Genomic DNA, 72,089 nt, shown 5'->3' on the forward strand with positions numbered 1-72,089 from the left:
TCTTCTCTCTCTTCCTAGAGCTTCATTTGTCTCTCTCACATTTCTCTTACTCTCTTAGGTCCTTTTTTTTAATGTTTTTTTGAGAGAGAAATAGAGAGAGAGAGAGCACAAGCAGGGGAGGGGCAGAGAGGGAGACAGAGGATCTGAAGCAGGCTCTGTACTGAGAGCAGAGAGCTCAATGCAGGGCTTGAACTCAGAAACCATGAGATCATGACCTGAGCTGAAGTCAGAAGCTTAACCACGCAGAGCCTCTCTTTGGTTCTTTTTACCCATTTTTCTATTTGAGTTTCAATTTGGATACTTTCTTCAAGTTCATTAATTGTTCCAGGTGTTATTTTCAGACTCCTGTTAAAATCCCCCAGTGGGTTCTTTATTTTTTAGTTTACTTATGAATTATTTATTTAAGCTTGCTTCCCCCAGAACTCTGGGTTACTTCTTAAAAAAAATTCTCATTGAGATATATTTTATATACAACCAACTACACCCATTAAAGAGTAAATTTTGATGACTTTTGACAGTTGTATATTCCTGTGAAACTGCCACCATACTCAAGATACAGAATATCTCCATCACCCCCAAAGATTTCTCATGCCCCTTTGCATTTTATCTCTCTATCTGATCCTCACCCTAGCCAATCACTGATTTGTTTGAGTAACTCTAAATTAGTTTGCTTTTTCTAAAATTTTATATAAACGGGGTCACATAGTGTACTCTTTGTGTCTCATTTCTGTCAGTTAATATAGTGATTTGGAGGTTCATCCATGTTGTTGCCTGTATCTGTAGTTCATTCTTTCTATTACTGAATAGTGTTACATTGTATGGATAGACTTACCTGTTGTTTATCCAGTTACCATTTGATGGACACATGGGTCATATCACGTTTTTGTCTCTTGTGAATAAACCTGCTATGAATATTTATGTATAACACTCTGTGTGAACATGTGTTTTTATTTTCCTTAGTTGAAATTGTAATAAACTGCTAGTTTTTCAAAGTACATTGAATCACTTTACATTCTCTTCTGTAGAATGTAAGTTCCAGTTGCTCCACATCTTTGCAAATGCTTGGTATTATCAGTCTTTTTAAAATTATGGTCATTCTGATATTGTAGTGCTACCTCATTGTGGTTTTAATGTGTGTTTCCCTAATAACCAGTGATGTTGAGAATCTTTTTATCTGCTTATTAGCTATTTGTGTATTGGCTTTGTAAATTTATATTCAAATATTTTGTCCATTTAAAAATTTGAGCTGTCTTATTGAGTTTAGGAAGATTTAAAATATGTATATTCTGATAGGTTTTGGTAAGGATGTGGAAAAAGGGGAAGCCTCTTACATTGTTAGTAGGAATGCAAACTGGTGCAGCCACTCTGGAAAACAGTATGGTGTTTCCTCAAAAAAGTTAAAAATAGAATTACCCTACAATCCAGCAATTGTACTAGTAGGTATTTACCCAAAGGATACAAAAATACTAATTCGAAGGGATACATGCACTTGTTTATAGCGTTATTATGTTTATAATTGTTTATACCATTATTAACAGTAGCTACATTATGGAAAAAGCCCAAATGTCCATCAACTGATGAATGGATAAAGATGTGACACACACACACACACACACACACACACACACACACACACACTACAATATTACTCAGCCATAAAAAAGAATGAAATCTTGCCATGTGCAATGACATGGATAGAGCTGGAGTGTATTATGCTAAACGAAGTAAGTCTGAGAAAGACAAATACCACACGATTTCACTCATATGTGGAATTTAAGAAACAAAACAAACAAACATGGGGGGAGAAAAAGACAAAAATCAATAAACAGAATCTCAACTATTGAGAATGAACTGATGGTAACTAGAGGGGAGGTGGGTGGGAGGATGTGTTAAATAGGTGATGGGGATTCAAGAGGGCACTTGTAATGATGTGCACCAGGGGTTGTATGGAAGTGTTGAATCACTGAATTCTACATCGGAAACTAATATTACACTGTATGTTAACTAACTGGAATTTAAATAAAAACTTGAGGGAAAAAGATATATCCTGTATGCCAGTTGCCAGATGTTTGTAATGTGAATATTTTTTCTTGTCCTGTGTCTTTGTTTTTCATTTCTTAATGGTGTTTTTTGAAGAGCAAAACTTTTAAATTTTGATGAAGTCCCATTTATTACATTTTTGCTTTTATAATTCATGCTTTTTATGTCCTAAGAAATATTTGCTTAACCTGAAGATCACACAATTTCTCTCTTATGTTTTATTTTGGAAGCTTTATAGTTTTTACCTCTAGATTTAGCTCTCTGATCCATTTTAAATTAATCTTTGTGTACTGTGTGAGGTGAGTTGGCTAACCAACTTAACTCACATTGCCTAAAGGCATCTACATTTCAGTTCTTTTCAGAACTTGTTTATTGATCAGTAGTCTTCATTTAAAAAAATAATCAAGAAGTATTCCTTTGTAGAATATACGTTTTGTTTTGCCTATGTAGAATGGCATAATATAATGGTAAAATTGGACAAATAACTGTAAGTTTAGAATTTTTGGAAGCCAAAAACCCTTTCTCATTTTGTTTTTTCCCATTGTTTCTTTTAAAATATGGGAATTGGGGGCACCTGGGTGGCTCAGTCATTTAACATCTGACTCTTGATTTTGGCTCAGGTCATGCCCTACATTGGGCTCTACACTGACTATATGGAGCCTGCTTGGGATTCTGTCACTCCCTCTCTCTCTGCCCCTTCCCTACTCTCTCTCTCTTTCAAAATAAAGTTAAAAAAATATGGGAATTGGGGCACCTGGGTGGCTCAGTCAGTTATGCATTTGGCTCTTGATTTCGGCTCAAGTCATGATCTTATGGTTCGTGGGTTTGAGTCCCACATTGGGCTCCACGCTGACAGTGCAGAGCCTGCTTGGGATTCTCTCTCCCTCTCTTTGCCTTTCCTCTACTTGTGCTCTCTCTCTCTGAAAATAAATAAATAAACTAAAAAAAAAAATGTAAATTACTTCTATTAGTATTTGTCATCATTAAACACATCTATTTGTTTGTCACATCTATTAAACATGAGAAAGTCCTATTGTGTGACTTTTATCCTGTAGATAGGCCAGGCAGAATGGTGATAGTGTGCTATTACTTGATTTGTTTTTAAATAGTCTGATTTGATCAGACTTGCTCTATTTCTTCCTTGGGTTATCATTTCATAGCTTAGGCTCAAAATATTCTCATTTGTCACACTAACTCACCTTTTTTTTTCAGTTGTGTTGCATCTTTGCCACGTCATCTGTCAAAGTTTATAAACAGTGGTCACTGTCAGTGATATTAATCATCCTGTGGCCAGCCTTCCCATGGCTAGCACTTATCCGTTTAATCATTTGGTAGATTTCCTTCATCTCCCTCAGCAATTTTTCTGACTTTAGTTGCCATATGACATATGGATTCCTTATGCCATGTAATGAAATATGGAGAATAGAATACTCTGTGAGTGATCAGTCCATCATCTTATTCCCAGGCCTTCAGGAAACATCTACATCTTCCAAATAAATCCCAAATCTCTTTGCTTGGCATTCAGACAAATCATCTTAGTTTTAAGTAATGTTCCTTGTCTTGTACTCCCATTACATTGTCTTCATACCTCTAATATGAGGGTTAGCGTGTCTTTATAATAGAGATGCAGTATGCAAGCTCTTAATTTATATCATGTCAAGTCTAAGTAAAGCTGAAGAGAATACAATAAAACCTTGGATTGTGAGTAACTGGTTCTGTGAGTGTTCCTCAAGACAAGCAAATATTCTTAATAAATTTTAACTTGATAGGGGCACTTCGGTGGCTCAGTCAGTTAAGTGTCTGACTTTGGCTCAGGTCATGATCTCATGGTTTGTGGGTTTGAGCCCTGTGTTGGGCTCTGTGCTGACAGCTCAGAGCCTGGAGCCTGCTTCGGACTCTGTGTCTCCCTCTCTCTCTGCCCCTTGCCTGCTCATACTCTGTCTCTCTCTCTCTCTCTCTCTCTCTCTCTCTCTCTCTCAAAAATAAACATAAACATTAACAAATAGAAATTAAAAATTTTAACTTGATAAAGGAGTGAGGTCTTGCAATACGAGTAGTACATGACACTGAACATCACATGATCAGAACTGAGCCAATGGTTCTTGAAATTCACTTTGATATACAAGTGCTTTGGTTTAGAAGCATGTTTCCAGAATGAATTATGCTCACAAACCAAGGTTTTACTGTAATTTAAATGTAAACACTTCAGTTTTAATGACTAGTCCTGTAGTTAGGGTTTAGTCAGAGAAGCAGAAGCCCCATGAATGATGAAGAATATGGGATTGTTATGGTCATTAGCCCTTACATAATTGTAAGGTCCGGTTAGGCAGTCTATGTCTGGTGTTCGGCCTGAAGTCAGCAGGGACAACAGTCAGGAAGGAAAGATGGTCATGAAATGGGGGAGAATAAAAATAGCTTAGGATTGGTGAGAAAAAGCTGGAACCCATGAGGGCAAATTAGAACCTGTGAGGACAAATTGGGACTTGCATTTGTCTCTCATTGTATCTAACCCTCAGTGATAAATGTCATCTGTAGGATAAGGTGGTGCCTATGGCCACACTGATGAACATGCACTTAGTGTGGAAGAGCTAACAGAGAAGATCTGATGGGAGCCAGAGAGCTGCAGCCAGGCTGCTGGCCTGTGCCTATATGGTGAGCCAGCAGATCAGCGCCAGGCTCTACAATGATTTTCAGAGCACAAAAATGTCTTCTGCTTTACTTCTGCCTTTCAGATCTCACACAAATGTCTCTTTTTACTAACCCTCACATAGAATCATACGGAGAAGGGTATTTTGGGAAATGCAGTTCCATCTTAGCTAATGTGGTAGAAAGCGACCACAAGTACACTTCTTAAAGCAGCCCTGGAGTAGGCAAGGGATTGAAGATATGTATCTGGTGCATTTTCAGTCTGTCTCAGTTCCCCAGTATCTGTCATAGTGTAAGCATCTGACAGTGTTGAGTGCAGTTCCACTATTTGGTTGAATTTTTCAGACAAGACTGCTTTTTAATCATAAGCCAATTGCTTCATTACATGATCATAAGAAAGTGATCTGACCTAAAGCTGGAGGAAAAACTGGCTGTATTAGGTCTGTAAACCAAGAGATGTTATGTGGATCTCTAACATAGGGCCTTCCTCAGAAGGTATTTCTAGAGTGATTTTGCCCATTGATTGAATTTTCAATTTGCACTTTGACTTTCGAACTCTTCCTGATTTTAGAACCTTCTTTATTTTTTAAGTTTATTTATTCATTGAGAGAGAGAGAGAGAGAGAGAGCTTGAGCAGGGGAGGGGCAGAGAGACAGAGAGAGCAAGAGGGAGAGAGAGAGAATCCCAAGCAGGCTCTGCGCTGTCAGTGCAGAGCCTGATGCGCGGCTCGATCCCATGACCCTGAGATCATGACCTGAGCTGAAACCAAGAGTCAGACGCCTAACTGATTGAGCCACCCAGGTGCCCCAGAACCTTCTTCAATAAATATTTGTCAAATGGCAAATGAATTGTGTACTTCTCATGTGTGGGGATTTTCTTCTCCTGTATTCCTCTTACCAACTAGCAAAGTACATGACACGTATCAGATACCTAATAGATGTGGGTTAAATTATTTATTGCAAATTCTTATTCTGTGTTGTATAATATGAAAACAAGAGTATTACAAGTGTTTTTTTTTTTTTAATTTATTTTTGAGACAGAGAGAGACAGAGCATGAACGGGGGAAGGGCAGAAAGAGAGGGAGACACAGAATCAGAAACAGGCTCCAGGCTCCGAGCCATCAGCCCAGAGCCCGACGCGGGGCTCGAACCCACGGACTGCGAGATCGTGACCTGAGCTGAAGTCAGACGCTTAACCGACTGAGCCACCCAGGCGCCCCACAAGTGTTTTCTTTTTTAACAGATTTCCAAGTGGCCCTTAATATGAGCCACTGAATATTGTGTATGCTTTGGGGTCTGGGTAAAGGTAACTGCTCATTTAGTGTGGGTTTTACAAGGCAAGTTGAAGCTTACAGAAAAGTATGTGTATATTAAAGTACTTTGGAAAATATTGGCCCAGTTTATTTCCTTCAGTATTTTTCATAAATCCATGCACTCTGCCAGTACCTCTCTCTGTCCTCTGTTTCTCTTTCTATGGCAAATTACCTTTAAAATATTACTAAGATAATCCATGTCTAAACAGTAAATAAAGGAGAAATGTGAACATAAAAGTTCTCTGAACTCCTCCCTCTCCACACAGGATTTCACACTATCCAGAAATAATCACTGCTAATACTTTTATGTATCTTTCCTCAAATATTCTATGAATTTATAAACATGTATATGAATATACATACATATTTATATGTGTATGCATACTTGAAGCAAGTAGTATCATATTATTAATACTATTCTGCAACAAGTTTTCACTTAATGTATCTTGAAACTTTTTAAAAATCACCACATAAAGTTACAGCTTTCTTTTAAGCAAATTCTTCAAAATGTATTCCAAAGTACATTGTACAATTTAACTGGTTCCCTGTGATAGTTATCTTAAATTCTAAGATTAGCATTACAAATAATGTTACATATACATATATCTTTGTTTGTATCATGCAGGTATATCCAAAGAGCAAATCCTAACTAGTAGAATTGCATGGTGTGCCTGAGCTTTGTTACCAACTAAAGGTTATGTTTTTTCAGGATATATAATGTTTATAGTTCATTGAAAGTTGCTAGTAAACATTGGGTCACATGTATCTCCACAGCTTCTTTTGGCAGGAGACCTTTGGTAAAAGGAAAAGATGTCGAAAGAAAGGTCTTTGCCTTTATCAATTGTAGATCTACCTTTGGTCATCTATAATTCACTAATAATTAGCAATTGTTCATAATGATTTCATTTCATAATCACTTCATTTTTTGAAACTGAAGATAACTTTTTGAGAGACTAAAAGCATCATCACCATGCTTAACTCAATCTAATCTATTATTCTAAGAAACTAATGTATTTCTACACTTTCATTATTTTCTTAAGATTGAATAATAATGCTGATATGACCACTAAAAATTAGGTGACTCAGCAGTTGTCAAGACAACTGTCACAAAAGTTTGCCCATTGTTTACTGCTGATCCATTCAACAATATTCCCTGCTTATTTCCCCAAAGGATTTGAGACAGCTTATTCTGCAAAGACAAGTGCTTGAAGTCTAAACACCATCATAGACCAAGGGCAAAAGGCAGGTGTAAAAGAGAGAGTGGGAAGAAATTATTTCCTCAAGAAATTAGCTTATGAAAGGCCCCAAACCTAGTTCTTAAGGTAGAGAGAGAAAGGCTGAGTTATGGAGTTTGTCATTTTCTAGCACAGAAGTTCTCAGTCTTATTAGACACAATGGTTCTTTTTCATAACAAGTATTTTATCTGAATGCCTTGTTACCATCTTGAAATGAGGTTTATGGATAGCACAGCTTATTTACTCCAACCATTTAAAAATGAATATGAAGTCAGAACTCTTGCATAATGTAAGTAATGTATAGTAAAATAATATGTATTTTGGCATATATGTCCAGGCATGACTATGCTGGAAGGCAGAGGAAGTTACCACATGCTTATACCAACAGAAAGAATCACTATGAATGCTGCAGCTACAAACGCAGCCTGGTTGAGATGTGTTGGCTACTCAGCTACCATCCGCATTGATGTGATGATTACAGTTTTCCTAAATAGTGAAGAATTCTCCTTAAATCCTGAAAAAAAAAAGGTGTAATTTTCCCCCAGTTTACTTGGATTTTGAATTTCTAGGAAATTAAGTGATAGTGAAATTAAGCAGAAACTTCTTTGTATTTACATGCAAAGTGGATTTTTTTCTAGGTTCATAAATAGCCTTTTTTTCCTTACATGGAAATCTGATGAGATATTCAAACACAGTGCAGAATGTGGAACCATCTTCACTGTACAGGACTGTCCTATACACTGCGGACCATCAGGGACCCCTGGTCTCTGTTCATAGTAAATGCCAAAAATTTCTCCTCCCCACTACCATTGCAAGAGTCAGTCACTTTGGAAATCTGATTGGCATTATGTGTTAAAATCTGCATTTCCCATGACCCAGTAATCTACTCTTAGTTATATATACACATCATAAATGAATATGTATGTGCATCAGAAGTTTTGTTCAAGAATGTTTGCAGCAACATTATTCCTAATAGCCCCAAATGGAAATAACTCACATATTCCCTCAACAGCAGAATGGATCAACAAATTGTGCCATATCCATACATATGCAACAATGAAAATGAACAAATTGCTAGTACAGAAACCATGGAGAAATCTCACAAACATAATGTTGAGTGACAGAGCCACACACAAAATAACACATACTATATAAATTCCGAAAGTTCAAACACAGGCAAAACAGATTTATAGTATCTTCTGGAATAATGCCTGGAGGGAGAATGAGGCATTTCAGTGCTGATAGTCCCCCTGTCCTTCCTTTCTTCCTTCCCACCCTCCTTCTTTCCTTTCCTCTCCTTCCCTCCTTCCCTCCTTCCCTCCTTTCTTTCTTTCTTTCTTTCTTTCTTTCTTTCTTTCTTTCTTTCTTTCTTTCTTTTTCTTTCTCTCTTCCCTCCCTCCCCCTTCCTTTTTCCCCTTCCTTCCTTTTCTTTGTTCCTCCCTCCCTTCCTGTCTTCCTCTTTCCCTGTCTCAGCTTCCTTCCTTCTTTTCTTTTTTTTTGTTTCCTTCCTTCCTTTCCTCTTTTTCTCTTTCTCTCTCCCTCCCTCCCCCTTTCTCTTTCCTTTCTTTCTTTTTCTTTCTTTCTCTTTCTTTCTTTCTTTCTTTCTTTTTCTCCTTCCTTCCTCTTTTTCTCTTTCTCTCTCCCTCCCTCCCCCTCTTTCTCTTTCCTTTCTTCTTTCTTTCTCTTTCCATCCTTCCTTCCTTCCTTCCTTCCTTCCCTCTCTCCCCCCACTTCCCCCTTTCTTTCTTTTCTTCCCTCCTTCCTTCCTCTTTTTCTCTTTCTTTCTCCCTCCCTCCTTCCCCCTTTCTTTCCTTTCTTTTCTTTCTTTCTTTCTTTCTTTCTTTCTTTCTTTCTTTCTTTCTTTCTTTCTCCCTTCTTTTTTCCACTTGTTAATTATGCCATAAGTAGTTAGTATTCTACAGAACACACTTTGGTGAAATTCTTTGTGTCACTTTTGTTTTATTAACTCTCAGTTTCCATAGAGAATCTCAGGGCGGGTAGGGTAACTTGCCTAATATTAAGTGAGTAGTAAGTGATGGATACAAGATTCTATTTCTTGACCTGGGTGGAGTTTACATGTGTGTTCGCTTTGGGGTAATTATTAGCAGAGGGGAGGGTATTAAAACAATTCTGCAGGATGACACTCATGCCGTGTATAGGGAATAAAAAATCACTGTAATTACAGAAACATCAGCTCTTGCTAGTTCTTTTCTCTCCTTAGTCCTCCGGCTCTCCATTTTCTAGGAGGGGAGTCCAGGAGAAACCAAAGACGAGAAAGAAATTCCGACTCAAAGTCAAACTTATCCGGAGACTCAAATGTCCGTTTCTAGGGTTAAAAGATTTTCTCCAATTGGTCCAAGGTGGTTACAAAAGCGATCAATTCTCTTCGCTGCCCAGGGTAAGAGGGGAAGGAAAAGACAGTTAAAAAAGTTACTCCCCAGCCTCGCTGTTTGCCCCTCCAGAATCCCATTGTCTACGTAGGGCTCTACCCAACATAGGAGGCGGGGCCAAGGCCATGCTTTGACACCCTAGCGACGCAGCAAGCCTTTGTTGCGTCCTAGCAACACACCACGGCCTCCCTGCGGCTGGCCTACCTTCCCTCAGTCCCATCTTCTTGCTCTTGGCCTCGCGCACGCTCTCACTCGGTGGCCCTGAGCGCTTGGATTTTTGCATACTGGTGCAATGCAGCTCTTGGGGTTCCTGGGGTGGGAGCCACTCAGAGCCAGTACGGGGTGGGAAGGGACGGCGAGAAAGGAGGTGTTAGAAAAACACAAATCGATATTTGGTAGTTTTTATTTTTAAGGTACATCCAAAGCTCTGAAGAGAAGGGCTTTGAGGGTAGGAAAGTCACTTTTGTACAGATTTCAAATGAAGAAAGAAAAGAGACCGGTCAAGGACTCAGCACCGAACCAAATGAATACCAACATATTGGACACCATCGTCCCTTCCTTGCGGGACCAGAGCAAGCCGGTGCTGCGCACTCTTCGTACTCTTCGGTCGCTGAGCCAGGAGGGTAAGTGAAGTGAGGCGAGGGCTCTGGGGGCTGAATCTTCACCTGCTTGGGGGCAGGCAGAAAACCTCCTTCCCCATCCCCTGAGTGGCCAGGTTATCTTGGCAACCAGCTAGTAATCACAGCAGGCTCCCATTGGATGCCCATAGAGTTCCTTTATTGATCGTGTTAATGAGGGAAAGGGGCCAGCTGAAGATTTTGATTAAAAGTGATAATGTGTTAGCCTGGGGACTAGCACAAAATAAGTGCTCATTAAATGTTAGCTAAAAACAACCACTCCAAATGGGTCCTTCTCAGACTTCATGCAACGACATGGCTACTTTTGTTGCCCCTGATATTTTGGGGTTGTGTTAAGAAAGTGAGATGGTCATAAAAGGAACTGGGTGTTTGCAAGAAGACCTGACAGCTTCTCATAGAAACTTACTAGGCTTGATCAAAAGCGTAGTTTCTTAGAAGAGTCACTCTAGAGTGACACCAAGATCTGTTTGTAAGCATTGGGAACCCTTGGGAAGAAAGGTGCTCCAGAAATGGAAACTATTATTACTATCAAGTCATTGTGACCTAGGGACGTTGCCTACACTTTAACCAAATGACTTAAGAAGACAAAATAAATAGGAGTAGATGCCTCGTTTCTTTCCCCTGCATCACTCTTACTTTTTCCTGTTAAAATTATTATAAAAGAAGCATTAAGTATAATGGTTTTATGGGTTAAAAATATTTGCCTTATTTACAAATTTACATATAATTTATTCATTCAAGTAATTTTGAGAACCTACTGTGTTAGACACTAGAGAACTGACGATGAGCAAAAACCTTGGAATTTACATAGTCTAGTTGGGAAGAGATATACATTAACCAAATAATCACAGAAATAAATAATAATTTCAATTAGTAAGTGCTACCGAGGAGGAGGTGCATGGTACACTGGGAACTTTTACTGTGGTTGAGGATGGGAATGTGTGTCAAGATTTGTTGAAGAAAAGAAGACGTGAGCTGAGATGTGAAGAATGAGTTGCAGTTAAATAGGTGAAATGGATCAGTGGAATAGGGAGTGGAGGGGAGGTGACAGAGTTCTTGGCAGAGGGAATAACAAGAGCACATTGATGAGAGACAGCATGGTGTGACCGAGGAATTGAAAGAGAGTCAATACGGCTGCTCTGTAAGTGCAGAAGCTGGAGTGTTCTAAAGAAGACTGGACAGAAAGGGAGGAGTCGGGTGATCAGGGCTTTGTAAATCATATTAAGGATAGTGGCCTTGATTTTAAGCCTGTGGAAAGCCATTAAGTGTTCTAGCATGGAGGTAAAGGAGGAGTTGAATGACATGATCACGTTTGTGTTTTGAAAAGATTGCTCTGGTTGCAAAGTGGGGAATGAATTAGAGGGTCAAGAACACCTATAACAGTAACTTAAATGAGACTGAATGGTAGCTTGGTCTAAATTGGTAGCAGTAAAAATGGAGAGATGTAGACAGACTGAAAGGCTATTTAGAGATTGTGGTGGTGGGCTGAGCATGGAGGGTGAGAGAGAAAGGAAGTCGCAAGGATGAGTTCTGAGTTCCTGGCTTATATAACTGAATAGATGAAGGTGGCAGTCATTGAGATCGAATCCCTGGATACAGGGCAAGATTTAAGGGAAAGAAGATCCTGATTTTGAGCAAGTGAAGTGTCTCTGTGAGGTATCCAAATAGGTAGTTGGATACACAGGTCAAGAACCTTAAAATGGGGAGGGTTTCTGGGATCTAAACAAACACGTGGGAGTCATCAGCATATTGGTGGTCATTAAAGTCCTGGGCACAGATGTAACGGCTGCAGCAGAATATGGAGTGAAAAATGAAGGCCTAGGGCTATATCTTTGGAAATCCCAACATTTAATGGCTGAGTTGAGGAAAATGAGAAGAAGTGGCTAGAGAGGTAGGAAGAAAATCCAGGAGAGAGGAGTGTCACAAAAGCCCATAAGAGAGGTGCTTAAAGGAGGAGAGAGTGGTCACCACTGTTAGATATGACTAAAGGGTCAGCGAGGTGAAAGCTAAACATATCTATTGAGTTTATTGATGAGATTGTTGGTGACCTCAGCAAGAGCTTTACTGGTTGAATGACAGAAACAGAAGTCATTATTAATGTTATCATTATTAAAGTCATTATTAAAATCACTATTAACTAATAAGTGACTACTTATTAATGTTCACAAATGATCCCTTGTAAAGGAGATGAGGATAAACTTCTAATCTCAGTAAAGCCCATAAATTAACTTTTCATCATTGTATGTATTAAGTCCTGTGGCTTTCATATGTTTCTCCAAAGTTTAGTATTATGTAGTTATAGTACTTAGAAGGTCCCGTCATCGTTTTGTGGATGTGACTGGGCAAAACTATTGAAGACCACATAGCTAGCAATCTGCAGAGGCAGGAAGTCTGCATGTCTTCAGTGCAACACACTGATCTTTCCACTGAACTATGCTCCTATGCTCTGGGAATATGTTTCTTTGTTCAAATCACTCTTGAATTTTTTGTTTTGTATGCCAGTATTTTAATTTTAAAAGATGTCTTATGGGGCACCTGGGTTGCTCAGTTGGCTAAGCGTCCGACTTTTGATTTTGGCTCAGGTCATGATCTCATGGTTCATGAGTTTGAGCCCACACTGGGCTCTGTGCTGGCAGCGGGGAGCCTACTTGGGATTCTCTGCCTCCCTCTCTCTCTGCCCCTCCCTACTCATGCTCTCTCTCAAAAATAAATAAACATTTTAAAAAATGTGTGTGTGTTGTTTTTAAAAAGAAGATGTCTAATAAAGTCAAGGGAGCTTATCTCTTATATTTGGTATTAGTATTTATTTCAAGCATATATTATTCTACAATTTACATAATGGACACTTCTTTCTAATAATCATATATAAAATGTAGCATTCTTGCTACCTGGCACTGTGTTTGAAAATATGGTTTGAATGCATAAAATGTTTAGAATTTGAAGTCAAATGATGGTTGAACTGAGTATAGAAGGTATGTCTGGGGATTATTTCTTTATAATAATGATTCTAGGTATTTCAATATTTGATTAAAATAAATAATAACTCCAGTTTTCTCTAAAACATAAAAGTAGCATATCTTTAATTCGCTTTTTAGACTGGATTAAAATTCTTCTTGTTTGACAATTCAGTGATATCCTCTCTGACTTTGGGATGTCAGAAAAAATCAAAGTTAAAAATCATTGTTTGTAAAATTTTCAAATCTATTCCAATTGAAATGCAGGAACCTACAACTTCCCAAAGGGAATGATGTGCATATTTTCTTTTTTCTTCAGTAAGAAACAGCAAATCTCTCAGGGTGCCTGGGTGGCTCAGTTGATTAAGCGTCCAACTTCAGCTCAGGTCATGATCTTGCAGTTCATAGGTTCGAGCCCCACATCTGTTCTGTGCTGACAGCTCAGAGCTTGGAACTTGCTTTGGATCCTGTGTCTTCCTCTCTCTCTGCTCCTCCCCTGCTTTGCTCTGTCTCTCTCAAAAATAAACATTAAAAAAATAGCAAATCTCAGTTTAGAATAATAAACCCTGCTTTTATATAATTTTTCCCATTAGATTCTATAGAATAAAACAACATGGCAGTCTTGAATATATCATTCAAATGAAGAAAGATGATCCTCAAATTTCCAGCTAGGCTCAGTCAAGTCTTTTCATTAGGGTTTGGTTGCAAGCTATATAGTTTCTCCTGGCTCTAATTAAATCATTTCCACTTGGTATAGATTGTTTTCCTGAAATTTGAGCTGCATATTGTGAGCCTGGGTAAAAGACTTAACAGTTTTGACTTCATAGTTTTGAAAGGTCTCCATGTAAATCTGGATATGGAGATTCTGTATTATTAGCAAATTAATGACATTTTTGTTCATGATGAAAAATTTAATTCAGTATATAATTGGTATTGGTTGAAAGACCTTCTTAGTTCTTAGCAGCCAGAAGTAGAATTCTTTTGTCTATGGTGGTGGAGAGGAATGGGGAATACAGTAGGATGGAGCAGAGTAGAGGAAAGACTTGGTTATAATAAACTGTGTATCTGTGATTTAGAGTGAAGGGTAGGATCTTTTCACCTGGCTCACTGTAGCATGTAGCCCTAGTTTCCTTGGTGGGTGAGTGAATTTCCATCACCCAACTTGTTCCCAGATACCCATGAGAATCATTCACTGCTACTTCTCATTGCCCAAACTACTCCTCCCCTGGCATAGTAATAAAAATATTTATAACCGTGACATGCTGTAATTAAAAGTACAATTTCCCTGCTTTAGGTAGTAGTTTAAACCATTAGAAATAAAAGTTATACCAATAAATCAAGCAATTTCCAAAGTGGGGAAAGAACTAGTCTTTTGCCACCAACTGCATCCATATCCCAAAGTGGCAACCTGGTAAATGTCACTGTTCTTGATTTTTTCTTTTTTAAAGTAGGCTCCACACTGGAAGCCCAAGGTGAGGCTTGAACTCATGACCCTGAGATCAAGACCTGAGCTGAGATCAAGAGTCGAATGCTTAACTGACTGAACCACCTAAGCACCCTGTTATTGATCTTTTATTCTGAAAACTAAAACATAACACTCTGGATTTGCACAGAGTTCATTGGAAAGTATCTTTAATACACATAATTAGGTTTGGAGTGGAGATGTCAACACAGACTTAATTTTCAGTACTTCTAAATATTAGTTATACCTAGAGTATCCCTTCATATCATGTATTTAACCCTAGTTATTGGCAACTACTTATTTTTCTACCACAGTTCCTTTTTGGAAAACAGCTCAGAACAAGAAAAACATAGAAGACCCCTCTCTGATCATTCAAAACAGATAGTAAGAAGTCTATGCACTGATTCAAATTAAGCCCCTTGGGTCCCTACCCAAAGGTCTGTTGTCAAGAATTATTATTTTAGGGCCGCCTGGGTGGCTCACTTGGTTAAGTGACCAACTCTTGATCTCAGCTCAGGTCATGATCTCACAGTTTGTGAGATCAAGCCCTGTGTTGGGCTCTGCACTGACAGTGTGGAGCCTGCTTGGGATTCTCTGCCTCTCTCTCTTTCAAAATAAATAAACTTTAAAAATATTACTTTAGATATAATATTAGTATATTTGTTGAAAGCAAAAACAAAGCAGATCAGAAGCAGTAAATTAGGATCAGGTCTGCAGAGCACTAGCAGTAGAGAGACGTGACAGCTGGTAGTCTAACAGTAACAAATGAGAATGAAAAGCAAGTCAAGATTTAAGCAAAAATATGGTGATCATTTTGCAATATATACAAATATAAAATCATTATGTTGTACACCTGACACTATTATTATGTGCCAAACTGAATCTCAATTTAAAAAGAATATATTGTTTTATGGGTTTAGTAATAATGTTATATGGGCTAAGGCATTTAAAGAATATCAAAGACTACTACATGCTACTCAAGGTTGATAGTACACAAAGATTCAGTGCACAAAGCAACTTAGGTCTCTGCTGTCATGGAGTTATCATCTGGGCAGAGTTGTGGAGAAAGATGACACACACACACACACACACACACACACACACAATCTCTATAAAGACCACCCCCCCACCGCCCCCAACAAAGAATTAAGCAATGAAAGAAGTACAGAGACACTTAATGCCCAGACAGCAGCCTTTTATGCCTTAATGGTGCTTGGCTTTACTTTTGTGTTAAAGAATGTCATAAGAATGAAGGTTTAGGGGTGTATGGGTGGCTCAGTTGGTTGGGCAACCCACTCTTGGTTTCAGGTCAGTCTGTGACTGGTTGTGGGATTGAACCCTGTGTCAGGCTACATGCTGAATGTGGAGCCTGCTTGGGATTCTCGCTCTCTCTCTCTCTCTCTCCCCCTCCACTGCCCCTCATCTGCCCCTCCCCCACTCACATGTGTGCTCTCTCTCAAAATAAATAAACATTTAAAATAAAATATGGGGCCTGGGTGGCTCAGTTGATTGAGTGTCTGACTTTGGCTCAGGTCATGATCTCATAGTTTGGTTCCAGAGTTTAAGTGCCATGTTAGACTCTGTGCTGACAGCTCAGAGCCTGGAGCCTGCTTTGGATTCTGTGTCTCCCCCTCTCTCTGCCCCTCCCCTGCTCATGCTCTGTCTCTCTCTCTCTCTCTCTCAAAAATATATAAACATTAAATAAAATAAAATAAAAAAGAATAAAGTTTTATGTTTCAGAGGGCACAGAGTAGACACTCAATAAATACTTTTTGAATTGGTCATTAAGAAAAAAGGGGTAGGGTTAAATAGGTGATAGAGATTAAGGAGCTCAGTTGTAATGAGCATCAGGTGTTGTATGGAAGTGTTGAGTCACTAAATTATACAACAGAGACTAATATTACACTTTATGTTAACTAACTAGAATCTAAAGAACTAAAAAAAAGAAAAGACTAGATTATACTTGATTAACTCTATTTATAGGATAAAAGGAACTCTGTCCCACTTCTATAAAGAATAAAAGGAAATGTGCGACAGAGTTCTCTTTATCCTAGAAAGACTGTATTTAAAAATTTATTGTTATTGTTATTTTTAAGCACATTTTTGGAATGTAAAATGGTAAGCTTTAGTTACTAGGAAAATTAACTTTTGGGAATGAACTTATTTTCTGTTAATTCTAAATTAATTAGGAATTACTATTGTTTGATTCTGCAGTTCACATTTACTTTTTTATTTATTAGCACTAGATACTATCACATGAGTGCTTACATCAATTATTTTTTATTTCCTTTGAATTTCAGAAGTCTCTGCTATCTGGGGGAATGTGTCAGAATTTGTGCAACAACAGCTATCCCTACAAAAGGCAAGATTTATACTTTAAGTTTAATGCAAGAGTCCAAAGGATCTTTCTTCCTTGGTCTTGTATAATTTTGCTGGGAGCAAAATAACAGATTTTAGAGCTATTCAATTTGACTTTCAGTCCTGTGATTTTATGATGCTCACACTATGACTTACAGATAGTAGATTTAACAAACATGGATTTTATTCTTAGGTAATGAATTTGTAAAAGTTCTCTCTAGTGATACCAAGCAGATCACTGACCAGTCTGGATGTATGTAGAGGAACTAGATGAATTCTGTTGATCTGTGACCTGATAGTTTCTGGCATTGCTATAGAAGGATGTAATGCTTCCTGCCATGCCTCTTTGCAGGGAATGGGTTTTAACTGAAATACAAGAAGACAATCTGGGATTGAACTCATCTTGCCAAAAATGAGAAACTTTGCCCAGACTTCAGTTTGGATGCCATGGAACTGGACAGAGATTTGGGGAGTTTGGAGGGAGCTGGGAAATTGTGAAATTTTTATATCCTACTCACAGGTCCCATTATGACAACCCATGGGCTGAATTCGTCCTTCAAACTTATCTTGTTTGGTCTGATAATTTGAAGTAGTCATCACCAACCTAAAATTTGGAGAGTTTATATAAAGTTTTGGACTTGTTTCTCTTTTCTTGAAAAATCAGCAGATTTAACAACACCAGTTTTCCATTCCTGCATGATGACACTTGGCTGGAGCCAACAATGAGCTCTTCCCTTTGGATGGGGTTTGTACTTTCTAGCCACTGCACTCTCTGGCTGGCTACCTTCATTCCCTTGCGTTCTTTCGTGGGTGGTGCCTGTAGGCATTTGAGTTTGTAACCCTTGAGGTGTGATATTTCCAGGGAGACAGAGGCCTAGTTTGAGAGCCAAAAGCATTGGCTTCTACCCCTCAGCCAAGATCACTACACTGCAGCAGATGCCTTGGATGCTGGATTGTCTGGTTTTAAGTGAGAGACAAAACCTAAAAGAAGGAATGAGAAAGCAGAGATTCTTACAGCTTTTTAAATTCCTTCTTTCTAATGGTAAATGATTAAAATTCAGAATTTCCCACGATTTAGGATAAGAGGAATCTTAAATATAGATTAAAAGTAGCAATGGCATCCATACAAATTATCTTAGTCCTCACAGCCTTTGAATGGTAATCGAGATGCAGGATCTGATGTCAGAAGCATTGTAGATCAATATATTACATTTTATACTTACATGAGAACTTAGAATCATGACATACTATAGCTGGAAGAGAGTTTAGAAATCATTGAATATTTAAGGCTTAATTGTTTTCATGGGTTTTTTTGAATAGCGGTACTAAGGGTTATTTTTCCTTACCTCTTCAGTGATTTCTGATTGTTGCTCTTTTTTTTCCCCCTTCCTTTTTCTTTCAGGGTGTTCAGATTCCAGGGCTTGGAACTTTTACTTTCACGAGACAAAAAATTGACGTGGGAAACAACAAGTTTATTCTGATTCAGAGACCCATATTTATCATGGCAGAGAAGTTAGTACGGATCCATGAACTCAAACAAAACAAAACATACATTCCTGGTAAATCTTTTCAATATTTAAGACATTCTCAGAAAGTTACTGGCCTGGGAATGAAAATGGAAGGGCAAAGTTTGTTCAGTTGCTGCTTTATCAGTTTGTGATTTCAGCTCACTTTTCACCTGGTACCTTTGGAAGAGGGAAGGGCCAAGGTGGGAAATGATAGACAGTCTTCCTGCAGGACATTTTAAACCTCAGTAGCTTAAGAGGCAGGCATGGGAAGACTTGATGTGATATCAAGGCACACTTACATGCCACATTACAGAGTTATACAGCCTTTGTTCATTTTTTTAGACCCTCAGAAATTAAAAGTGGTTATAGAGAAAAAGTTAATTAGGGACTGTAATTAGAATTACAGTCCATATTAGCTATGAAAAAGATCACTAACTGTGTTCTATCATATATAATGTACATTATTAAAACTTAGAAGTGAGGCTAATGATTCCATAAAGACTTAATGAATACCTTATATACCTCTCACACCCTAAAATCTTCCTCCCTTGTTTTCTCCCTTCCTCCTTCCCCTTCCCTTCCTTCTGCCTCCCTTCCTTTCTTCCCTCTTTCCACAAATATTTACTGAGAGCCAACTATGTGTTAGGCCTTGTTCCAGGCACTTGAGATATAGTGATAAGCTAAAGGGACATGGTGCCTGACAGAGGATGCTTACTTACCTTCCAGCTTTGGTGTGTAGACTTGGTGACACATCCCCTGGTTACTTAGAGGCCTTTGGGGACGTCCTTCCTGATTTCTGGGCTGTATTCATTTTAACCTTCCTTATCATCCCCTCTTGCATTGCACTCCTACGTGGATAGAAGCAGTCCACCCCAAATGTCAGCAGGTGAAAAGGCTAAAACTGGCCTTTATGGTAACTTCCCTGAAAGTTAATTTTCAGCGTAACTTACCACCAAAAAATGAAATATTGGGAAACCAAATACCAACAAGTTATACTTAGAATTCATTATGCATATGATCTTTATGGTAGATTTGATGGACTTTTCAGCCATCTTTACCTAGAATTTTATGACAGAAGGCATAGAATACCCCAATTCATCAAAAACCTACCAATTAAAGTGAAAATAAAGCCAACTTGTTTTTTTTTTAACAAAAACATCTTGGATCTCATAGTATAGTCCAAAAAAAGTAGCTTGGATCTATAATTAATTTTTTTACAAGGCTGAAGAAATTTCAGAATTAAATATATATGATTGAATTAATTCACAAGAACAATTCTGTCTCTAGTTTAGCTTTGGGGTTATGGGTCTTCATCATTAATTAAGTAGGTAATTAATTAAACATTATACATTGGTTCTTAAAGATTATCAAGACATGGTCCTTGCTTTGAAGAGCTCAAAATTTAGCATGGGAGATAAATATATAAGCAAATATTGCAACCTGATTAAATGCTGTGAAAGCAGCATTGGTCAGAACTAGATTGAATGTAGGGGAGCCCAGAGGAGAGCATGCTTAACTTTGCTCAGGGAGGCTTAGGAAGATGACATATACCAGGAGGTCTTAAAGAATGATAGGGCTTTGCTGGCATAGAAGCTGTGGGAGATATTTCAGGAACAATGAGAATAATTCAAGAATAAGAATAAGGTATTTCTCTGTGGCCAAGGCATATGATTGTGGAGGCAATTGGAGGGAATTAAGACAAAAGTGGTTGGAAGCAACTAAGTTGTAAGGGGCTATAGGCAGTATGATAAGGACTTTGGGATTCATCCTATAGGCAGTGGGGAGCCATTGAAAGTTTTTGAGCAAGGAACTGTATGTACTAGTCCAGTTTTTAATTTAGGAGGATAGTTCTTTTAATTATAGCAGTTTGATGAAATATGGTAGGAGCCTGATTGCAGTGGCAATCAGGAGGGAGATGAAGGAATCTATTTGTGAGATATTTCCTATGGAGAACTGATGGGATTTGGCTGCCAGTTGAGACTGGTGGGTAGCAAGAAGAAGGAAGGTACGTAGCATGACTCCGATTTATTGGAAAATAGATGTACGTTTTTGTCATTAACACCTTAGGGAAGCAAGGGGGGAGGCAGGTTGGGGTGGTAGATAAAGTAATGAGTTAGCTTTTGGACATGTTAAATTTGAAATTCCTGTAGGGATACGTAGGTGGAGGTAGTTCCAGAGCTCAGGTGAGGGATGGAGACTAGAGGTCAGGATTTGGAAAAATTTACCTAGGAGAAGATATAAAGTAAGAGAAGGAGACAGACAAGGACAAAGTCTTGTTTAAAAACAACAACAACAGGGGCGCCTGGGTGGCGCAGTCGGTTAAGCTTCCGACTTCAGCCAGGTCACGATCTCGCGGCCCGTGAGTTCGAGCCCCGCGTCAGGCTCTGGGCTGATGGCTCGGAGCCTGGAGCCTGTTTCCGATTCTGTGTCTCCCTCTCTCTCTGCCCCTCCCCCGTTCATGCTCTGTCTCTCTCTGTCCCAAAAATAAATAAAAAACGTTGAAAAAAAATAAAAACAACAACAACAGAAAACAGCACAACAAAACACCATCTTATCAGAAGTAGATGAGGAAGGAAATCAGCAAAGGAGACCAAAAAAGAGGAAATTGGAGAACCAAGAGTGGTGCCATGGATACAAGAGCATAGAGAGGGCACGGTCAATGGAGGTTACAGAGAGGTCATGAGATTAAGATTTGCAATGTATCCATTGGCTTGTCCATTATGAGATGATAGTGTCCCTACTGAAGTAAGTGGGCTAGAAGACAGATTGAAGAGAGACATTGGATAAATGGGAGGGAACAATCCATAGGCAGGCAATATAGCATTTTCTTTTAAGAACTTCATTAAAAAAATGGAGGGAGGTGGTATAGAATCACCATCAAATTGTACAGAAGATCATGGCTGATATAGGGAAGCTTGTGTTTTGCAGATATTAATCTTCATCATCCAGCACCATTGGGCACTTGGAAAGCTATAAATTAATGCTTGCTCAATGAATGTTTAGAATGTTCTTCTTTCTATCCTGTTCCTCTATTAGTGGATCTTGTTGCTGCCTCTTTTTGGATTTATTATCTTGATCGCCTTTGTTATTTATCCCCTTTTTTGACTGGTGATCTGTTCTTGTGGAATAGACCCTATCTTATTTTTATGCTAGATATACCATATTCCTTTGCAATGTCATTTAGGGATTCATTAGGGAGAAAAAGCAAGTTATCCAGTCTGATACCCTCCGATAAGACACTTTCATTTGAAGGTAACATCTACTGAACTATCTTTTCAAAACACTTGACATTTATGGATATTTATAAACATTTAAAAATGATGTGATAATTGGAGGAGACAGACAAGTGTATTGCTACAGTATGTCCTGAGAGATAAGAGGGCTGAAAACTTCAGAAAACCCTCTGATGAAGAAATGCAGTTAGTTATTACATTGTCTCCAAGGGAAAATCAAAAGCTCGTCTGGAATTTGCTTAGAAACCTAATTGTTCTTATTGTGAGCAAAATATATACTTTTGAGGAAAATTGTACTGATTACTGTCTACTGTTAGGGTACAACTAAGGACTTAACATGGACAATTCTATTTTTGAGTATTAAGAATCAGATAATTATTTGTGAGTGTATATGACATGACCTTGTTGTAATTTACACTTCCTTTCTCCCACCCTGTCTTTCTCCTCTAGGTGATATTCCAGTTATTCCACTTAATTTTGTCACAATATCCCTGCAGGGTCCATTTAGCAGGGATACAGTGGAAAGCTGTGTGAAAGAAACTTTGCTTTTTTTATCACGATCCATTTCCATCAAACCAAATGTGGAGTTTACTTTCAAAGGAATCGGGATCCTCATGATTAAAGGCGGCAAAGTGAAGATGAGATTTTATAAGGATTTCCTTTGTAAAATGGATGGAACTGGGGCTTTGGCTGAAGCCCTCACAAATGTAAGTTAATGTTTTCCTTCTCCACACCCCTCTCCCAATCAAAACTTTGAATTACCTGTGTGTCATTATTAAGAAAAATTCAGGTTGACATTTTATTTATTATTATTTTTAAATGTTTATTTATTTTGAGAGAGAGAGCGTGGGCAAGCAAGTTGGGGGGACAGAGAGAGAGGGCGAGAGAAAATCCCAAGTAGGCTCCACACTGTCAGCATGCAGCCTGATGTGGGGCTCAATCTCAGGAACTATGCGATCGTAACCTGAGTTGAAATCAAGAGTCAGACACTTAACCAACTGAGCCACCCAGGCGCCCTGGGTTGATGTATTTTAAATGGCACTTACCCCAAGTGCAAAAAAAATGCTTTTTTATAGATGGTTAACTCTTTAACAAAAAGGTTAGAAGGGCAAAGAAACTTTAAGTTTCGAGTCAATGCCAACTGAAAAATATAAATAGTAATAAAAGCGTTCATAATTCTGAATACTTTATAGTACCATATAGTGTTTAAAAATTCTTCCATATCTATTATTTCATTTGAGTTGGAAAACATTATAAAACTGGCATTATTATCATCCTGATTTTACAAATGAGAAAAATGGAGGTTCAGAGAGATTATGTGGGAAGCCTGAAATCAGAGTGCTAATAAGTGGTAGAACCAGACTTCCTAATGGCTCTTTTTTTTTTTTTTTTGGCTGGTTGTAGCATTTATTTATTTATTTATTTATTTATTTATTTATTTATTTATTTAGAGTGCACAAACAACGGAGGGGCAGAGACCATGAGAGAGAGAATCCCAAGCAGACTCCATGCTCAGCATGGAGCCCGGGGTAGGGTTTGATCTCATTAACTGTGAGACAAGATCAAGAGTTAGATGCTTAACCGACTGAGCCACCTAGGTGTCCTTATGGTATTTTATTTTAATGACTACAATAAATCGAGTCATGGAAATGTATCTTTAGCTTTTAATTTGCCATACTGTGGAAGAAATTTCACAATTGACCCCATCATTATTAACTATTCAGTAGCTGGTATGACCTTCATGCTAAGTTGGACATAGCAGAGTTTAAGGAGGTAGTGAAACAGTTAATCACCAGGACTAACTGAATGCTTAGTGTGCCTTAAGAATGAAGAAAATTGGTACAAATGAATTATATTATCATAGAATGTTATAAAATCCTGGGTCCTATAGAGCAAAAGCCTGATTTTTAAGTGAAAGGCTATAAAATGAAAGTCTATAAATACGGTCTAATTCTACTCTCTACTCTCTAATTTCCTCTTTCATGGAGCTCTGGGATGGGGATTTAAGAGTTGTGCATAATGAAGCTCTTGGTGTTTTCTGCACAATCTGGCTTCATGTAGGATTTTAAAGATAGGCACTAACCCTGTGTATGTAAAGTGGAAACACACAGCTATCACCCTCCCGTTTCCATGAAAATACAGCAGAAGCAAGGCCAAAGTGCTGGCCCATCTCTAATCTTCAGGGATTCTACAGAACTTTGTAGCTTTAATAACATGGTCATAAGAGAGGACAGCCTGCTGCACTCTAAGACATAACTTTGAAGGAGCATTTTCCAGAAGTAGTCATCCCGAGAGATATTCTATGAAAAAAGGATCTGGAGACCAAAGCAGATGGAGGGCTGCTGCATATATCACCCTCCTGGACAGAAGCACAAAACACACTGGCATGTTAAAGGATCTGAGAAGTCTGCTTTAACTGCCTGAATCATGAATCGTGGAACTTTTGGTTAATCCAAGGCTTGTTAACAGCAAAAATCACATTTTGGGGGGATGCCTGGGTGGCTCAGTTGGTTAAGTGTCTGACTTGGGCTCAGGTCATGATTTTGCGGTTTGTGAGTTCGAGCCCCTCGTCGTGCTCTGTGCTGACAGCTGAGATCCTGGAGCCTGCTTCGGATTCTGTGTCTCCCTCTCTCTCTGCCCCTCCCCCACTTGTGCTCTGTCTCTCTCTATCAAAAATAAATAAAATGTAAAAAAAAAAATTTTTTTAAAAATCACATTTTGGGAAATTGCTATAAAGTGGTGAGAGTGATTCTTTTCCCCCAAATGTCCCATAACTTAAACCTGAGTGTTGTTCTGCAGAGTAGTTCTCTTGGGAAGCTGTAGGTTTATTTCAATGATGCTGCTTTTGCTGGAACCATATTTAAAACTTCTTTTTGCAAATTCCCTTCAAAGCCTTTTGTAAACCATATCATTCCAAAAATAATTTTGGATTTCTATACTAGTATAATGTAATAATGTCATTACTGTAAAATGTGATAATAGTTATAATAGCTGCTATTTGTTGAGTGTTTATTATGTGCCAGCCACTTACATACAGTACCTCATAAAAATTCTATGAATTAGATCCTGTTATCCCCACATACTCAGGGTTTAAGGTTACATAACTTAACAGTGTGGGGATGTGAACATGAATCCACGTGACTTCAAAGCCCTTCTCTTACCCTTCTCTTACCCTTCTCTTAGAATTATTTGGGTCAAGAGTGGAATTGGCTTCCTTGCTCATTTTCCTCATAGTTTCAAATAAGTCAGCTCTCCTTTTAAAGATGTATAAAAGAAGCCATCAACTCTGAAGGTAATTTCCAAAGAGGAAATGGTTTGAGAAAAGGCAGCATCAGTGGAATTGGTATGGGACTATCCAGGGTGATAAATGAGATAATTCCTCTTTGGATTTTAAGCTCTAGACTTTAAGCACTAAAAAAATATAAATAAATAAATAAATAAATAAATAAATAAATAAATAAATAAGAAATAACAATAGAGAGTATCATGGTAGCCTTGCCTCTGAGACTGCCTATAGCTTTGATTTGTATGTGTCATAGACCACTGCCCCAAGCATAACCTTTCTCTTTCTCTGTCCTCCAGAGGCCTGGCACTGTGGACTCCGTGTTGTCCAGCAGAGAGAGTTCAGAGAAGCAATCCAAGTGTGGGTGTGCATTTCCAAGGTCAGTGTTTTGCTCCACAGGTTCCTCCAGGCACAGCAATCCTTGTTGATTTATTAATGTGATTGGGTAGTGTTTCTCATCTTTTCTGGCTCATGCTCCTTTTAGTGTTCTCTCTCTTTCAGTGTTCCAGCAAAGAAGGATTTGTTGCATACACTTTCCGTAGTTAAGTTAGAAAGCAATGGCCAGTTAGACTATTTTTATTTATGATAATTCAACAACTCTATACATTACTTGATACTTATCATGATAAATGTACTCTTAATCCCCTTTATTTCACCCACCCTTCACCCACCTCCCCTCTGGAAACCACCAGTTTGTTCTCTGTATTTAAGAATCTGCTTTTTTGTTTGACTCTTCTTTTCTTTTGTTATTTGTCTTGTTTCTTAAGTTCCACATATGAGTGAAATGATATGGTGTTTATCTTTGTCTGTCTGGCTTATTTAATTTAACATTATACCCTCTAGGTCCATCTAGACTATTCATTTTTAAAACTACTCTTAGCTCCCTAGAAACTCTGATACTACCTCCCATCAATTTTAGTCCCTGCAATATTAGTGCAATTCTTCTCATCTTCTGAGCTTTCCTCTACCTTCCATCATTTCCTCTGAACTAGCTTTCTCTTTCTGCAGTCTAGCTCACCTGTCTGAGCTCTGATTCTTACCACTCAAGTGGTTAGAGAGATAAGGTAGAATAAAGGAACAACTTTATCCCAAGAGTGCAGTGGGTTTTACTGGTGGCTGCTGACAATGATTATAATAATGATACTGATGATAATAATAATAATAATAATAATTGTCATCTATGGAATACTTACTACTGTAGATGTCAGATGCTATTAAGCACTTTCTCAATATTATTGCACTTAATTTTCACTTTAGCTATTTTAGATGTGTATTTAATTTTATCCATTTTATAGAGGTGCAAAATTGTAATTTTAATTTTTTTTTCTTTTAATAAGTGAAACAACATGGTGCAGTATTAAGAACACTGGAATAGGGGGCGCCTGGGTGGCTCAGTCAGTTGAGTGTCCAACTTTGGCTCAGGTCATGATCTCGTGGTTTGTGGCTTTGAGCCCTGCATCGGGCTCTGTGCTGACAGCATGGAACCTGGAGCCTGCTTTGGATTCTGTGTCTGCCTCTCTCTCTGCCCTTGCCCTACTCATGGTCTGTCTCTCTCTCTCAAAAATAAATAAACATTTAAAAAATTTTTTAAAAAAGAGCACTGGAATAGGAGTCAGGAGACTTGGTTTTTTTTCCCCCAGTTTAGCTGTCACTCACTCATTGTGTACCCTTAATCATGTTCTTAATCTTAATTGCTATGCCATTAACTATTACGCTTTTCAGGTGGAGGAAGTTGGGGGAATAACAACCAGCTTCCCAGAGTATTATTTTCTCATGGTTTTTAAATCTGTGACATCCTCCTGTGTTAGTTGGTTTGGAACAACCCCCTCTAGGAAGGACTGTATGACATACCTCAAAATCAGTGTGAGGGTCAGAATAAACATTAGAGATTAGTTAGTCTAGACCCTTAATATTGTGGATGAAATGGACAAACAACTGAGTGGCCAAGCTAGAAATAAAACCACGGCTCCTGACTGTTCCACTATTCTTTCCATTGTACCATGTTGCCTTACTCATTAAAAATAAATCAATGGATTCAAAATAATTTTATTGTGATTGCATTTTGGAAGGCAAATTTGGCTGCCCCCTTGGACATATTTTGGCTGAAGCATTCCAGGAGGGAAATAATTGCAATGGGTCAAGAACAGAGATGGAAGCTCCTGTTAACTAGAGAGCCTAGAGATGGACCGGAGAACTCAAATACTCAAAATAGTTGTAGATGTTTTATTCATGTGAAGTTTGGTCCCTGAATTTACTGGAAGTACCACTCCTCCCCCACTGCCCTCTCTCCTGCTTACACCTCTAATGCAGCACTCCATACTTGAGACCACAGAAAACCTACAACTACATACACCAGCTGAACACATCCATTCCCCCATTGTGCTTTTGCAAGTCCCTCACTTTTGCCTGGGGAAAGGATGGAGCTGTGGGGAGGAGAAAGAAGGAGGGAGGAGTGGTTATTTCTGGGCATATTTCGGTCTCTGCCTACCAGGCTGTGAATCTTTGCCTTTAAGTCATCCAACAGCCACCTTTCACTGTCACCTCTATGCATCTGGTTACAGAACTAGAAAAGACAGCCGGGTTCAAACTGAGACCAAACCCAAAGCTTAAATCCCTCAATTTATCTTGATAAGAGCTGCTTTTGAGGCCTCAGTACTGAGAGGGAAGGTCTTGGTTGGCTCCCAAACTTAGCCTGAAAGAGAGCCTCAGTAAATCAAAGCACTTGCCCCCTTGAGAGAAGTGGGTGTATTTCAGAACCAGATAGCTAGCTGGGTTGCTTCTAAGGATTGAGAGTTCACACATTCACCTATTCAGGCCCAGTGCAGTAAACATCGTGGCTTGTTTCTAGGATTGAGATCAAGAAGTTGGACAAAAAACCACCTATGGAGACCATTGTAGAGGAAGATGAAAATGAAATGAATGGACAAGAGGAGTGCAAATTAAAAGACCATCCAAGCAAAGAAGGCGTCAGAGGTAGGCCAATATTGCTACCATATTGATGGTAGCCCAGCCATATTGCTTAGTGACTTCTATGCTCAAAATAAATAAAGTTAGAATCATGAATAATTACTGTATTCTTGTTTCTAACATATATCTTCTATTCCTGGAATCTTGTATCTCATCTTAACCACTTTTTGACTCTCAGGCTTTTAGACTATGATCTCTTTGCTGGTTCCCCATTACTTAAAGAGGTCAAAATTCATATGCCTACAGGGTCCAGTCAGATAATGTAAATGCATGAAGTGGGTTGCATTTAACATGATAGGGTGACATGTTAGCATAAATAATAATTTTTATGAAAAATGGAGAATGGAAGTTTTGCATCTTTGATACTTGGCTTAATATAAGGTGGCTGGATTTTCATATCTGTGTCTTCATTTAATCTGTTATGATATGTTTGTGTTGGTTGAAGCATATGAAGAAAATCCCAGGACTTCAAAGACTTTTAGAAAGGATCCTAGGGATCCTTAGGGGTTGCCATGCCACCCTTTGGAAACTTCCTTTAGGAGATTATTGCTTTGTAGGCAACACACTAATTGACATTGAAGCAAAAAATGCTGATGGAGCCAAAAAAAAACCCATGTCAGTGGGTAAACATTGGCTTGTGGATATTGTTTTTGCAACATGTGGCCTACAGGATTACATGTAAACTGTTAGCCTAATATTCACATGTTTTTGTGTCTGTAACCTCATCTGTCACTGTTTCCTATAGATTCCTTCTCTGAGCAAAATTGTCTATTTATGTCCTTCTAACACATCTTGTCCTTCCCTGACTTCATGTTTTTGTTCATTCTTTTTCTCTTGCCTAGAATGTCCTTCCTTTTCTTACAGTCTAGCCCAATCCTACTTACCTCTTAGCATCATTTTTACATCGCACTTACTCCATGAACACTTCTCTCATCACTGGATTCTGAAGTGTCTTCTTTCATCTCTAAACATGGCAGACCCTTAAAGATAGCACCATCAATTGGAATGTAGACGTTTTTCATCATTGTCCTGAGTTGCTATTTATGCAATGTATGCAAAGCGACTTAGCATTGTAGGCACGTAATAAGACCTCCACGATGAGAGCTCTTGGGGTTTTTGTCTATATCTTATTTTTCTCTACAACTATAGATCTTCCCCAATTTAACGATGGGGTTATGTTCAGGTTAACCCATTACAAGTTGAAACTATCATAAGCTGACAATGTGTTTAATATATCTAACCTACTGAACATTATAGCTAGCCCGTCTGAAATGTGTCATCTAGCCTACATTAGCCTATAGCTGGACAAAATCACCTAACACAAAGCCTATTTTATAATAAAGTATTGAATATCTTATGTAACTTATTGACTCCTGGAAGTGAAAAACAGACTGGTTGCATGGGTACAGAATAGCTGGAAGTGTATCACTTGTTTACTCTCCTAACTGTGGCTGGCTGCCTGCTGCAGCTTGCTGGGCCGCCCAGCATCCCCAAGGGAATGTTGTGTCACATATCACTAGTCCAGGGAAAGATCACAATTCAAAATTCAAAGTGCAGTTTGTACTGCATGCACATCACTTTACACCATCAAAAGCCAAAGTCACAAATCATAAGTCAAACCATTATTAAGTTGAGAACTTTCTGTATATCTTTTGAAAGATCTTGAAGGGCAAAGACTTGCCTCTTGTATTTTCTAAAGTGACTAGCCAGTGTCTTGCACGTAATAAATATACAAAAAAATATTTGTTTGAATCACACTAGGGCAAGGGACAATAATTTAAGATAAGAAATGTATCTTATATATAAATTTTCCCGGGTAAAATAACGAGTTTTAAAAATTAGTTAAGTACAAAACCACCTATTTAAAGTTGAAAGGAAAATTGGTTTCATTCATTTTACAGAGATCATAACACACAAGAAACTTCGAGAAAAACATGCTCTCTCTCCTTTCAAAGTGACAAACATCAGCTTTCCAAACATGGTGGAGCAGAATGTTAGTGGTGGTAAGAGTGTGAACCGCGAAAGGTAATGCATTGGTATTTTATCTGGTGTCTGTTACTAAATATATTTTTGAGTTATATCTTGATGCAGGGAATTTAAATGAGTGTTTATTCATTCCTTCATTCTGTATCCTTGAGTACATTCTACCTGTTAGGTGATTGGGATAATAGATTCAGTCAGGGCTCATAATCTAGTGGGAAAGCCAGGCATACATAGAGTGATAAATTATGACTCAGTAGGATAAACACTATGACAGAGGTGGAAACAAAATAGCACAGGGGAGAGAACATCTAACTCTCTTGTGGATTTGGGAAAATTTCCCTTGTTTTCTGAGTGCTTGGATATTATGATATAACATAGTTTCATTATTTGGATCAAATTGGAAAGTTTTGCTAAACATGGCTGGCATTCAATAAACATTCTTTGAATGAATGAATGTATTACAATTCATTATGGTCACGTCTTCTAACAATGTTATGTCAAAAGATTTCTATTTTCATTTTTTTTAAGTTTACTTGTTTATTTTGAGAGAGAGAGAGAGAGAGAGAGAGAGAGCAAGCAAAGGAGAGTCAGAGAGAGGAGAGAGAGAATTCCAAGCAGGCTCCACACTGTCAGTGCAGAGCCTGATGTGGGGCTTGAACTCACAAACCATGAGATCATAACCTGAGCCAAGATCAAGAGTCAGATGCTTAACTGACTGAGCCACCCAGGCACCTCAAAAGATTTCTATTTTCTTTTTTTTCTTTTTTATTAACACACTTTTTTTTAAAGTTTATCTTTTACTAATTTTTGAGAGATAGAGAGCAAGTGGGGTAGGGGCAGAGAGAGAGGGAGACAGAATCCCAAGCAGGGCTTGATCTCAGGAACTGTGAGATCATGACCTGAGCTGAAATCAAGAGTCAGATGCTCAGACTGAGCCACCCAGGCACCCCAAGTAGGACACTTTTTAAAACCTCAAATTAGTCAACCATACTCAAGTTATCTATTGAGCATTGATTATTTACACTGCACTGGGCTAGCAAATTTGAATTTGTTAATGTGTCACAATGTATCAGCTATCATATGTGTGATTTATGCACTCTGTGGTACTAAAGTCATGTTCAAAACCCTGGGCATGCTTGTTTTGAATAATCTCATGGTTATGAAAGATAATTGTGAATTAAATGTCTTGTACTTTGGAATTTAGTTCAATCCAACAGACACTGAGCACCACAGTATGCTGGGCATTACTTTAGACATCAAAGATACAGAGCTGTAAGACATATAAAAGACATATAAACAGTCACTTAGGGAGACTGACACTAAAGAAGTAGTACACATGGTAAAGACAACAAAAGAAAGTAGAGGAGCTGCAAGGAGGAGGGAGTAATTAATTGTTAGGGCTTATTGGTGGAGGCTTCCTATAGATGTTGACCAAAAAATGGTTGGTTTTGTGTGTGTGTGTGTGTGTGTGTGTGTGTGTGTGTGTGTGTAATGTGTATCACAGAAATTTTGAAAAATGGGAAAGGAATAGATACAAAAAAATCACCCATTATACATATATTTATATTTGAAACATATACACACATTTTAAGTACAACTGAGATCATATCATATGAAACTTTGTTATACTCAACAATAAGTGGTTAACATTTTCCCATGGCTTTGAATGTCCAGAACATGAACAAATAATTGCACATCATTTCATTAATTAAACCTTTTGTTTAACTCATCTCCTTTTGGATATTTAGATTATTTTTAGTTTTTTAATATTATAAACCATACTGTGACAATATAGCTACACATAATTCTCTGCATGCACCTGAATATTCTATAGAATAAAAACTTTAAGGTAAAATTTTAGAGGTAAGAGATGAGCCCATTTTTCATGCCTTTGATACATGCTACCAATTATTCTCAGGAAGGTTATATCAAATTATCTTCCCAGTAGCAGAAATATGAGGGACTGCTGTCTTCTCCATAGTTTTGTTAATACTGGACATTGTACCCTCCAATGGATTCCATTCTTACCCAGGGTAAAAGCCAGAGCCCTTGCCATGGCCTCCAAGAGCCTGTTTGGTCTCTGATCTCTCTCCTACTTTCTGTCTGCTATCTCATCTTTCTCTGGCTACTTTGAGCACAGGTACACTCCCACCTCAAGGACTTTGTACTCATTCACTCTGCCTGGAATGCTTTTTGCATCAGATATTTGATTATTATTAACCCCTCCTTCTTTCAGCTATTTACTGAAATATCACCTTCTTGGTACATCTTACATGGGCGTTCTGTTTTATGGTTCAATACTCCATCCCTCCAGCATTGTAGGGCATTTATCACCTTCACACATTCTATTTTTTAAATAAGTTTATTATTTTGAGAGAGAGAGTGTGTGTGTGAGCGGGGGAGAGGCAGAGAGATAGGGAGAGAATCACAAGCAGACTCCAATACTCAGAGCAGAGCCTGATGTGGGGCTCAATCCCACAACCCTGAGACTATAACTTGAGCCGAAATCAAGAGTCAGATGCTCAACTGACTGAGCCACCCAATCACATATACTATTGAATTGACTTACTTGTTTATCAGCTGGCTGTCAGTTCTTATCAGAATGTTAATTCCATAAGGACAAGGATTTCTTTTTCTTATTTTTTTTGTATATTTTGTTCTTTACTGCATCTCCCATGCCTAAAACAGTGCATATAATAAGCACAATACATTTTGTAGAATGAATACATTTTATACCCATTTCATAGCATTGGTAACTGAGATTTTTTGCAAGATGACCCAGGTTGCCTAATGCCAGTCAACTTGTAAGCAAAAAAGCTGGGATTCAAACCCCAGTTTATTTGACACAAACCATGGATTCTTAACCTCAATACATATAGATCCTCTAGAAAGATCGCTAAGATTATTTTTCTTTCCCTTATATTTGTGCTTGCTTCCCAAATTATCATAGCTCATGTCAGACTTTTAAACATTAATTCATGTTGCACTGTTTTTATAGCTTATCATCTCCACATTATTTGAAAGATTACAATAAAATGAAGCATAAAATTTCTCCAGCCACTGGTTGCCAGGATCATACTAAAGCAGGACAGGTACAGTGTCTTCAAACAAAGTTCTCTTTCTGTTTCTGACTTCCGTTTCTCAGTAAGAGTTATGGGAATTGCTTTTTTTTTTCAATGTATGGATATGGTTCAAATACTCAGGACCCCAAATTAGACTCCAATAAACATATCTATTAGTTAAAATCTACTAGGGTTAACACAAGTAGGGTTGGTATATCTCTTTCTAATTTTCACTTGCTACAAATACATTTCTTTTTTGAGGTAAAGAGAGGGTGCAGTGAGCAAGGGCGGGGGGGGGGGGGTGGAGAGAGAGAGAGAAGTGGGGCTCACCCAACGCAGGACTCGAACTTGCAAACCATGAGAGATCATGACCTGAGCCAAAGTCAGATACTTAACTGACTGAACCACCCAGGCCCACCTGCTATAAATACTTTTGATCAAATGAGAGTTCAGTAAATCCTCTTGGATATTTGTGGAGCCCACTTTGCAAGACTCATGTTTCTAATTGCCATCAATACATTCGTTTATAGAGTATGTTGCTTGACATACTCAGTCTCTGGAAAGCTTGTGAAGGGAATGTGAAGGAAAACAAGTAAAAGGCAAAAAACTCAGTTTGTCTTCAAACTCGGTATTGTAGGAATTGTGTTATGTGTGTCTGCAACGAGCGCTGCGCAATTTGCCACGGCACCACAGCAGCGAGAGGAAGAGGTGGGAGAGAGAAAATGAGCAACACATTCGGCAGTATCAAATGATGAAGGATCAAGAGGAGCTCCAGAAACACCAGGTAGTTCAACACTCCGACTGAAGAATGGGACCGTAGGAACATGATTTTAAAGGGCCACGTTAAATGCCCCGTCATATGTCTGTACTGTAACGTATTTAATCATTTCCTTATTGTTGGACTAAAACTTGGGTTGTGTCCAAGTTTTCATAATAGTGAGCAACACTGGGATGAATGTCCAAGCAGCTGAATGTTTGTACCTGCCACTGATTTCTCCCTCTCCCCAACCCCCAAGGACTTAGTTTTAAAGGTGGAACTCCTGGATTTATATGGTTTTATTTGTGATTTCTAATACAACATAACCAAGGCTTTCCCCTTCAAATCTATGGCCTATCTCAAGCAAGCAAAGAGAGGATGGTACCTACATATTTGCACTGTCCAGATTTCTGTGGTCTCCCATAGTCGACCATACTGCTCTTTCCTGCATTTGTGATACCAGGTAACCACTTAAGAAATCTTCCATTCCCTCTTACGATCCCCACAGAGGTGCTGCCTAAAGCCACAAAACAGGAAAAAAGAAAAAAAACCTTCCCCAACCCACTTTTATAAACCTATGAAGCTTTATAGAAAGTACCATTGCCTCCAAAAGGCGAGTTTCTACCTCGGTTGGATTATTATAATGTAATAGAATTAATTTTTTTTAATGTTTATTTATTTTTTTGAGACAGAGAGAGACAGAGCATGAAGAGGGGAGGGTCAGAGAGAGAGGGAGACACAGAATCTGAAACAGACTCCAGTCTCTGAGCTGTGGGCACAGAGCCCAATGTGGGGTTTGAACTCACAGACCGCGAGATCACGACCTGAGCCGGAGTCGGATGCTCAATCAACAGAGCCACCCAGGCGCCCCTAGAATTAAATTTTTAAGGGCTGTATTTTCAGTACGTAATTTTTTGTTTGTTTGTTTTCAAAGATGAGAAATCTGGCTAATAGAGTACAGAATCAAAAAAATGCTGCCTATAATCTTGGAGTTGCTGAAGCTATAAGAATCCACAAGAAGGAGAAACCTGAATTTTGTGTGAGTCTTTTCAAAATTTCTGTTGCTAATACCTGCAAATACTATAAGTTAATCATGGATTTTAGTTTTCTCAATTACTACCTTTATTCTTTGTTGCTTTTTGGTATTTTAAAGTAAATGACTGCTTCTCCTTCATTCCAGAAATCTTTCCTATTTGATAAACGGCCACTCACTTCTGAGATTAATGCTTTTAAACAAGAAGAATATTCCCAAAGTCTCCTGAAACAAATGGATAACAGACGGGAAAAGCAAATAAAACAAAGACAAAACAGAGAGCTGCTGGACCGCCTAGAACAAAAGCATCTCACAGAGGAGTGAGTCTGGTTGACAGGCTCTAAAAACGGGTTCAGAATTTTCACGTGAAGCTTATTTCCATGTGGGATTCAATCAGCATTGGTAGTTTCATTAGCGCAACTATAACCAACTGAGCCAACCAACCCAGCTGGCAGCCAGTACCACAGCATAACATTTCATTAGAAAAATGAAAAAAGCTGTCATTATTATAATTATCATTATAGTGATACCAATCTATAACTGATTATAGAGAATCATTTTGTATTGTTTTGTGATCACTAATACTGGTAGATGAAAGAGGGGACTTGTCTTGAACAAGCACTATTCCCAGCTATTCCCAGTCAATCTCAAGTCAAAGCTGGGGTTTAATGTCAGTACCGGTATCTCACAGGGGAACCCGGGGACAGGAATGTGGGGGAGAGGGGATCTAAGAGGACTAGAATCAAGGACTAAAAAGTCATGTAAAGAATCCTTCCCTCTGCTCACCCCCATAGCTCCTTGGTAGACATCATCTTTATTCCAGCTCAAACCTGGATGAATGTTAGTCTGAATTCTGAATATTCAGGAAAGAGAATCTGATTGGTATTGTTCAGATCATCTGAGGTCTGGGATAGGGTCAGAGTTCAAACCTGCCTAAGCACGAGTCACACTTCTACTACTGAGGTCAGGAGAGAAATTAAAGAGGCTACTGTAGTGTGAGAGAGACTCCTAAAACAAATAATAAGCTAGCTTTTGGGACTTAAAAATTATTTTTCTACAAAATGTTTATGTTCCATTATACTCGCTTTATAGATCATATGGGTTCCCTCTAGGTTGCATATAACAGAATCATAATTTATAATAGGAAATATCACTTTCTTAAAAAGGAGTCTTATGGTGAATCGTTTTGTAGAAGAAATAGACACTTCCTGCTTTCCTGTCACAGTTTTTTAAAGCACAGGGGTTGGGGGGTGGGTGGTGGGGGGGGGGGGGTGGGAGGGTGAAGAAGGACCTGTCTTAGTGGTAGTGAATTTGGACAAAATGGTCATTCCTCTGCTTACACTTGTCCTGTCTGTCCTCTATTCAACACATTGTCCACTAGCCTATGCATTTGAATTACTCCTTTCTTTCTTAAAATGGAAGCTCCTAGAAAGAAATGCCACTTTTTATTTACCAGGCTCTCACTCCTATTGATACTTACTAATACATTTTAGTGATGTTAATCTGTATTACTAAAGACAATAACGAACGTCGCCCCCGCCTCCTCTTATCTTTAATTGCTAGACTTGCTGCACAGAGAGACAAATACATCAGAGATAAGATGGAAGACGCCCAGTGTTATAAGAGAGCTTTGGATGCACAGGTAAGGGGACAACTGTTATTTCAAAGTTCTGCAGTTCTGCAGTAGCATTCTAAAAATACGTATAAAAACTGTAGCCTTGTGTGTTACCCATTTGGTGGTTTTTGCAGCCCTTGTTCCTGCCTCTAAGGGACTGGTATTTTACTATGCTACACTGTTGTGCGTAAGGTTTATTGCCTGGTATCATTCTGATCTGTATTATATGTGTCCCTGTTTCAGATAAAGAACAAATCCATGTACATGTCCACGTTTGAGCCAGAGTCTTGTGAACCCATCTTTGCTAAGGATGAGAGTGAAATAATGGTGCAAAAGCGAAAGCGAGACCAGAAATACATGAAGCACCAGATGGAGATGGCTGCTAGCCAGCAAAGGAGAACCATCCTGCAGCACCTGGTGGGCCAAAAGCAGGATTTGCAGATGCTTCAGAGGACACAAAAAGAGTAAGGGACCCCAGGTCTTTCTTCCTCCTCCTCCTCTCCTGCTCCCCTCTCCACATTCCCCTTCTCTTTCTCTCCTTCTCCTACAACAGCACAGAAACAATAATAATAGTGAACACATTGAGGAGTTACTATGTACAAATATTATCCTTCAAACTTCATCTTGTTTCGTCCTCACAATTCACTCAATGAAGAAAGGTTATTGATTAAAAAAAACAACAACCCAACCAACCAGTCTCGATCCACCCCTCTCACCAGTTACCTTTCCATATTTTTCCTTCCCTTTACAGTACAACTTCTTAAAAGAGTTGTCCAGTTGTTGGAAATACAATGTGAGCCACAAAGCAGCTATTTTTCTCAACTAGACACAGACATGAAACTTGGGTCGTTTCTCCAATAAACCCTCTTCCTCCTAAGAACTGTTCATGTAGTAAGCTGCACTGATGACGGCTGGTGAGGGATGGTGAAGGTGGCAACGTAGGCAGAGGAGGACTTTATGCCTTATCAATGCAAATACCTTTAAATTCAAGCATCAAACACCCAGTTTCTTTCTTTTCCTTTTCTTTTCCTTCCCTTTCCCTTCTTTCCTTTCCTTCTTTTCTTTTTTGATTTGATGAGTTTATACATTATGCTGACCACAGGTGTAGCTACCATTTGTCCCGTTACATTGCTAGTACAATATCACTGACTGTATTCCTTATGCTCTGCCTTTTATTCCCATGACTTACCATTCCATAACTGGAAGGCTGTGTCTCCCACTCACCTTCACCCATTTTGCCTGATCATCCCCCCACCCCTTCCCTCTGGCAACCTTCAGTTTGTTCTCTGTATTTATAGAGATGATTCTGCTTTTTTGTTTGTTTATTCATTTTTTTTTTTTTTAGATTCCACTCATGAGTAGAATCATATGGTATTTGTCTTTCTCAGTCTGACTTGTTATTTCACTTAGCATAAAACTCCTTGGGTCCATTCATGTCATCTCAAATGACACAATCTCATCCTTTTTTATGGCAGTGTAATATTTCACGGTGTGTGTGTATGTGTGTGTGTATATATATACACCACATTTTTCTTATGCATTCATCTATTGGTGGATGCTTGGATGCATCCACATATTGGTTATTATAAATGATGCTGCAATAAATTTAGGGGTGCATATATATTTTTGAATAGCGTTTTCATTTTCTTTGGGTGAATACCCAAAGGTGGAATTACTGGATCCTGTGGTAGTTCTATTTTTAACTCTTTGAGGAAGCTCCATACTGTTTTCCATAGTGGCTGCACCAGTTTGTATTCCCACCAACAGTGCACTGCACAAGGGTTCCTTTGTCTCCACATCCTCACCAGCACCTGTCGTTTGTTGTCATTTTGATTTTAGCCATTCTAACTGGTATAGAGTGATAGCTCATTGTGGTTTTGATTTGCATTTCTCTGATGATGAGTGATGTTAAACTCTGTCCACTTCCAAGCTCCATGACCTGGGCCAAATCGCACACACACAGGGTTCTTTGGGCCCTCTTTTCCTCACATGAAACATAAGGATAATATAACTGCCCTACCTCTCCTTACTGTGAGAATTATATGAGTATGTATTTGAGAACGTTTTTGGTAACCGCAAAGCTCTGAACAAATATGAACTGAGGTCTTTACTTGGTTATCTCTCTTGTTGAAGCTCTGGTCACAGACCCCCTTTTCTGTAGGGGTCAGGTCCTTGTCTCCTGTTTCTATATCCTTTACTAGTTATTCCATATTCTCTCACTTTTCTTTTCGAACTTCCCTGTCTCTGGTCCATCTCAGGATGTCATCTGAGGCAAGTAGAGGGTCACTTTCTTTCAGAGGGGGTCATTTAGTCACTATGAAACAAACAGGCCTGCTAAAGTATTTTTACTTCTTTTTCTTTAAACTTTTCTGCTTTTGTTTATAAAAATATAACAAATTATGCTTATTAAAATAAGTCAATTGGTGGGGCGCCTGCGTGACTCAGTCAGTTACGTGTCTGACTCTTGATTTTGCCTCAGGTCATGATCTCGTGGTGTCTGAGTTTGAGCCGCATGTTGGGCTCTGTACTGATGGTAGGGAGCCTGCTTGGGATTCTCTTTATCTCCCTTTCTCTCTGCCCTTTCCCGCATGCTCTCTCTTGGTCTCTCTCAAAATAAATAAACTTTAAAAAAAAAGTCAATTGGTGGAGAGATTAAAAAAAAGGTTAATAATCTCCCCCCAGCCTTCTATATATTTTTCTATTCTTTACAAATATATTCAAATAATATGCATATTTTTTTCCTTCCATTTTTGTAAATGAAAATAAGAGCTGTGAGATCTTATACATTACTCTGCAGCCCAATCTTTCTTTAACCTAATAATACATCATTAGTTCATGTTCAGATCAGTACATAGAAACGAAATTCATTCTTCTTCAAAAACAGCATGATATCTATAATATGGATTGCTATAATTTAACTTTTGCATTATTGATGAACATTCACTCTGTTTCCAGATGGTTTGCTATTACAACAATTTTGCATTAAACATTTTTAATATATATCTTCATACTGGTTCTTTTGTTTCCATTGGATAAAATCCTAAAAGTGGAATTGCTGGATGCCAGCGCATGGCACATTTTAAATATCACCAGATACTGACAGTTTGCTTTCTAAAAAGGTATGGCAATTTGCTTCCAACAGCAGTCTTGTGGGAATCCTAGTTTGCCTCCCCTGTAGCCCCACTTCATTTTCTCACTTTCTTAGCATCTAAATTAAACTGAATTTTTAAACTATCCTTTTAAAAAGAATACAATTATAGCCAAAAAGCTTTTGAAAAGCTGCTCAACATCACTAATCATTAGGGAAATGCAAATCAAAGCCACAGTGAGATAGCTGCTTACTAACACATTGTTTCCACTTTCTGAACCGTGGGCAGGTCAGCCTTATTCGGCTGTCAGCTGTCATTGTTTGTACTGTTTGGAATAGATGTCATTTAGCTTTTAACTAAATGTGTGCCTCCAAGCTAAGAAGTGTTTCATGTTTTACTGAATATTTACTTATCTAGACCTGAGAGACAGGGATTCTCTACTCCAGTGAATAAAGGTAGCAAAATCAACTCCGGTGAATAAAGGTAGCAAAGTAGGATGGTGAGACTGCAAATGTAGCTGTGTTTTGTATTACACAATTTAATAATTTAATTCCAATCACATATCCATCCTGGAGGCCAAGTCTATGGACAGTCTGAACGAAGTAAGCAGTTAGCAAATTGTTCATTTTTCTCCTTGCAACTCATTTATGTAGATGGAAGAAAAAATCTTACACTGTTTAAGATCTGTATATCACTGTAATGTATACAGGTGAGATGGCTATCTTTTCTTCCCCCTAGGGCTTTATGCAAAGAAAACATATGTTTGCAGAATAACATCTTAAGGTTTCACAAATTCAAAGATAAAATGTGCTATCATGTATTTTGTATTATAAAATCTGTGCTTTGATTGTCTTGTGAAATGTCCAAATCAAGAATAATTATAGATTTTTCTTATACCACATGCACCATGAAACATTTAACAAGTACTTCTTTTAGACTATGCAAAAGATTAGAAAGGAAGAAAACTGTCGATTCAGTGGTAGACAAAACCATTAAGGTGCAATTATGATGTAAAAAGGAAAGATAAAGAAAACTAAGGCAAGCAAAAACAAACGCAAAAACTAAAACTAAAGAAAAAAGAGAAAGATACTAGGGTCACATTCGTTAGGATGGCTCCTATCAAAACCCAGAAAATAGTAGGTGTTGGTAAGGATGTGGAGAAATAGAAACCCCGGGCACAATTGATGAGAATGTAAAATGGTGCAGCCGCTATGGAAAACAGCATGGCAGTTACTCAAAAAATTAAAAATAGAATTACCATATGATTCAACAATTCCACTTCTGCGTAAAAGAATTGAAAGCAGGATCCTTTTTAGAAAATTAAAAAATTATTTTATTTTCACTCCAGTATAGTTAACATGGAATGTTATACATAACATATAGTGTAATATAACATCGTACGTTTTAGATGTACGATATAGTGATTCAATGATTCCATGCATTACTCATTGCTTATCAAGGTAAGTGTACTCTTAATCCCTTTTACCTATTTCACCCATACCCCATCCACCTCCCTCTGGTAACCACCTGTTTGTTCTCTATAGTTAAGAGTCTGTTTTTTGTTTTCTCTTTTCCCCCCCTTTTTTTGTTTGTTTTGGTTCTTAAATTCCACATATGAGAGAAGTCATCTGGTATTTGTCTTTCTCTGACTGGCTTATTTTGCTTAGCATTATAACCTCTAGACGCATCTGTGTTGTTGCAAATGGCAAGGTCTCATTCTTTTTTATGGCTGAATAACATCCATTGTATGTGTGTATGTGTATACACACACACACACACACACACACACACACACACACACACATATATCACATCTTCTTTATCCATTCACCTATTGATGGATGCTTGGGCTGTTTCCATAATTTGGCTATTGTAAATAACACTACAGTAAACATAGAGGTGCATATATCCCTTCAAAGTAGTGTTTTTATATTCTTTGGGTAAATACCCAGTAATGCGATTACTGGATTGTAGGGTAGTTTTATTTTTAATTTTTTGAGGAACCTTCATATTGTCTTCCACAGTGGCTGCACCAATTTGCATTTCCACCAACTGTGCATGAGGGTTCCTTTTCCTCCACATTGTCACCAACACTTGTTTCTTGTGTTTTTGATTTTAGCCATTCTGACAGGTGTGAGGTGATGGCTCATTGTGGTTTTGATTTGCATTTCCCTGCTGATGAATGATGTTGAGCATCTTTTTATCTATCTGTTGGCCATCTTTATGTCTTCTTTGGAGAAATATCTGTTCAGATCCTCTGCCCAGTTTTTACTTGGATTATTTGTTTTTTTGGTGTTGAGTTGTAGAAGTTCTTTATATATTTTTTATTTTGATATGGTCCCAATAGTTTATTTTTGCTTTTGTTTCCCTTTTCCCAGGAGACATATCTAAAAAGATGTCATGGCCGATGTCAGAGCATTACTGCCTGTGCTCTCTTAAGGGATTTTTATGGTTTCAAGTCTCACGTTTAGGTCTTTAATCCATTTTGAGTTTATTTTTGTGTATGATGTAAGAAAGTGGTCCAGGTTCATTCTTCTGTATGTCGCTGTCCAGTTTTCCCAATACCATTTGTCAAAGAGACTTTTTCCCATTGAATATTCTTTCCTGCTTTGTTGAAGTTTAATTGACCACACACTTGTGGGTTTATTTCTGGTCATTCTATTCTATTCCATTAATCTATCTCTGTGTCTATTTTTTGTGCCAGTACAATACTGTTTTGATCACTACAGCTTTGTAATATGACTTGAAGTCTGGAATTGTGATGCCTCCAGGTTTGGGATTTTTTTTTCTTTCAAGATTGCTTTGGCTATTTGAGGCCTTTTGTGTTTCCATACAAATTTTAGTATTATTTGTTCTAGTTCTGTGAAACATGCTTTTGGTATTTTGATAGGGATTTCATTAAATCTATAGACTGATTTGGGTATATGAACATTTTAACAATATTTGTTCTTCCAGTCCATGAGCATGGACTGTCTTTCCATTTGTTTGTATCATTTTCTTTAAAAAAAATTTTTTTTTATTAATTTTTGAAAGAGAGAGAGCACGAGCAGGGGTGGGCAGAGAGACAGGGGGACACAGAATCCAAAGTAGGCTCCAGGCTCTGAGCTGTCAGCACAGAGCCCGATGCGGGGCTCGAACTCACAAACCGCAAGATCATGACCCAAGCCAAAGTCAGATGCTCAACCTACTGAGCCACCCAGGAGCCCCTGTTTGTATCATTTTCAATTTCATTCATCAGTGTTTTATAGTTTTCAGAGTACAGATCTTCTACCTCCTTGGTTAAGTTTGGTGCAATTATAGATGGGTTTATTTTCTTAATTGCTCTTTCTGGTGCTTCGTTGTTAGTGTATAGAAATGCAACACATTTCTGTACATTGATTTTGTATCCTGTGACCTTACTGAATTCGTTTATCGGTTCTAGTAGTTTTTTTGCTGGAGTTGAAAATAGGATCTTGAGGAGATATTTGCGCTCCCATGTTCATAACAGCCTTCAGTAACCAAGAAAGGGAAGCAACCCAAATGTCTGGCCACAGAGGAATGAATAAACAAAATGTGTTAACACGCATACAATGGAATATTACTCAGCCTTCAGAAGGAAGGAAATTATGACACATGCTACAACACAGATGAACGTTGATGACATTATGCTAAGTAAAATAAGCCAGTCATTATAATACAATACAAAATATTGTATGATTCCACTTCTATAAGGTTATCAGAGTGGCCAAATTCATGGAAAAAGTAGAACAGTGCTTTCTAGGCACTAGGGGGAGGGAGAAATGAGAAGTTGTTTAATGAGTATAGAGTTTCTATACCATTTAAAATAGTATAGAACTATTTAAAAAATAGTTTCAAACAGAGAGGGAGGCTAACCATAAGAGACTCTTGAATGTGGAGAACAAACTGAGGGTTGTTGGGGGAACCGGGATGGGGGGGATGGGTGATGGACATTGAGGAGGGCATTTGTTAGGATAAGCACTGGATGTTGTATGTAAGCGATGAATCATGGGAATCTACCCCCAAAACCAAGAGCACACTGTTTACATTGTATGTTAGCTAACTTGACAATAAATTAAAAAAAAAAAAAAAAGAGTTCTGGATATTGGTTGCACAACAATGTAAATGTACTTAATGCTATGTATCTGTACTCTTAAAATTTTTTAAGATGGTCAACTTTATGTGGTTTTTGTTACAATTAAAAAACACTATGAAAAGGAAAAAAAGGTTATGAAAGAAATATATAATAGGTACCATTTAGTCATTGAGCTCTCATTGTGTTATAGGCATTGGTACTTTCTGTATATTATCTCATTTAATCTTTATAATGACCACACAATAGCTGAATTGCTCAATGCTCCTTGGAGGAAAACGTGGCCATGTTTATTTTAGGAAAAGCAAACCAGCACACAGTCCATTACTGATTTTTATCAGAGGGTCCTGACACCTAGTGGCAGTGGCTGCCTGTAACACAAAGCCCGGCAGAGCAGGCTAAATCAACCTGCACATTTAGTGAAGTCCTTTCTAGACTTTAATGAGAACTGAAGGTAAGAGTTTCAGTCTGGCAAATAGACACATATAAATAATTTGAACCAGGTTTAAGATGATTCACAACAGCAGTGGCTACGTGTCTGGAGACTAGTAATAGAGACACTTTTCATTGGGAATTCTGGGAAATGGTACTTGGAGAGAGATACACCGTAATTACTTCTTTGATGTCTTTACTTTCATCAGACATTCCTCTTTTTTTTTTTTTCTGAACCTTCTTCACAATGTTACATACTTTCTTGATTTCATTTTGTTTTGCCTAGTCACTTCTGTTTCTTTCCCTGTTTCTAGCCATTCATTTGTATTCCTGTCTACTTTGCCTTGTAACATGCCTGTAGCAATTCGGGCTGATTACTGACAGCTGAGTGACTGGAATAAAAGGAAAGAAACCTAAAGTAGAGGAAATCCATTTGAGATGATTCTTCAGATTAGTTAAAATTAGCTTCAAAGGAAATTAATGGCTTTAAAGGCTGAATTTGTTCATTGGAAAAAGGTTTCAATCCTGCAAATTTAAACCAGAATTGAAGATGAAAGGTCCCAGACCAGTAAACTATTTGAGACCTATAATATTTTTAGTGTTTTTCTCAATGTTCATTCCTTTCAGTGTATTTCAAGGAGTAGTGAACAAAACCAGAATGTCTTCTGGGTAATCTACCATAAAGGAATGGGGCTTCCAGGGTGGGTGCATGCCCTCCCTGGTATTGTGATTGTGAACAAAACCAGACTCTGCTGTTGTCTCCAGACACCTGGCAGACAGAAAGGCTGAGATGGAGCGGGTGAAGAGAATGAACGAGAGCTTGCTGAAGGACTGGGAAAGGAGTGCCGCAATGAAGAAACAGCGGGACATGGAGGAGAAGGCTTTCCAGAGGTAATACCCAATTGGAACCAGAAGTTTTTTGCAGAGAAACCCCCTCCACTCCTTGTTTACTTTCTTGGAATCCTGGGATGGCACACAGGTTTCCAGTGCCAACTCCCATTGATTAGCAGTGGCTACCTAGTGAACCTGGTGGAGAAAAGAATTCTGGGTTCAGTAGGAAATGCTGTGGTGATGTATTCGAAATGTCTGCTATGGATATGGGATTGGAGAATGCTGTGATGTGTGTTATATGCTTGCCATATTTGCCCTAATTTTTGCCTCTGTTTAGGGTAGTTTATTTTCATATTGTGGAGGGTAGGGAAGCATGGGGTGGGGGAGGGTAGGAATTCTCCCTGGAAATAACTAGCTGGAAACAGGGAGAGGGAGTTTCTATCTGGACACATCCAAGTCTGACAGAATGGTCATTTAAGAGCAGAGTCAAGGGGTTGTAAGATTGGCAACTGGGAAAATGAAATGCCTGTTACAGAACCAACCCAAGACCATGTTCCTGAAATGTATTATATCCATATCCCCTCTTCCCAGCTACCGATTGACAATCTAGAATCAAGGACTCTAGTCATGGCTTTGAGAATTAATACTAAATTTGGAAAGTCAGCTAATCTTTTTGTCTTTTATTTGTAAGATGAAGAAAGTAAACACCAGCCTGACATAGCTAACACAGGAATTTTGTGATCAAATAAAGAGATGGAAAAACATTACACTTAAAAAAAAAAATTTTTACAAATGTAAGGTATGATTTCATAGTATGTTAAAACTTGAACAGACCAAGCCTATGTAGTCACATGTTATTAAATCCTGAATAAAGCAAAATAATATTTTAAATTCCCACATATCAACTAATTTTTACCATAGTTAAAATTTGTCATAATAAATCTTGGTCTGTAACTCTGTTCTAAGATATTCTTTTAAGGCATCTCTTACCTGTCTTTCTAATGGGTAGAACCCATATTTTGTTACAATGGGACTAAGAGGGATGATGTAGCAATGAAGTTCCAAAGTAGAAGTGGGGTTGTTTGGCTTAGAGAAGACGAAGGGGCACTGGGGTTTCAAGGCATTTTCCTTTTTTTTTTTTTTAAAGCTTATTTATTTGTTTACTTTGAGAGAGTGAGAGAGCATGACTAGGGGAGCGGCAGAGAGGGAGGAAGAGAGAACCCACTGCCAGTGCAGAGCCTAATGTGGGGCTTAAACTCATGAACCATGAGATCATGGCCTGAGCTGAATGAAGTTGGATGCTTACCTGACTGAGCCACTCAGGCGCCCCTCAAGGCATTTTCTTAATGTTGGGGAAAAGCAGGTAAAAGGCAGTGACATTAATGCTGGGGAGATTTTGCTGGATTTCGGAAGACTGCTTGGCCAACGTGGTGATAAAGGATAGAGGAGACATAGGAAACAACCTTGAGTGTCAGGATATGGCAGGGACATGGCAGGGACATGGCAGAGCAATCCTGTTACCTAAAGACCGAAGCCAAGTTGTGGGCAGGGCCTCAAGCAGGAGCAGGTTAGGAAGAAGGAATTGGTTGCTGTTAAAAAGAAAACAAAGCAGAAGCAAAAACAAACTTCCCATGAATGCAGTTAGCACATGATACTCCATCCCAACACCAAAGCAAGCCAGGTAGGTTCCCCCTTAACACTGCTAACATTATTTGTTCTTTTACCTTGTAAGGCTGTCCTTGATGCTCCTTTTTACAGAATTCCAATCATGTAGAAATGTTGGTAGGGTAGGGGAACACACCAGGGACTGTCCTGCATAATCAAGAAAAATTGTTGACATGCAAAATCAATTACTGCCATCCCTTCATCTCTGCTTTGAGCCCCTTTTGTCCTCCTACTCTTTGTCTCCACCCCCTCTCCTACCCTTAACCATCCAGAGGGCTCTGGACTCCTAGACTTACCTTATAAGTCTACTCTTAACTGTCTGCTGGGGCTTAACTTAACCAGCAGCTTAATGGCCTGCTCTCCCTCTCAATGCTGTCTTTCCCTGGAGAGCCTGACAGATAAAAGTGTATCCACATGGCAAAGCTTTGAAGACACCTGTTTGCTGGCTGTGTGGTCTTGGGCAAGTTATGTTTTTTCTGAGGGTTTAGGTGGGTGGGGCTGGGGAGAAGCGCTGGGGTCAGACGGTTGTGAAGGCACCAAGTCTTATATTTACTGGAAATAGCAGACATGCCAACAGCAGAACATGCCAAGCTGGGGTGAGCTGCAGGAAGCCGTGTGGACGGGAGAGATGGCAGGTGGGCCCTCACAGGCAGGCATTAAGCTCCTAGATGGTAGGTATGTGCCTTCTCTGCTGCATCACTTCTCCGGCACCGGCTTCTAAGCTAGGCCCCAGCACGGACTCAGGGAGCCCCTAATAATGACCGCCTGTCCTTGCCTCTCCTCAGGTCTTCAAACAAGCTCTTTATCCTGGACCAGTGCGAGAGATATTTGCGCTGCAAGCAGTGCCAGAGGAGCACCAACAATAAGGGCAGGAGCAACGTGTGGCCGCTCAACAAGTACCTGCCTGGCTCGCAGTTCTTTTCATAAAACCCACTGCTTGGATCTATGTTTTCCTCTGGAAAATTTTTATCTTTTAAATGTTGGAGACATGATGGCGAAACTACTGATTTTTAATTTGGAGGCAAAAAGTTATTGTGTTGTTTTGGTCCTTTCAGGAGTAGACTGCTTTTTAACCCCTTGTTGAATTCACATAGGCAGGGGCTCCCTCTCCCACCTTCCTCCCCCGCCCCACAGAACCCTGCCGCCATGGGGGCTGGGACCGGGACCCAGCCTCATTCTGGCCGCAGGGTTGCTGCTGACCCAGCAGCATAGATAAGACAGGAAAACTTTATCTTTTTTTCCATGTATAATGAATAGTGTCCTAATAAATATTTTCTATGCGACTGGCTGTGCATAATGGTAAATCTTACCTCCCTCCCCGGAGAACTGCATACGCGAACGTTCTAGAGGTAGATTAGGTTATTTGCCACAGGTGATCAGAGCAACGCTTTCTAAGCTTTCCAGCTGAAGACACACCTGGAGCTTTGTTGGGACCTCCGGGGATATCATTGCCTTGGTGCCCTTCTGGTCAAGCATTCCGTTAGAGGTTTATTGTTGGGCTACTTGGGTGCTGTGGGAGGAGCCTGGCTGGCCTGCCAGGTGCCGCCGCCTTCTCTCCTTGCTTCCCTTGCATCCGTGCTTGAGCTGCATGTGCTGTGGAAGAGGAATATCTTTCTGCTAAAGGACTGATTTCCAGTTAAGGTATGTGTGTTTTAAACCAAAAACTTTGGGGGTGCCTGGGTGGCTCAGTCGGTTAAGCGTCCGACTTTGGCTCAGGTCATGATCTCACGGTTCGTGAGTTCGAGCCCCACATCGGGCTCTGTGCTGTCAGTCCAGAGCCTGGAGCCCGCTTCAGATTCTGTGTCTCCCTCTCTCTCTGCCCCTCTCCCCCACTCACATTCTGTCTCTCTCTATCAAAAAAATGAATAAACGTTAAAAAAATTTTTTTAAACCAAAAACTTTGTTCATGCACTTTCATCCTTTACCCTTGCTTCCCCTCCCCTGTCCAACTACCTCAGGCAAACCAATGAACAAAGCAGAGTGGGGTCTACATATCTGAAAAACAAAAGCTAGGAATACAGTCCCTTAGACTATTTGCTTTCTGTCTGCCTCATCTTTCTTAGAAAATGGGGAAAAGTATATGTGGGGAGACATCCAACACATTTTTTTCACCACAGATACAAAATAAGAATGTTTTGAGCCCTGAATGGTTAAAGGGAAAGTACCTTTTAAATTAATATCAGGAAAATTTTGTTGCTAATTTTATCTTTATCTTTTCTTTTAATTTATTTTTGAGAGAGAGGGAGCACTCAAGCAGGGAGGGGAAGAGAGAGAGGGAGAGAATTTTAAGCATGCTCTGTGTTGTCGGCACAGAACCCAATGCAGGGCTTGAACTCATCAACCGAGATTATGACCTGAACTGAAACCAAGATTCGGATGCTTAACTGACTGAACCACCCAGGTGGCCCTAATGTTATCTTTTTCTGTGGAAGCCAGTATGCTTCCTAGGGACTGGAATTGTCTGGAACCTCTCCCCCAAAGCTTCCTACACTGCCACTTGCGTTTTCTCAAAAGATCACTCCATGCATGTCCAATCATCACCAATCAATATTTAAAATGATAGGCTTTCCCAAAGTACAGTCTAACTCACCTGAAGTCCATACCTGCAACACCCTTGGAGTACTTTTTTGTCTCTAGTATGTAACAAATTACTATAATAGTGTTGTATTATATATTTATATATATATATACACATATATTTTATTATTTTATTATCTTAGCGCATGCATGCACAAGCAGGGGAGGGGCAGAGAGAGAGGTGGACAGAGGATCTGAAACCAGCTCTGTGCTGACAGCAGAAAGCCTAATGCGCGGCTTGAACTCAGGAACCATGAGGTCATGACCTGAGCCAAAGTTGGACATTTAACTCATTGAGCTACCCAGGTGCCGCTGTATTAATACTTTTAAAAATATATATATATATATACTGCCTTGTTACAGACTTCAGGCAATTTTGTAGGTTTAGGTGAGAAGATTTAACCTCATAGACAGTTTTTTTTTACTGTAGGATCTGAACTTATAGTTTGTTGCCATTGGTAGTGATACTGACTCTTACTGTGTGCCAAACACCCAGCTAATTTTTGATGACCTGGAGATTAAGACTCATCAGTCCCCGTCTTCCTTCAGAGCACTTACTATGCAGTGCAGAGGTGAGATTTGACTAGAGAATCTCCCTGTAACAGGGTAAATACCTACTAGTGTTGTGCATTGGAGGCTATGGAAGAATAAGGTGGAGCCCCTGTAGTCAGTTTAGCCTGGCACAGAGAGGGAAAGCTTTTGGAGAAGATGAGGCCTGAAATGAGTTTGTAAGGATAAATAGGAAATACCTAGGTGAGGAGTGACAAGGGGTCATGGCAACAGAGGTCAAGGCCCTGTGTTTCTGTTCTATCAAGGCTAAGGTGGAGACGTGGTTATATGAGTTAGGTTATGAAACCAAATATGTTTCTGTATCGGCCATTTTAAGACTCAAACTTTATTACAGCCAGTAATTAACACAGATGACTTCATATGATAAAGAATGTAGTTTTTTTTAAGAAAAATTCTTCATAATTTTATATCTTCTTAATTGACCTAAACTGCTATTCTTACATGAGTCCAACCCTGTTATTAGGCCACACTCAGTAAGAATGTCTTTTCCTAAATCAATTTGAATTACTATCATCAAGTTCTGTCATTCCCAGAATTATGGCACTGCCAGACAAGATTTAACCTTGTTAAATCAATGGGTCGCCTGGGTGGCTCAGTCAGTTAAGCGTCCGACTTCAGCTCAAGTCATGATCTTGTGATTCATGGGTTCGAACCCCTTATCGGGCTCTGTGCTGACAGCTCAGAGCCTGGAGCCTGCTTCAGATTCTGTGACTCCCTCTCTCTCTGCTCCTCTCCTGCTTGTGCTCTGTCTCTCGAGAATGAATAAACATTAAAAAAAAATTAAAAAAAAAAGGTTTAACCTATCAAAAGTTTCCCAGTTTCAATGGTTTTTAATGTCTTGGACAATTGTAGACTCTCTTGGGTATCCTTGATAAATATGGACCCTTTCCTAAAAATATGTCCCTTTTCATATACAACATTTTGCTTGCAATCAGAGGTTTCCTAGACCACCTGGACCACAAGTTAAGCACTCCTGCTCTGGATAGCTTTCCTTCAGTATCACTACGAGCTCAAGCTATCAGAAGTGAGTAAAGTGAAGGACTTTGCTTCTTGAAAAGGCCCTTTCAGTTTTAGAGAACTATGTCTATTTTTGTCTTTCTCTTTGGATTTTCACAAGAACAGTGAGGTGAAAGTTGGGATAGCTATCAGAAAGCACATGCTCCATTATTTTTCAAACCCTTCCAAGACTCACTAAAAGAAATATATATTTCATATTGCAACACAGAACCTGTGCTCACACATATAATTGAGACAAAAGTCTTATAGAGCTCTGCTTACCCCATCCATCTGCAGTGCATTCTGATAATTTCTTTTTTATTTCAGTAAAAATTCTGATTACACAAAAGTGATTTAAAAATCCACTAATTTAAATCGTTTTCTATATGACAAACACACTTTTAATATAATTCTCTCTACTGTGCTCTTATAGTAATGTGTAGTTTGCTAGAATTCATTAGTGGTTAAGATGGTGTTAAAATAGCATTCAGCCAGGAGACTGAGGAATCCTTAGGTCCTATCTTGTCATAACCAGATGTCCTTCTTCTGAGGTATCCCAAGAAAAGCAGGTAGCTGTTTGCCTCATGCCTCCTCCCCGCCAAAAGAACTTTACTTCCAATACATGTGAGGATCAGAGAGAAAGAAGCCAGAGATAGAACAAATGAAAATATATGCCCCACTGCCTAGGCTGCAGGCTGGGGGAGGCCTTAGAACTATAAAGAAAGAAGAAATGCTAACCAGTTGCAGCCTGTGTCTTAATTACTAGTTTGTGTGTAGAAGGGAAAGAAGTGGACTACACACAGGCCATCTTGGTCTGCAGATTGGGCTGTGTACAAAGGTTCCCAGTTCCCAGATTTCTATTGCTGCTGTGATGGATTATCACAAACCTAGTTGCTCACAACAATATAAATGTATTCTTTTACAGCTCTGGAGGTCAGAAGCGTGAAATCAGTCTCACTGGGCTAAAGTCAAAGTGTTGGGAGAGCTGGTTCCTTTGAAGGCTCTGAGAGAACAATCCTTTTCCTTGCCCTTTCTAGCTTCTAGAGCCCATCTTTACATTCCTTGACTCATGGCCTTTCCTCCATCCTCCAAGCTAGCAGTGTAGCATCCGCAAATGTCTTTCTGCTTCTGTTACACTGCCTTCACTTCTCCACCAGTCAAATCTCCCTCTGACTCTCTAAAAAACACAGTTGTGATTACTTTCAGGGCTCACCTGATACTACAGAATAACTTCCCCATCTCAAGATCCTTAATTACATTTGCAGAATCCTAATTGTCATAGAAGATAACATGCACATGTTCCAGGAATTAGGATATGGGTGTTTGAGGGGACCATTGTTTAGCTTACAACAGGGTGACTGGGATCTAAAATTCAGCCCAAGCTCCACTCCACGCATCAAGCCCTGCATCAGGGGATATACAGTAAGATACTTGAAGTTCCTGGCATTTTTCCCTTGGGTCTTAGCTGCATACATGTACCTGAAGGCTTTCTTGGGGGTTTAGTTAGGTTTGGTTTTGCAGGATTATAGCGGGATAGGATGTGGAGAAGGAAGGATGTTTCACAAGTCATGTGTTAAAGGCTTGTTATGGGTTTCTTGTAATGTTCTGATCATATTTTGTAACATTATTTTTTGTAGAGTTTTCCTTAAGTTTTGATATCAGGGCAATGATGACCTTATAAAATGAGTTGAGAAGTGTTCCCTTTTCTTCTATTTTCTGGAAGATATTGTATATAATTGGTGTCCTTTCTTACATACTTGGAGAATTGAGTAATGAAACCATCCAGGCCTGGAGTCTTCTTTGCTGGGAGGGTTAAAATGATGAATTTAATTTTGGGAAGACATATCAAGGACTTTCAGCTATTGTTGAATTTATGGGCATACGGTTGTTAGTTTTCCCTATTCATGTCTGTGGTGTTTGTAGTGAAATTCCCTCTTTGATTCTCAATATAAGTAATTTTTGTCTTCTTTTTTTTCTTGGTCAGTCTGGCTAGAAGTTTTAAAAAATATATTGGTCTTTCAAAGAACCAGCTTTTGATTCCATTAGTTTCTCTCAATTTGTGTTTTTTCAATGTGATTGATTTCTACTCTTTGTTATTTTCTATCTTTTGCTTGCTTTGAGTTTGTGTCTGTGTCCTAATTTCCTCCTTTATTAAGGACATCAGTTCCACTGGATTAGGGCCCACTCTACTGTCCTCATTTTAACTTAATTTAACTTAACCTCTTTAAAGGTCCTATGTCTAGTCACATTCTGAAGCACTGGATGTTAGGACTTGAACACATGAATTTGGAGGGGTAACAATTCAGTGTATAACAGTGTATATTTTGTTTTTCATTCATCCGAGAGTGTCTTTATTTTGCCATTGTACCTGAAGGGCATTTTTGCTGGAAATAGCATTTTGAGTGGACTTCATTCTATTGTTTCTGGTTCCATGATTTCTGATGAAAAATTCAGCCTTCTGAATCATTGTTCTCCCTTTATGTAATGAGTCTTTATCTGGCTGCTTTCAAGATTTTTTCTTTATTTTTGATTTTTAGAATTTTATTATAATATATCTTTGGTGTGTTTGGGTTTATTATGCTTCGTTTACTGAATTTCTCAAATCTTTAAATGTTTGTCTTTTAACAAATTTGGGAAGGGGTTTGTCCATTATTCACATTTTTGTTCTGTACCTATCTCCTCTCCTTTGGGAGTCCAATGAAATGTATTTTAAACCTTTGATATATCCCCACAGGTCTTGAAGGCTTTATTAATTATTATTTTTACCATTTTTTTCTCTATTTTTCAGATGGGATAATTTCTGTTAATTTATCTTCAAATTCAGATTCTCTTCTTCATCATCGATGTTGTGTTGTTGAATCCACAGTGAATTTTGCATTATATTTTTTTCAGTTCTAAAATTTCCTTTTTTAAAAAATATTTTGTTTCTCCTGAGAACTTCTATCTTTTCATTTATTTCATAATCTTTACTTTTACCTCATGGATTATGGTTATAATATCTGCTTTAAGGACTTTATCTGAGGATTTCAATATTGAGGTGATCTTGGGTTGGCATTTGTTGTCTTTTTCCTTGAAAATAAGTTACATTTTCTTGGTATGTTGAATAGTTTTGTATTGTATCTTGGACATTTTTAAAAATATAATTTATTTTCAAACTGGTCTCCATACAATACCCAGTGCTCATCCCAACAAGTGCCCTCCTCAATGCCCATCACCCACTTTACCCTTTCCCCCACCCCCCATCAACCCTCAGCTTGTTCTCAGTATCTAAGAGTCTCTTATGGTTTGCCTCCCTTCCTCTCTGTAACTTTTTCTTTTTCTCCTTTCCCTCCACCATGGTCTTCTTTTAAGTTTCTCAAGATCCACATGAGTGAAAACATATGGTATCTGTCTTTCTCTGACTGACTTATTTCACTTAGGATCATACCCTCCAGTTCCATCCATGTTGCTGCAAATGGCCAGATTTCATTCTTTCTCATTGCCAAGTAGTATTCCATTATATATATAAATCACATCTTCTTTATCCATTCGTCAGTTGATGGACATTTAGGCTCTTTCCATAATTTGGCAATTGTTGAAAGCCTTGCTATAAACATTGGAGTACATGTTCCCCTATGCATCATAACTCCTGTATCCCTTGGGTAAATTCCTAGCAGTGCTATTGCTGAGTCATATGGTAGTTCTATTTTTAATTTTTTGAGGAAACTCCACACTGCTTTCCAGAGCGGCTGCACCAGTTTGCATTCCCACCAACAGTGCAAGAGGCTTCCTGTTTCTCCACATCCTCGCCAGCATCTGTAGTCTCCTAATTTGTTCATTTTAGCCACTCTGACTGGCATGAGGTGGTATCTCATTGCAGTTTGATTTGTATTTCCCTGATGAGGAGTGATGTTGAGCATCTTTTCATGTGTCTGTTGGCCATCTGGATGTCTTCTTTAGAAAAGTGTCTACTCATGTCTTCTGCCCATTTCTTCACTGGATTATTTGGTTTTCAGGTGTTGAGTTTGATGAGTTCTTTATAGGTTTTGGTTACTAGCCCTTTATCCTATATGTCATTTGCAAATATCTTTTCCCATTCAGTCAGTTGCCTTTTAGTTTTGTTGATTGTTTCCATTGCAGTGCAGAAGCTTTTTATCTTCACACATTATCTGTCTCACATTCAGGTCCTTTATCCATTTTGATTTCATTTTTGTGTATGTCGTAAGAAAGTGGTCTAGTTTCATTCTTCTGCATGTTGCTGTCCAGTTCTCCCAGCACCATTTGCTAAAGAGACAGTCTTTTCCATTGGATACTCTTTCCTGCTTTGTCAAAGATTAGTTGGCCATACATTTGTGGGTCCAATTCTGGGTTCTCTATTCTATTCTATTGGTCTCTGTGTCTGTTTTTGTGCCAATACCATCCTGTCTTGATGATTATAGTTTTGTAGTAAAGGTAAAGTCTGGGATTGTGATACCTCACGCTTTGGTTTTCTTTTTCAATACTACTTTGGCTATTCAGGATCTTTTGAGGTTCCATACAAATTTTAGGATTGTTTGTTCTAGCTTGGAGAAGAATGCTGGTGCAATTTTGATTGGGATTGCATTGAAAGTGTAGATTGCTTTGGGTAGTATTGACATTTTAACAATATTCTTCCAATCCATGAGCATGGGATGTTTTTCCATTTTTTTGTGTCTTCTTCAATTTCTTTCAGAAGCTTTCTATAGTTTTCAGCATATAGATCTTTTACATCTTTGGTTAGGTTTATTCCTAGCTATTTTATGGTTCTTGGTGCAATTGTGAATGGGATCAGTTTCTTTATTTCTCTTTCTGTTGCTTCATTATTGGTGTATAAAAATGCAACCGATTTCTGTACATTGATTTTGTACCCTGCAACTTTGCTGATTTCATGTATCAGTTCTAGCAGACTTTTGGTGGAGTCTGTTGGGTTTTCCATGTATAGTATCATGTCATCTGCAAAAAGTGAAAGTTTGACTTCATCTTTGCCAATTTGGATGTCTTTTGTTTCATTTTATTTGTCTGATTACCGATGCTACGATTTCCAACACTGCTAAACAATAGCTGGAGAGTGGACATCCCTGTCATGTTCCTGATCTCAGGGGGAAAGCTCTCAGTTTTTCCCCACTGAGGATGATATTAGCTGTGGGCTTTTCATAAATGGCTTTTATGATGTTTAAGTATGTTCCTTCTGTCCTGACTTTCTTGAGGGTTTTTATTAAGAAAGGATACTGGGGGCCCCTGGGTGGCTCAGTCGGTTAAGTGTCCGACTTCGGCTCAGGTCATGATCTCACGGTCCGTGAGTTCAAGCCCCGCGTCGGGCTCTGTGCTGACAGCTCAGAGCCTGGAGCCTGTTTCAGATTCTGTGTCTCCCTCTCTCTGACCCTCCACCGTTCATGCTCTGTCTCTCTCTGTCTCAAAAATAAATAAACGTTAAAAAAAAATAAAGAAAGGATACTGTATTTTGTCATATGCTTTTTCCTCATCTATTGACATGATCATATGGTTCTTTTTTTTTTATGAATGTGATGCATCACATTGATTGATTTGTGAATATTGAACCAGCCCTGCATCCCAGGAATGAATCCCACTTGATCATGGTGAATAATTCTTTTTATATGCTGTTGAATTCTATTTGCTAGTATCTTGTTGAGAATTTTTGCATCCATATTCATCAGGGATATTGGTCTGTAGTTCTCTTTTTTTGCTGGGTCTCTGTCTGGTTTGGGAATCAAAGTAATGCTGGCTTCATAGAATGAGTCCAGACGTTTTCCTTCCATTTCTATTTTTGGGAACAGCTTGAGAAGAATAGGTATTAACTCTGCTTTAAAGGTCTGGTAGAATTCCCCAGGGAAGCCATCTGGTCCAGGACTCATTTGCTGGGAGATTTTTGATAACTGATTCAATTTCTTCACTAGTTATGGGTCTGTTCAAATTTTATATTTCTTCCCATTTGAGTTTTGGAAGTTTGTGGGTATTTAGGAATTTGTCCATTTCTTCCAGGTTGTTCAGTTTGTTGGCATATAATTTTTCATAGTATTCCCTAATGATTGCTTGTATTTCTGAGGGATTGACTGTAATAAATCCATTTGTATTCATGATTTTATCAATTTGGGTCCTCTGTCTTTTTGAGAAGACTGGCTAGAGGTTTATCAAAATTTTATTTATTTTTTTGGATTTTATATTGTTTATTTCTGTTCTGATCTTTATTATTTCTCCTCTTTGGCTGGGTTTGGGGTTTCTTTGCTGTTCTGCTTCTGATTCCTTTAGGTGTGCTGTTAGATTTTATATTTGGGATTTTTCTTGTTTCTTGAGATATGCCTGGATTGCAATGTATTTTCCTCTTAGGACTGTCTTTTCTGCATTCCAAAGGGTTTGGATTGTTGTATTTTCATTTTCATTTGTTTCCACATATTTTTAAATTTCTTCTCTAATTGTCTGGTTGACCCATTCATTCTTTAGTAGGATGTTCTTTGACCTCCATGCTTTTCGAGGTTTTCCATATTTTTTCCTGTGGTTGATTTCAAGTTTCATAGCATTGTGATCTGAAAGTGTGCATGGTATGATCTCAATTCTTTTGTGTTTATTGAGGGTTGTTTTGTGGCCCAGTATGTGATCTATCTTGAAGAATGTTCCATGTGCACTCAAGAAGAAAGTATATTCTGCTGCTTTGGGATGTAGAGTTCTAAATATATCTGTCAAGTCCATCTGGTCCAATGCATTGTTGAGGGCCATTGTTTCATTACTGATTCTCTGTCTAGATGATCTGTCTATTGTTGTAAGTGGAGTATTAAAATCCCCTGCATCTAACACATTCTTATCAATAAAATTGTTTATGTTTGTGATTAATTGTTTTATATATTTGAGTGCATCTGAATTCGGTGCATAGACATTTATAATTGTTAGTTCTTCCTGATGGATAGACCCTGTAATTATTATATAATGCCTTTCTTCATCTCTTGTTACAACCTTTAATTTAAAGTCTAGTTTGTTTGATATAAGTATGGCTACTTCAGCTTTCTTTTGACTTCCAGTAGCATGATAGATAGTTCTCTGTCCCCTCACTTTCAATCTGAAGGTGTCCTCAGGTCTAAAATGAGTCTCCTATAGACAGAAAATAGATGGGTCTTTTTTTATGCATTCTGATACCCTATGTCTTTTCATTGGAGCATTTAGTTCATTTACATTCAGTGTTATTATTGAAAAATCTGGGTTTAGAGTCATTGTGATGTCTGCAGGTCTCATGCTTGTAGTGATGTCTCTGGTACTTTGTGGTCCTTGCAACATTTCATTCACAGAGTCCCCCTTAGGATCTCTTGTAAGCCTGGTTTAGTGGTGATGAATTCCTTCAGTTTTTGTTTGGGAAAAGCTTTATCTCTCCTTCTATTCTGAATGACAGACTTGCTGGATAAAGGATTCTTTGCTGCATATTTTTCCTGTTAATCACATTGAAGATTTCCTGCCATTCCTTTCTGGCCTGCCAAGTTTCAGTAGATAGGTCTGCTACTACCCTTATGTGTCTACCTTTGCATGTTAAGTCCCGTTTATCCCTAGCTGCTTTCAGAATTCTCTTTTTATCCTTGTAGTTTGCCAGTTTCACTATATCTCATGCAGAAGATCGATTCAAGTTATGTCTGAAGGGAGTTCTCTGTGCCTCTTGGATTTCAATGCCTGTTTCCCAGATCAGGGAAGTTCTCAGCCATGATTAGTTCAAGTACATCTTCAGCCCCTTTCTCTCTCTTTTCTTCTTCTGGAATTCCTGTGATATGGATATTGTTCCATTTGATTGAATCACTTAGTTCTCTAATTCTCCCCTCATGATCTTGGATTTTTTAAAATCTCTTTTTCTCAACTTCCTCTTTTTCCATAATTTTATCCTCTAATTCACCTATTCTTCCCTCTGCCTCTCCCATCCGCACTATGGCCACCTCTGTTTTATTTTGTACCTCATTTATAGCATTTTTTTAATTCATCATGACTATTTTTTAGTCCCTTGATCTCTGTAGCAGTAGATTCTCTGCTGTCTTCTATGCTTTTTTCAAGCCAAATAATTAATTTTATGACTATTATTCTAAATTCTTGTTCATTTATGTTGCTTATATCTGTTTTTATCAATTCTTTGGTTGTGACTTTTTCCTGGAATTCTATTAGGAGAATTCTGCTGTTTCATCATTTTGGCTAGTTTTCTGTCCCTTATGAGTTTTAAAAGCTTGTTATGTGCTCTGCACCTGCGAGCACTGCTATATTAAACAGGGGTCAAGGTGCCTGGGTGGCTCAGTCGGTTGAGCTTCTGACTTTGGCTCAGGTTATGATCTCATGGTCTGTGAGTTCGAGCCCTGTGTCAGGCTCTGTGCTGACAGCTCAGAGCCTGGAGCCTCCTTCAGATTCTGTGTCTCCCTCTCTCTCTGCCCCTCCTCTGCTCATGCTCTGTCTCTCTCTGTCTCAAAAATAAATAAAAACATTTTAAAAAAAATTAAAAAATACACTGTCCAGGGCCTGGCCCTTCAGGAGGTGTTTTTTGGAGAGTGTTACTTGCTCTCTGTTGTTGTGAATTTGGTTATTTTATTTCCCTACTCATAGTAATTTTTTGGACACTCCACCAGGTTTGCTTTGATTTGTTCCTTGAAGTAGCCCTGGAAAAGAAAAGAAGCAGACAGACAAATAGGAAATAAAAACATGCCAACACACAAACAAATAAAACAAACAAACAGACAGACAAAAACAGAAAAACTAAAAACAATCCAAAAGCAAAAAACCCAGAAACACCAGCTACAAGTAAAGAACAGGGTGGAGGCAGTGCTGATGGAAGAGCACATATAAACAGAGAAATGACAGGGGTGGGGAAAAAGAAAAAATAAACATTGACCAGGCAGAGAGGCTAAAAGGCTTAATCCAGAGAGAGAGAAAGGGGAAAAGGAAATGAAGATAAAGTTGCCCAGACAGTGAAACTATATGGCTTGATTATTCCAGAGAGAGAGAAAGGAATGTAAAGAAGGAGGTGTAGAACATGTATCAAGAGAATGGATTAAATATGTCTGTTTAAACAAACCAATAACCAGAGTAACCAGCCTACAGGAGGGAAGAGATAGGAAAGAGAAATGGAAGGGAGAATATATCTATATAGCAAGAATTGTCCTAGAATTAATCCAGGCAATGCAGCAGCACTGGTCTGGTGCGGGGGGGGGGGGGGGGGGGGCGTCTGGGTCCATAGTGTCTATCCCGCTCCAGTAGATTATGCAGTTACCCAGTGCAGAGGGGTGTAGGCTGGTCCAGCCTCCACTGTGGGCCTTGTTTACCAATCCCTAAGGCCCTGCCTTGGTGGTGGCGGCAAGAAAAATGTGACACCCCACTCTTTCCTCCACAACCGGGTGTCCCAAATCACTCCTTTGGAGCCATCCTCACTGTGCCGTGGATGCAGAGGAGGCTATCTGTCTTGGTCAGACAACTCCTTTGCCCCGGTGCGTGGCTGGGAATTAAACTCCCACTTCATGCTCCCCGGTACTGGGGAAGCATCTCCCAATATGCGGTCCTGGCTGGTTTTGCCCTGTGCTGCAGGACTTCAGGGGAGGGGACCTGTTTCTGCTGCTTCAGACTGTGCCCCTGATCTACCACCGAACTGAAGGTGGCTCCCTTCTCCCTGGATGCACCAACAGGGCAGCCAGCCCCAGTCCGAAGATGGGATCTGCAGTTAGAGATCCTCTAACCTGGAGTTAGAGATGGGATCTCTCTCCGTTCCGGTCTGAGGTTTTTCCTCTAGTCCAGATACAGTCCTATGCTTCCCCAGCGGCGCTTTCTCTTCTTTGTCTCTGCACAGAAGTGGATCCCTCCCCTCTGTGCCTATACTTCCCGTTTTATCTCCCCCACTTTGCATTCACCCACCTATAGCCCATCAGGTTATCCCAGTTTCTCCCTGGTAGACTCAGTCTCTTTTCCTCCCAGACTCTTGGGGTTCAAAGTCCTTTGGCTTCAGCCCTTCTTTGAGAGACACGGGAAGTATGGATCCCCTTACTTCTCCGCCATGTTGGCCCCTCTCCCTTGGGCATTTTGAATATTGTGAAACTCTGGGTCCTGTTAAAATCATCTGGAAAATGTTGATTTTTTTTTTTTTAAAGCAAGCTAGGTCTTGATGTTCAGAATACAAGTTCCTTTTTTGTTTTTAAGTTAGTTTATTTAGGGGCACCTGGGTGGCTCAGTTGGTTGAGCATCTGACTTCGGCTCAGGTCATGATCTCCTGGTCTGTGAGTTTGAGACCCGCGTCAGGCTCTGTAGTGACAGCTTAGAGCCTGGAGCCAGCTTCGATTCTGTGTCTCCTTCTCTCTCTGCCCCTCCCCTGCTCATGCTCTGTCTCTCTCTCTCTCAAAATAAATAAACATTAAAAAAATTTTTTTAAGTTTATTTATTTTGAGAAAGAGAGCAAGCATGAGCAGGGGAGGGGCAGAAAGAAGGAGAGTTTGCAAGCAGACTCTATGCTGTCACCACAGAGCCCAATGAAGAGCTTGATCTCATAAACTGTGAGATCATGACCTGAGCTGAAATAAAGAGTTGGACATTTAACTGACTGAACCACCCAGGTGTCCCAAGAATATAAGTTCTTTCTTTCTGTAGATAATAGCTATGATATCAATTCAATTCTCAAAGGTTGTGTTTTCACATGTGCAACTGGGGAGTAAACTTGAGATTTGTATTGACTCATACATAGAATTAGATTACTTTCTCCAGCTCTCTTACTAGAATTTCTCCCTCATTCTTTAGTCCCCTATTCCCAGTCCTCTAGCTATAAAGCCATGATTTTTTTTTTTCCAGAGTTTTGGCTCATTGTGATGTCCCAAAGTTCCACATGTTGGGCTGAACTTGGAGCAAAGCAGTGAGGGACAAGACAGAATAAAATAACATATTATTCCCATTCTTCTGACCACAGGGGTCTGTTTTCCTGGTTTCTCTGGCCACGAGGACAGGGTCTCTCCAGGTCTTAGGTGTTTACAATGTCACCACCACTACTGCTGCTGCTGCCACCCCTGCACAGCTTCATGACTGCTGGCCTTGGGGCACGCCAGGGAGGCACAAAAAAAGGAACAAAGGGGATTCTCTTCATATTGTCCAGCTCACAAGGGACCTTTTTCCTGGTTCTCTGGATAGAAAGATTTGCCCTTAGGTCAAAGCAAGAGGAGGAATAAATTCACCAGTAAATTCATCACTATGCCAGTCATTCTTCAAGTTTTGGCTTCCTTACACAATCTCTCTGCTATTGCTTACTTTTCAGTGTCTTCAGATAGTTGATATTGGTATTCTCTTCAGCTAGGATCAGAGAGAAATCCTGTGGTGAGCTTACTCTATCTTGGCCAGCATCAGAAGGTGTTTTATTGTGATTTTGAGTCTTTATTCTTCCTTCTTTTGCCTTTCCACCAAGTCAGGTTGTACTTAAATTTTGTTAGGATAGTGCTTTAGCAGAGATCAAATAACAGTGGCTTAACCAAGACAGAAGTGTATTTTTCTCTCAAGGAACAGTCTAGAGATAAGTAGTCTTAAGATAGTAGGTGTCTCTACTAGGTTCTCCTGTGGTTTCCACCACTGGGTCAAGGCAACTGCTCCATTTCTTAACATTTCCCAATTAGCAAGTAGGAAGAAAGGGGCAGGGGAACAAGTGTGCATTTTTTAAAGGAGTATAAATTGGAAGTGGCACCATTATTTCTGTCCATGGTCCATTGACCAGAATTTAATCACATGGCCCCACTGTGCTGTAAGGGAACTTGGGAAATGAAGTCTCTAACTTGGTGGTGATGTCTAGTGAAATACTAAGGGAATGCTAGTACTAAATATGGGGAAAATGGAACACAGGGGACACTGCCAGTCTGCCATAACCTGAAATTTTGGGGGGAGGGAGCTACAAAATAAATGACAACGCTAGCAAAAATATTTTAAAAACCTTTTAAAAATGTAAAGCTGTAAAATAAGTCCCCAGAGGCAAACACAAAGAGCAAGAGTCTAAGCAGCAAGGATCTGTGATCTGAGTCTTTTAAAATAATACTTAAGATATTTTTTTTATGTGAAATTATTTCAAACTTGCAGAGAAGATTCAAGAATGTTAAAAAATATCCTGGGGTGTCTGGGTGGCTCAATTGGTTACGTGTCTGATTTTAGCTCAGGTCATTTCACAGTTTGTGAGTTTGAGCCCCATGTCTGGCTGTGTGCTAACAGGTCATAGCCTGGAACGTGTTTCAGATTTTGTGTCTCCCTCTCTCTCTTCCCCTCCCCTGCTTGCACTCTCACTCTCTCTCTCTCAAAAATAAATAAACATTAAAAAATTAAAAAATATATATCCTCCTGTCCTCCTTACCCCCAGCCAGAACTAAAAGCAAGCAAGTTGCGGACATATGCCTTATCAATTCTGAATATTTTAGGATATGATACCTTATGAATAAGGATATTCTCCCATAAAACCACAATATAATCACCAAAATCAGAAAATTAATATTGATTCATTGTTACTATATAATTAAAAGACTCAATTCAGATTTTTCCAGTTGTCCCAATGATGTCCTTCTAAACAAAAGGATCCAAATCTATAATAATGTGTTACATTTAGTTGCCATTATCCCTTTAATATCCTTCAACCTGGAACAGTCTTCAGCATTTACTTGATTTCCATGGCTGATACCCTTGATTTCAGTCCTTCCATTTGGATTTGTCAGATTTTTCCTCATCATAAAATTCCATTAACATATTTTTTGTCAGGAATATCACAGGTGGGATGCTATGTTCCTTGCAATCCTCCTATCAGGTGGTACACAATTCAATTTGTTCCATTACTAGTCATGTTAATTTTGTTCATTTGATTAAGGGATGCCTGCCAAGTTTAGCACTCTCTTTTTTAACAAATTGGTTTTTTTTGTAGTAGGTAATTTGGAATGTAAATAAGTATCCCATTCCTTATCAACTTTCACCCACTAGTTCTAGCATCTATTGATATTTCTTTGCTAAATGAATAATTATGATAATGATTGCTAAATACAGGGCTTTTTAAATTCTACCATTCCTGTTACATTATTAGTTGGCATTCTACTGTAAGGCAAAGTGTTTGCTTCTATTTAGTGTATCAGCATAGACTTAAGGGTATCTATTTTATTCAGTGCATTGATAAAAAAATCATGACCAATGGGAGCCCTTAAAACTGGCTTCTATGCTTTTACAGATCTTAGAATGGTTCTATAGAGTTCCTTGCATATTCCTAACCTAGTTCCCCCATTGTTAACATCTTCTATTTCTATGATACTTTAGTCATAACTAAGGAACCAACATTGGTACTTTACCATTAACTAAACTTCATACTTTACTCACATTGCACTGGTTTAACCCTAACGTCCTTTTTCTCTTCCAAGATCCCATCCACATTACATTTAGTTGTGATCCCATCCATGTAACATTTAGGTCTCTTTAAACTCCCTTGGTTTGTTTTCTCTGTCCTTTTGGCATATTCCTATCATTCTTTGAAAACTTTCTTGCTGTCATAACAAGGTATGTTCCAGGCAGCTCTTGTATTTTTTCCTGCCTTAGCTCTGAAACCAGCCATTTCTTTAAGGAGACTTGGTTCCTTTTAATGGAGAATGGTATTAAGAAACCATGATATGAGTGCTAGTTGTTCTCATTGCTAGTGGGATGTCATTGTTTCAGGCTCTCTTTGCTCTCTGTGGATGAAGCTGGGGAATTCACACACACACACTCACACACACACACACACACACACACACACACACACACACACACATCTGTATCACCATAACTCTTTCCTCTGTGTTAAGAGTTCACACAGATACAACCAATTCCAATTCAAAATCCTAGAGTTATTTCTACTTTTCTCCCTTTCTGTATTTGTAACTCCTATCTGACAGTGAGAATTGATCCCCATTAACCCCAATGTATTATTATTGGATAAATACTTATGTATATGTCCTCTCCACTCTGCTTGGGCTTTGTATGAGGCTGCTACTACCACCCCTACTGTTGCTTGAAAGCCCTTCTCCCCCAACCCCAGACTCTAGTATCCTCTGCACCCCTGTACAGACAACTGCCTTGCTCCACTCCATCTAGTGAACTGAGTTATTATAGAAGAAATTAAGAAAGGAAAAAGGAAGAAAAGAGAGAAGAGGGAAGGAAGAGGAAAGAAGGAAGAAATTGAGCTTTATTATTGTAGGCCATGCAATAGGCCAGGAAACAAATCCTAGACATTTTATTTTTCTTGAAGTTTGGTTGACACACAATGCTATATTGGTTTCAGGTGTACAACATAGTGATTTGACAACTGTATGTTATATAGTTCACCACAAATTGTAGCTACCATCTGTCAGTATACAATGCTATTACAATACCATTCACTATATTCCCTCTGCCGAACATTTCATCCCCATGACGTACTCATTCGATAATTGGAATGAATGGGAGTCTATACCTCTCAATCCCCTTCACCCATTTTGCCCATGCCCCCACTCCCTTCCCCTCTGAAAACCACCAGTTTGTTCTCTGTATTTATGGGTCTGTTTCTGCTTTAAAAATTTTTGAGTTTAATTAACATATATTGTTATATTGTTGCATACATTGTTATATTAGCTTCAGATGTACAACATATTGATTCAACATTTCTATACATGACTCACAAAACAGTGTTGGCACTATCTGTTACCATACAATGTTATTATGATATTATTGACTATATTCCCTATGCTGTACTTTGCATCTTCATGACTTAATTTATTCCATAACTGGAAATTTGTACCTCTTAATCCCCTTTATTTGTTTTACCCATTCCTTTCCCATATCCTCTCTAGAAACCACTGGTTTGTTCTTTGTATTTAAGTCTTTCTTTGTTTTGTTTTTTAGATTCCACACGTAAGTGAAATTACATGGTAGTTGCCTTTCTCCGTCTGACTTATTTCACTTAGTATAATACCCTCTAGGTCCATCCATGTTGTTACAAATGGCAAGATGTCATTCTTTTTTATGGCTGAGTAATATTCCATTGCATATATATACCACTTCTTCTTTATCCATTCATCTATCATTGGACACTTAGATTGCTTCCATATCTTGGCTCTTGTACATAATGCTGCAATAAGCATAGGACCACATATATGTTTTTGAATTAATGTTTGCATTTTCTTTGGATAAATACCCAAAGGAAGAATTATTAGGTCATATGATATTCTTATTTTTAATTTTTTGAGGAATGTCCATAATGTTTTCCGTAGTGGCTGCACCAGTTTACATCCCCACCAACAGTGTTCAAGGGTTTATTTTCCTCCACATTCTTGCCAGACTTGTTATGTTTTGTCTTTTTGATACTAGCCATTCTGACAGGTGTAAGGTGATATCTCATTGTGGGTTTGATTTGCATTTCCCTGATGATTAGTGATTTGAGCATGCTTTCAGGTGTCTGTTGGCCATCTGTATGTCTTTTTTGGAAAAACACCTGTTCAGGTCCTCTGCCCATTTTAAAATTGGATTATTTGGTGTGTGTGTGTTGTGTGTGTGTGTGTGTGTGTGTGTGTGTGTGTGTGTGTGTGTGTGTGTTGTAGAACTTTTTTTTAATATATATTTTGGATATTAACTCCTTATAGGATATATCATTTGCAAATATCTTCTCCCATTCAGTAGGTTGTCTTTTAATTCTGTTGATGGTTTTCTTCACTGTGCAAAAGCTGTTTTAAAAAAATGTTTATTTATTTTGAGAGAGAGAGAGAGAGAGAGTGAACATCCCAAGCAGGCCCCATGCTATCAGAATAGAGCCTGATGTGGGGCTTGATCTCATGAACTGTGTGATCATTACTTGAACCGAAATCAAGAGTTGGATGCTTAACCAACTGAGCAACCCAGGCACCCAAAAGCATTTTATTTCTGTATTCTCCCAATAGTTTATTTCTGCTTTTGTTTCCCTTGCTTAAGAAGACATATCTAGAAACATGTTTCTAAGATTGATGTCAAAGAGACTACTTACCTATGTTTTCTTCTAGTACTTATAGGTTTCAGGCCTCACATTTAGGCATTTAATCTATTTTGAGTTAATATTTGTGTAAAGTGTAAGAAAGTGGTCTAGTTTCATTCTTTTGCATGTAGCAGTCCAGTTTTCCCAGCACCATTTATTGAAGAGACTATCTTTTCCCCATTGTGTGTTCTTGCCTCTTTTGTCATAAATTACATGACCATATATGTGTGGTGTTATTTCTGGACTCTGTTTTGTTCCATTGATCTAGGTGTCTATTTTGATTATAACAGGTCTGTAGTATACCTTGAAATGTGGGATTTTGATATCTGTAGTTTTTTTGTTCTTTCTCAAGATTGCTTTGGTTATTTGTGGTCTTCTGTTGTTCCATACAAATTTTAGTATTTGTTCTGGTTTAGTGAAAAATGCTGTTGATATTGATAAGAATTACATTGAATGTAATTGCTTTCAGTAGTATGGATATTTTAACAATGTTTGTTCTTCCAATCCATGAGTATGGAATATCTTTCCATTTGTTTGTATCATCTTCAGTTTTCTTTTTCAGTGTCTTAGGGTTTTCAGAGTATAGATCTTTTGCCTCTTTGGTCAAATTTATTCCCAGGTATTTCCTTCTATTTGGTGCAATTTTAAATGGAATTGTTTTCTGAATTTCACTTTCTGCTATTCTTTTATTGGTATATAGAAATGCAACAGATTTCTGTGTTAATTTTGTATCCTACAACTTTACTAAGTTCACTTATTCTAACAGATTTTGGTGGAATCTTCAGGATTTTCCATGTATGATATTATGTCATTGGCAAAAAGTGACAGATTAACTTCTTCCTTACTAGTCTGAATGTCTTTTCTTTCTTTTTCTTGTCTTATTACTGTGGCTAAGACTTCCAGTAGTATGTTGAATAAAAGTGGTGAGAGTGGACATTCTTGTCTTATTCCTGATCTTAAAGGAAAAGTTCTCCATTTTTCAGCATTAAGGATGATGTTACCTGTGGATTTGCCATAAATGGTCTTTATTATGTTGAGTATATTCCCTCTAAATCCACTTTAAGAGTTTTTATCATGAACAGATGTTGAATTTTGACAAGTGCTCTTTCTGCATATATTGAGATGATCATATGATTTTTTTTATTTATTTATTTATTTATTTATTTATTTATTTTTTATTTTTTAATATATGAAATTTACTGTCAAATTGGTTTCCATACAACACCCAGTGCTCATCCCAAAAGGTGCCCTCCTCAAAACCCATCACCCACCCTGCCCTCCCTCCCACCCCCCATCAACCCTCAGTTTGTTCTCAGTTCTTAACAGTCTCTTATGCTTTGGCTCTTTCCCACTCTAACCTCTTTTTTTTTTTTTTTTCCTTCCCCTCCCCCATGGGTTTCTGTTATGTTTCTCAGGATCCACATAAGAGTGAAACCATATGGTATCTGTCTTTCTCTGTATGGCTTATTTCACTTAGCATCACACTCTCCAGTTCCATCCATGTTGCTACAAAAGGCCATATTTCATTCTTTCTCATTGCCACGTAGTATTCCATTGTGTATATAAACCACAATTTCTTTATCCATTCATCAGTTGATGGACATTTAGGCTCTTTCCATAATTTGGCTATTGTTGAGAGTGCTGCTATAAACATTGGGGTACAGGTGCCCCTATACATCAGTACTCCTGTATCCCTTGGATAAATTCCTAGCAGTGCTATTGCTGGGTCATAGGGTAGGTCTATTTTTAATTTTCTGAGGAACCTCCACACTGCTTTCCAGAGCGGCTGCACCAATTTGCATTCCCACCAACAGTGCAAGAGGGTTCCTGTTTCTTCACATCCTCTCCAGCATCTATAGTCTCCTGATTTCTTCATTTTGGCCACTCTGACTGGCGTGAGGTGGTATCTGAGTGTGGTTTTGATTTGTATTTCTCTGATAAGGAGCGACGTTGAACATCTTTTCATGTGCCTGTTGGCCATCCGGATGTCTTCTTTAGAGAAGTGTCTATTCATGTTTTCTGCCCATTTCTTCACTGGGTTATTTGTTTTTCGGGTGTGGAGTTTGATGAGCTCTTTATAGATTTTGGATACTAGCCCTTTGTCCGATGTGTCATTTGCAAATATCTTTTCCCATTCCGTTGGTTGCCTTTTAGTTTTGTTGGTTGTTTCCTTTGCTGTGCAGAAGCTTTTTATCTTCATAAGGTCCCAGTAATTCACTTTTGCTTTTAATTCCCTTGCCTTTGGGGATGTGCCGAGTAAGAGATTGCTACGGCTGAGGTCAGAGAGGTCTTTTCCTGCTTTCTCCTCTAAGGTTTTGATGGTTTCCTGTCTCACATTCAGGTCCTTTATCCATTTTGAGTTTATTTTTGTGAATGGTGTGAGAAAGTGGTCTAGTTTCAACCTTCTGCATGTTGCTGTCCAGTTCTCCCAGCACCATTTGTTAAAGAGACTGTCTTTTTTCCATTGGATGTTCTTTCCTGCTTTGTCAAAGATGAGTTGGCCATACGTTTGTGGGTCTAGTTCTGGGGTTTCTATTCTATTCCATTGGTCTATGTGTCTGTTTTTATGCCAATACCATGCTGTCTTGATGATGACAGCTTTGTAGTAGAGGCTAAAGTCTGGGATTGTGATGCCTCCTGCTTTGGTCTTCTTCTTCAAAATGACTTTGGCTATTCGGGGCCTTTTGTGGTTCCATATGAATTTTAGGATTGCTTGTTCTAGTTTCGAGAAGAATGCTGGTGCAATTTTGATTGGGATTGCATTGAATGTGTAGATAGCTTTGGGTAGTATTGACATTTTGACAATATTTATTCTTCCAATCCATGAGCAGGGAATGTCTTTCCATTTCTTTATATCTTCTTCAATTACCTGCATAAGCTTTCTATAGTTTTCAGCATACAGATCTTTTACATCTTTGGTTAGATTTATTCCTAGGTATTTTATGCTTCTTGGTGCAATTGTGAATGGGATCAGTTTCTTCATTTGTCTTTCTGTTGCTTCATTGTTAGTGTATAAGAATGCAACTGATTTCTGTACATTGATTTTGTATCCTGCGACTTTGCTGAATTCATGTATCAGTTCTAGCAGACTTTTGGTGGAGTCTATCGGATTTTCCATGTATAATATCATGTCATCTGCAAAAAGCGAAAGCTTGACTTCATCTTTGCCAATTTTGATGCCTTTGATTTCCTTTTGTTGTCTGATTGCTGATGCTAGAACTTCCAGCACTATATTAAACAGCAGCGGTGACAGTGGGCATCCCTGTCGTGTTCCTGATCTCAGGGAAAAAGCTCTCAGTTTTTCCCCGTTGAGGATGATGTTAGCTGTGGGCTTTTCATAAATGGCCTTTATGATCTTTAAGTATGTTCCTTCTATCCCGACTTTCTCAAGCGTTTTTATTAAGAAAGGGTGCTGGATTTTGTCAAAGGCCTTTTCTGCATCGATTGACAGGATCATATGGTTCTTCTCTTTTTTTTTGTTAATGTGATGTATCACGTTGATCGATTTGCGAATGTTGAACCAGCCCTGCATCCCAGGAATGAATCCCACTTGATCATGGTGAATAATTCTTTTTATATGCTGTTGAATTCGCTTTGCTAGTATCTTATTAAGAATTTTTGCATCCATATTCATCAGGGATATTGGCCTGTAGTTCTCTTTTTTTACTGGGTCTCTGTCTGGTTTAGGAATCAAAGTAATACTGGCTTCATAGAATGAGTCTGGAAGTTTTCCTTCCCTTTCTATTTCTTGGAATAGCTTGAGAAGGATAGGTATTATCTCTGCTTTAAATGTCTGGTAGAACTCCCCTGGGAAGCCATCTGGTCCTGGACTCTTATTTGTTGGGAGATTTTTGATAACCGATTCAATTTCTTCGCTGGTTATGGGTCTGTTCAAGCTTTCTATTTCCTCCTGATTGAGTTTTGGAAGAGTGTGGGTGTTTAGAAATTTGTCCATTTCTTCCAGGTTGTCCAATTTGCTGGCATATAATTTTTCATAGTATTCCCTGATAATTGTTTGTATCTCTGAGGGATTGGTTGTAATCATTCCATTTTCATTCATGATTTTATCTATTTGGGTCATCTCCCTTTTCTTTTTGAGAAGCCTGGCTAGAGGTTTGTCAATTTTGTTTATTTTTTCAAAGAACCAACTCTTGGTTTCGTTGATCTGCTCTACAGTTTTTTTAGATTCTATATTGTTTATTTCTGCTCTGATCTTTAAGATTTCTCTTCTTCTGCTGGGTTTAGGCTGCCTTTGCTGTTCTGCTTCTATTTCCTTTAGGTGTGCTGTTAGATTTTGTATTTGGGATTTTTCTTGTTTCTTGAGATAGGCCTGGATTGCAATGTATTTTCCTCTCAGGACTGCCTTCGCTGCATCCCAAAGCGTTTGGATTGTTGTATTTTCATTTTCGTTTGTTTCCATATATATTTTAATTTCTTCTCTAATTGCCTGGTTGACCCACTCATTCGTTAGTAGGGTATTCTTTAACCTCCATGCTTTTGGAGGTTTTCCAGACTTTTTCCTGTGGTTGATTTCAAGCTTCATAGCATTGTGGTCTGAAAGTATGCATGGTATAATTTCAATTCTTGTAAACTTATGAAGGGCTGTTTTGTGACCCAGTATATGATCTATCTTGGAGAATGTTCCATGTGCACTCGAGAAGAAAGTATATTCTGTTGCTTTGGGATGCAGAGTTCTAAATAGATCTCTCAAGTCCATCTGATCCAATGTATCATTCAGGGCCCTTGTTTCTTTATTGACTGTGTGTCTAGATGATCTATCCATTTCTGTAAGTGGGGTGTTAAAGTCCCCTGCAGTGACCACATTCTTATCAATAAGGTTGCTTATGTTTATGAGTAATTGTTTTATATATCTGGGGGCTCGGGTATTTGGCGCATAGACATTTATAATAGTTAGCTCTTCCTGGTGGATAGACCCTGTGATTATTATATAATGCCCTTCTTCATCTCTTGTTACAGCCTTTAATTTAAAGTCTAGTTTGTCTGATATAAGTATGGCTACTCCAGCTTTCTTTTGGCTTCCAGGAGCATGATAAATAGTTCTCCATCCCCTCACTCTCAATCTAAAGGTGTCCTCAGATCTAAAATGAGTCTCTTGTAGACAGCAAATAGATGGGTCTTGTTTTTTTATCCATTCTGATACCCTATGTCTTTTGGTTGGCGCATTTAATCCATTTACATTCAGTGTTATTATAGAAAGATATGGGTTTAGAGTCATTGTGATGTCTGTATGTTTTATGCTTGTAGTGATGTCTCTGGTACTTTGTCTCACAGGATCCCCCTTAGGATCTCTTGTAGGGCTGGTTTCGTGGTGACAAATTCCTTCAGTTTTTGTTTGTTTGGGAAGACCTTTATCTCTCCTTCTATTCTAAATGACA

At 38.7% G+C, this 72,089-nt stretch overlaps 1 protein-coding gene across 3 annotated transcripts; it reads left to right on the top strand.

Moving 5' to 3' along the window:
• Nucleotides 1–9,848: 9,848 nt before the first annotated feature.
• Nucleotides 9,849–47,869, top strand: CCDC81 (coiled-coil domain containing 81). 3 transcript variants are annotated; one of them, XM_053900172.1, is made up of 15 exons: nucleotides 9,849–10,246; nucleotides 16,978–17,780; nucleotides 18,438–18,594; nucleotides 22,227–22,483; nucleotides 25,359–25,438; nucleotides 27,908–28,032; nucleotides 29,928–30,051; nucleotides 33,008–33,101; nucleotides 33,709–33,855; nucleotides 34,763–34,867; nucleotides 35,009–35,181; nucleotides 36,425–36,503; nucleotides 36,720–36,940; nucleotides 44,853–44,978; nucleotides 47,369–47,869. In XM_053900172.1, exons 3-15 carry the CDS (start codon nucleotides 18,537–18,539, stop codon nucleotides 47,508–47,510), a joined length of 1,731 nt encoding a protein of 576 aa, XP_053756147.1. In that variant the 5' UTR covers nucleotides 9,849–10,246; nucleotides 16,978–17,780; nucleotides 18,438–18,536; the 3' UTR covers nucleotides 47,511–47,869. The 3 variants fall into 3 exon arrangements, with proteins under 3 accessions (XP_053756147.1, XP_053756148.1, XP_053756146.1); XM_053900173.1 differs by lacking the exon at nucleotides 16,978–17,780; XM_053900171.1 differs by lacking the exons at nucleotides 9,849–10,246; nucleotides 16,978–17,780 and adding an exon at nucleotides 17,801–18,077.
• The last annotated feature ends 24,220 nt before the right edge of the window (nucleotides 47,870–72,089 follow it).

Source organism: Panthera pardus, unplaced genomic scaffold (assembly GCF_024362965.1).
Source record: "Panthera pardus isolate Hobbes unplaced genomic scaffold, ASM2436296v1 HiC_scaffold_12, whole genome shotgun sequence".
Taxonomy (NCBI): domain Eukaryota; kingdom Metazoa; phylum Chordata; class Mammalia; order Carnivora; family Felidae; genus Panthera; species Panthera pardus.

Bases quoted from the DNA above. Each gene is read 5' to 3' on its own strand.
- CCDC81 (XM_053900171.1), top strand. The intron at 30,052-33,007 runs GTAATGCATTGG...CTGTTTTTATAG, and splicing joins AAGAGTGTGAACCGCGAAAG to CTTATCATCTCCACATTATT. The intron at 34,868-35,008 runs GTGAGTCTTTTC...CCTTCATTCCAG, and splicing joins AGGAGAAACCTGAATTTTGT to AAATCTTTCCTATTTGATAA.